At 37.2% G+C, this 61977-nt stretch overlaps 4 protein-coding genes and 1 long non-coding RNA gene across 11 annotated transcripts; 2 read left to right on the top strand and 3 right to left on the bottom strand.

Annotated features, from left to right (window-relative positions):
- Positions 1 to 1262: 1262 nt before the first annotated feature.
- LOC124173118 (gastrula zinc finger protein XlCGF8.2DB-like) lies at positions 1263 to 8923 on the bottom strand. Its single transcript, XM_046552632.1, has 3 exons — positions 8832 to 8923; positions 6253 to 6316; positions 1263 to 2835 (listed from the first exon to the last, which is right to left on the bottom strand). The coding sequence occupies exons 1-3, from the start codon at positions 8898 to 8900 to the stop codon at positions 2048 to 2050; spliced, it is 921 nt and encodes a 306-aa protein (XP_046408588.1). The 5' UTR covers positions 8901 to 8923; the 3' UTR covers positions 1263 to 2047.
- LOC124173124 lies at positions 8919 to 20492 on the bottom strand. Its single transcript, XR_006868394.1, has 4 exons — positions 20399 to 20492; positions 18573 to 18737; positions 17731 to 17850; positions 8919 to 8957 (listed from the first exon to the last, which is right to left on the bottom strand). It is a non-coding gene; the product is annotated as an uncharacterized LOC124173124 (long non-coding RNA).
- Positions 20493 to 21583: 1091 nt separating this feature from the next.
- On the top strand, positions 21584 to 38356 carry LOC124173113 (zinc finger protein 2 homolog). Of its 7 annotated transcripts, none has more exons than XM_046552619.1 (6): positions 21584 to 21701; positions 21990 to 22039; positions 22153 to 22284; positions 23518 to 23681; positions 23798 to 23935; positions 34772 to 38356. In XM_046552619.1, exon 6 carries the CDS (start codon positions 34900 to 34902, stop codon positions 36694 to 36696), a length of 1797 nt encoding a protein of 598 aa, XP_046408575.1. In that variant the 5' UTR covers positions 21584 to 21701; positions 21990 to 22039; positions 22153 to 22284; positions 23518 to 23681; positions 23798 to 23935; positions 34772 to 34899; the 3' UTR covers positions 36697 to 38356. The 7 variants fall into 7 exon arrangements, with proteins under 7 accessions (XP_046408575.1, XP_046408574.1, XP_046408577.1 ...); XM_046552618.1 differs by lacking the exon at positions 23518 to 23681 and adding an exon at positions 30805 to 30841; XM_046552621.1 differs by lacking the exon at positions 23518 to 23681 and having other exon boundaries at positions 21584 to 21752.
- Positions 38357 to 48230: 9874 nt separating this feature from the next.
- On the bottom strand, positions 48231 to 51292 carry LOC124173120. The gene is made up of 6 exons (XM_046552633.1): positions 51045 to 51292; positions 50884 to 50952; positions 50644 to 50802; positions 50502 to 50554; positions 49650 to 49887; positions 48231 to 48938 (listed from the first exon to the last, which is right to left on the bottom strand). Exons 1-6 carry the CDS (start codon positions 51268 to 51270, stop codon positions 48790 to 48792), a joined length of 894 nt encoding a protein of 297 aa, XP_046408589.1. The 5' UTR covers positions 51271 to 51292; the 3' UTR covers positions 48231 to 48789.
- An 867-nt stretch (positions 51293 to 52159) lies between these two features.
- On the top strand, positions 52160 to 55069 carry LOC124173112. Its single transcript, XM_046552616.1, has 2 exons — positions 52160 to 52331; positions 52536 to 55069. The coding sequence occupies exons 1-2, from the start codon at positions 52167 to 52169 to the stop codon at positions 54678 to 54680; spliced, it is 2310 nt and encodes a 769-aa protein (XP_046408572.1). The 5' UTR covers positions 52160 to 52166; the 3' UTR covers positions 54681 to 55069.
- Positions 55070 to 61977: the final 6908 nt, after the last annotated feature.

Here is a 61977-nt window from a genome sequence, read left to right on the forward strand (position 1 = left end):
TTTCACATATAAATTTTTAAATCACATATGCATACAAAGAATCATAAATTTTAAATATAAAAATGTGAACCTAGCTTTGCAGGAGGAACTTATGGCATTCCTCGGCGATGAGATAATGTCAGAATATGCTTAATCTTTTTTATATGTAATCTTCAATATATGTTTATCTGTCCGCTATGTGTCTCCATACGGCTGCACGGATTGCGGCCAAAGTTTGTACATAGATGAATCCCTTCCGCACTTACTCCGTAGTACTACTTTTGGCTGCGCCAGATGTGTCCTCTGAGTCATTTTCTCATTACCAACCCCTGCAAGTACGCTCAGCGCCACCTAGCATCCACTCCCCACCCTCTGCTTACTCTCCGGCCCTCCGATATCATCCCCATGCACTCTGCCAATGTTAGCATGTATTCCACCTCCATTACTGTCTTTTCCCGCAACTTCACCGTTCTGAGGTAAATGGCCCACGATTATCATTGCTATCCTATTAACCGTGCATTCCGACAAATCGTGACGAATCCCTCAGCCGCAAATGCAAATAGAGAACTAGGAATAAAATTGCATATATTTTAGTAATGAAAATAAATAACATAATGAATTCATTAAATTATCAAACTCGGCCATTAGCATTTTATTGTGCACTAATATCACATTATTTACAAAATGTGGACACAAGAATAATTATTTCAACAAAGAATATCCAAAGGACACAGGATTAATTCCAAGATAATTCGGAACCATTTAGGATATGATATTTATGACTGGACTTCGAGATAGAAACATTGGAGTGAATATTGTGGAAGTCATTAATAAAAAATGTGAAATGTAGGCTGCCTCATCCTAATCTGATAGCCCGGGTGTGCCCTTTTCTGCAACTGCTCTCCTTCAATATTCATTAAAAAAATCCAAAAATACATGACTTGTCATGTTCTTCATGGAAACACGGGGATGGCCCATCATCCCTTTTGGCGCAGTACCACCATTCATTTCTTGTTCTGCGAGGGAGAATTAACTATCCTCTCAAACAGCTTTGCATGAGGTTTAATTATAACATTTGTAACATTTATATGAACTATCCTGTCCGCAAGGAAGTGTTCCATGCGCAAATATGACTTATCTGAATGAAACACTGACTTGCAATTTTCCACAAAAATAAAATTTAATTCGACTCGAGTTTCAATGTTACTACATCATTTTCAGGGCACAACAGTTGTACCTTGAAAATGATGTAGTAACATTGAAACTCGAGTCGAATTAAATTTCATTTTTGTGGAAAATTGCAAGTCAGTGTATCATTATGAATCAATTCCACTCCATCTCGCTTGATTCCTCCAATTTTATACGACTTATCTGAGTCAAACCACACAACATACACAACGTGAATAGAGTATCTCACTTTTTGAGCGCATGGCGAAGTTGGGATTAGAAATAACAGTGAAAGACTCGGTGCAAAATACGCAATAATAATAATACATCACAATTGTACGTTTACACATGTGGTGGTCAGGGCCACTGTTTGCAGTGATGGACGTGATGCGGACTATGCATAAACAAGGCTGCGCTCACACGTGTGAGCATGTATGTATATCTGTCAAGGTAACCACTCACTGCAAAACCCTTCCAACAAATGTTACACTGAAAAGGTTTATATACTGTGTGTGTACGAATGGGTTACTAGGTCGCATCATGGCGTAGCAGACTTGCTGCAGACGTCGCAGAAATAAAGCAACTCTCGGGTTTTTTGTACAAATGTCTATATCAAAGAGGCTCTTTGTCGAGAGGGACATTCAAATTCGCCGCACGAGTAGGGTCTCTCCTACGTGTTGTTACGCAAGTGACTTAAGTGAACGACTCTGAGTAAAAGATTATTTTTGTGGATTCTGCGTGAAAAAGGTCTCTTCTGCGTGCGTTTGCATGTGTCCCACCAGATACCTTCTACAAAAAGAATTTTCGCACATTCTGCACGACTAAGGTTTCTCTCTCGAGTGCATACGAAAATGTGTCACTGAGTGGTTCTTTTTCGAGAAGACTTTTCACACTCGTGTCATTATTTAAGGCCTCTCTCTGTCGTATGCAAACGCATGTGAGAGTCGAGAGAACATCTCTTTGTGAAATGCTCGCAACAAATGCTACAAGAATAAGGCTTCTCTCCCGAGTGTCTTTGAATGTGTGAGGTGAGCTGACTTTTCCTAGCAAAGGCCTTGCTGCACAGGTTGCATATAAAAGGCTTCTCTCCTGTGTGTGTTCGCAAGTGACTCTTGAGATGATCACTCTGAGTGAAACACTTGCTGCAAATGCTACAAGAATACGGTTTATCCCCCGTATGCGTACGAATATGTCTAACTAAGTCGCTCTTAATCGAGAAAGACTTTTCACACTCATTGCAAGAAAAAGGCCTCTCTCCCGTGTGGGTGCGTGTGTGGATAACAAGTTTGTCCCTACTGGTGAAGGACTTGCTGCACATTTTGCAGATATAGGGCTTCTCTCCCGTGTGAATTCGTATGTGGCGTCTGAGAGTACTCTTCCGAGTAAAAGATTTATTGCAGATTCTGCATGAGTGGGGTTTCTCTCCCGTGTGCGTATTTACATGTCTAACTAAGTTACTCTTATCCGAGAAAGACTTTTCACACACGTTGCATGAATAAGGCCTTTCTCCTGTGTGGGTACGTGCGTGAGCGTAGAGAACGTCATTCCTAGAGAAGGACTTGCTGCAAGTGCTACAAGAATACGTTTTCCCAATGCATTCATCAATTGAATGATTCCTTATATTTCCTTCTGCAAGCAGATATGAAGTTGATGTAGTTTGCTCGGGCATTTCTTCGGCAGCCGGAACCCCTAGAAGAAAATTTCAAATAGCAATTAACACCGTCAAAGATGAAATTAAAGACTACAACATCTTCTATTTAAAATCCATTGAATGGATGGAAAAATGTACAAACAGGTGGTACAATTGCTGCCCAAGTTGGACTTGAACTTAAAGACTCGATGTAAATGAATGGAGGGGAAAAGAACACAGCATAAAAATGACGAGGGCAACAGGGGTGTAGTAGAACAAAAAAGACGAAATCATGGGTTAAAATGAAACGTATACAAATAATTAAGCACACACATACGCACCACACATATGACTTCCAATTGCAGGAAAAGAATAAAATTAGACCCCTTTAAGAATTGGTCCTTTAAAAAGGAAAAAATATTTTCTTTTCAATCGAATATTTAATGATTGGTGAATATTTTCTAAATTAAAAAGGTTCCTAACAATGGCAATCACAATTAATTTTGTGGTACTACAGATGAGTATCTAGAAGAATTGTTTTTATTTTTCCTGGATTAGTTTTCATAGAGGTAATTAAAAAATAAAAGATAAAAGCAATGAACAAACTGCCAAAAGAAACTCCCTTGAGTGAAATATACCCAACTGTCATGAGATAAGCAATCGTTTGGAGGGGCACCGGGGGCAGATATTCCAAGTATTGCACGCAAGCCTGAGCTCTTATTTGTGTTGGGATAGTAGCATTTCCACTCTTTTTCATTATATGCAGTTTAATCATTTCCCAAGCTATCTACCGCAGAAAACCACTTCTCATAACTTGAGAAGATATTTAATGAACCTTTAAAATGCCAAGGGCAATCAAAGTAGAAAATTTCAATAATTAGTTAAAAAATCGCCACAGGCTGCCATCTTGTATTACGTTCTGCAGTATAGTTTTTCACAGAATTGGTCCACTAGATCGACGTCAATTTTAGTTGTTGTAGGATGTAACCATATCAGATTTATTTTGGCTATCCCTTTCAGCATCAAAGGCATAATCATGACGAATTTTAGAAAGAATAAGGACTAATTTATTATTTTGGGTCAGTATGACATTATCGTCAATTCTTCTGGGAACTAAAGAGAGATGAATTCCCTGCTCTGCTTTTGCATGGTAAAATTTCTCTCCGAATTCATCTCTTATTTCTTTTTTTGCACCAGCGTATAAAGACCTTTCTCTTTCAGCAATTATTTTGGCTAAGGGAACAATAGATTTTTCTTCCCTGCTGTTCATTATATACATTGATGAACTCTGTTCCCACATTAGCAGTAAAATACGTTTATTTGCTGGCGACCCTGTCATCTATCGCGAAATTAGTGATCACCCTGACTATGAAATTCTATCATTGGACTGAAACAACGTTCATTTCTGGAGCCAAGAGAGGGGGCTAAAACTTAATCTGAGCAAATGCATGACGGTACATTTCTTGCTGAATTCGTACATCTATAACCATGTTTATGCAGTGGATGATGGTATTAACATAGAGGCAACATACGAAGTGAAGTACGTGGGAGTAACGATAACCTTGAACCTATTGTGGAGAACACACATAAGAAATATTTGTGGCACAGCCTCGAAGAAATTAGGATTTGTCAAGCGTATTAAGGGAAGATTTTCAGATAAGAAAGTAAAAGAAAGGTGCTATTTTGCACTCGTCCCATCGCACCTCGATCATCCAACGAGCGTATGGGACCCGGCAAAGAAAGACTTAATCAGCGAACTGAAAAAAATACCAAGGAAGGCTGTGTGGTTCGTCAAAAACCGCTACTTTTTTACAGAAAGCATTACCCAGATGTTATGTGAATTGGACTGGGAGCCACTGGAGACTCGAAGGCTGCGTGCTAGGCTCAGATTTCTTGAACATTTGAGAATGGATTTCTTTAAAAGCGACACGGAGGACAAAATATTAGAGCCCAACTATATTTCCAGGTCCGATAGAAGCGATAAATTAAAAGAGTTGTTTTGTGGAACGGGTAGATATGGGAATTTTTACCACCGAGCCGTAAAGGATTTTCATAAATGGTAAACCTAATTCCCATTGAGCACATCCTTTTATGTAAGAACAGCGGAAGTCCTAACACCCCTACCGCACGCCTTTCAGGTTATTATGTAGATTGAATGTAGAATTATTTGATTGATATCAAGAATTCGGCTGTTTATTAGCCATACTGATTTCATTTCTGAAGAATACCTTTCTACAACCTATAAATTTAATGATTCCCTTGAGAAAGCGACCAGCATCGGTCGGGAAACGTTGGGGCCACCCAAAATCTGACGCGGCGACATAGCCCAAAAAGTTTTAATTCAAAATGACGAGCACCCGCGAAAGTTTTAACGAAGACTATAAATTTAATATTATGTCAACCATATTTTCTCCTCCAAGGAAGCTTCATGCCTAGTTGTCAGTAAAACCTAACAAAGCACCATTGCTAATCCCAAGAACAAAAGGGTGAATAGGAATGCACTCATTTAAAAGATTTTCGCTAATTTTACCAAATTCCATGTTAACATTTACAATCAACCCTGAAATTTACTTCTCATACTCAATTCTCAAACAAAATGCTCCATTCTGGCTTTTTGGGTTTATAATTCTGAGGATTTGCACATCCCCCTTTTTCACCGGCATTTCTGGAAAAAAGGTATGTGGTACTACGAGTAAATTTTTTTCTTTCAATAAACTAGTCTCCAAGCTTGGTTGAAGCAAGGCAGCATTCTTTTTATTCATTTAATATGACTCTTTAACTGTCAAAAATGCCAAATAGAGAAAATAAAGAAAAAATTCTTAGCCATTGGTCAGTTACATACCCAACAATTTCAGTGGAACAAAAATATTTTGTTAGGGAAGACCATTAAAAATGATTCAAATGACTACAAAAAAGTAAGTAAATATAAAACTTCTCCCCTATCCAATTACCACTTAAAATAAAGACAACAGGAAATATGGATGGATGACTAATTCAGGTTCTTCATCCTTCAGAATCAGTCACAAAAAGGCCGATTTCAGAAGGGAGGACATTTCACATTCCTTCATTCTCCGCATGGCACAAGGAAATCCAGAGTTTTCTCATCTGAAAGCGGTCTGAGTTTCACGACCAGTTGACGCTGTTGATGCTGCTGTGCCGGCCGGAAATGGGCGCAGTGGAGAACACCGCATGATTTTACTGGTATGAAGGCATCGGTAGGGACATTAGATTATATTAAAGAACAGCACCGCGCCATCTGAAAGTGACCTAAGCCTTACTTGTATGCAACTAATTGAGGCCCTTAAAAGCACTCATCCATGGCTTCCATTGTGGACTTATGGGACACTGTCAAATTTTCAATAATTGCTCTAGTCACACTAAAAGTTGGCTAAATAAAAGCATTTACTTGTATATCCTCCACATTAACATCAACCCCGCCAAGTATAGAGTTATTTGCAACCCGTAAGAGTACTCACCAAATGCAGACTCAAGGGCAGTAGTTGAACTCTCAAATGGATCCCCATCCTCACTTAAAGTATGCTGGAAGTAATCATCAAGATAATAATCATGCACGAAAAGAGATTCAGGACTTTTTTTTGAAAGGATTGATTTAAACTTTTTTATACACCACACTACATCATAATTTGGAATTCCATATAAATTTTTTCCTTACAAAATAAAAATATTTTCAACACTTCAGGGAATTAAATATTATTCCATTTTTTTCAACATGTAAACGGTCTTTGATTTATGTTCCGCCTGCATCGTAATATTATCTTCATTAGATAGCTCTGCAATAGATGTAATTTAGTTCATGTGATACCATGTAATAATTAAGGTTTCTTTGGCAATGAATAAACTGAAGTTACATAATGGAAACTAGGCATCTGAATGAAAAAATGGGCTAAAATCTGACACTGCATTGCAGAAAAAGATTTCCACATAGAAAACTACGAGGGGCGTTTTTAAAGTAACTACCATTTTGACATAAAAAAACAAGAAGTAAATTTTTTTTTCAAAAATAATTTATTCACTTGAAAGGCCATCATTTACTTTTCTACGTAACTCCCATTACTATTGAGGCATTTATCGCATCTTGGGACCAGCTTTTGTATGCCATCGTTAAAAACGCTTGCCGCCTGATTAGACAATCACTGCTTCACGGTCGTTTTCACTTCATCATCATCGGAATGGTGCTGATCCGCCAGATGCTTCTTCAAGTACATAAACAAATGTTTGGTCGGCACTAGAACGGGACTGTATGGAGGGTGGTTTAATTGTTCCCAGCCAAAAGAAGTGATAAGGTCTTCAGTGTGATTTGGTGTGTGTGGACGGGCATTATCATGGAGCAAAACGACACATGCACTCAGCATGCCACGCCTTTTGTTTTGAACAGTGCAGTGCATTTTTTGTACAGTCGCACAGTATGCTGCTGCATTGATTGCGTCGCTGCAAGTAAAAAAAAATCCACTAGCAACACACCCTTAATGGCAGGACAGCGCCATTCCGATGATGACGAAGTGAAAACGACCGTGAAGCAGTGGTTTTCTAGTCGGGCAGCAAGCTTCTTTGATGATGGCATACAAAAGCTGGTCCCAAGATACGATAAATGCCTCAATAATAATGGGAATTATGTAGAAATGTAGAGTAAAGTATGGCCTTACAAGTAAATAAATTAATTTTGAAACAAAAAATTACTTGTTTTTTATGCCAAAACGGTACTTACTTTAAAAACACCCCTTGTAAAATTTTCAGTGAAAATCATGGAGATAATGATGAACAGCTGACATTTATAAAATGAAAAGTAGAAACAAATTTTGAAAAGTGCTACATGTAAACATCAAACCTAGGACATTAACACCGGGCTACCGCTCCTACTTGAAGGGATACCATTTCTATGGGATTATATTAGGTATATAAATGTTGAACTGCATTCCACTTTTAAAACCATTGGTTATATAACCTAATATGGGAGGAGATTTGTGGACAGCTCCCAATGAACTACAACACTACAGTTTGATTGAAATGTGAGACCTGATTTTCTAAATGAGCAATGAATTATCAGTCCTGGGATTTCATATTGTAAAATAAACGTCTTCATGAGGCATGATTTATTGGTAACAGGATAGTTTATAGTAAAATAAATATCATATTGATATTTGCTTCATCGGTACCAAGATTTAACATAGAAAAAATATAAGGCAAGGAAACTACAACAATCAAATACAAAATAAAGAGGAAAATATGACTTACTTTCAGATAAGAATATGTACTTGTTCCAGTTATAAGTAACTTTGAATCAAATAGGTTACACTGTCTGTAAATACTTGTGCCTCAGCCTAAATAAGATGAAAGGAATTTGAAGAAGGGTCACTATACTTCCAATAAACTGTACCACTGGGAATCCACACTCTTGCGTTGCAGGAGTACCGCTCTCTGTCACTCACCACAGGGAAAACGTTGAGCTTGGTCACTTGTAAAGCTAGAGCTTTAGATCGTTTGCACCTCACCCCCTTGCAATGAAGGCAAGCAAGTAGGCCACTTGTTGAGGTACCAATAAAAGTAGCATAAAAATGCCAAACACTGTTAGCTCGTGGCCAAAACATGCCAACTTCCTTTTGTGTGCTATTAAACGCCAACCATGTGCAGGTTAATAACAAGCATATATGTGAGGCATTTGAAACCAAAATAATGGGTAGCTTCTGACAATAACAGGTATTTTATGTCATCATGTGAAAAAGAGCAAACACATGAAACACTATGGGCCACCAAGGAGCCCCACGTCCCCACTGAAGGGCTAATAAGGTTTAGTTTATCCGTCCCAGGATTTTATAAGGCAAGAAAACTACAATACAAATGTACAACATGAAAAGAAAAAAAAACACTTTTTTTAAGATAAGAAAACTTATTCCAGTAATTAGCAACTTTCTATCAAATGGGTTACCTTTAAAGCTGTGTAAAAATCTAAATGTCCTAGCGTTTTCCTTGATTAACATTCTGCCCACAATCTCCTCTAACAATTCATCAAATTCCATAGCAATAATTCTATACATACATGGTCATTCTCCTCAGGAGATGGTTCCTCCTTTGCCCCGACCAGCGTCCAGTCCAGGTCTGCCACCATGGCTCCCCTGCCCTGAGCTTCCACCTTTTCGCCTTGGGAAGCAGTTAAGGTATTGGGCTGCAACATAAACTCCAATAATCATCATTAATGATTGAGATACAGAAATATTAAAACAAAACTTTTGATAATTCATCACACGAATAAAATTAAAGTTAGTTTCAAATGGCTATAGTCTTCATACTACCCTGCAATCTGCCTCAAGGTAATTAATGATAGGAATTTATAATATGTATTTATAATTATTTTGTTAAAACTATCACTTTACTATATTCCTGTTACTTCTTATTTTCATCGCAAAATCCCTGCAAAAGCCACCTGATGATCCACAGGCCAATCGTTTCTGGAGATGCAGAACTCAAGATAAAATCTCATTCATAACTGTAACTTATTTTACGAAAGAACTTTGCATGACAATCCAGAGCTCATAGGTAATAACATACATTCATGGAAATAGGGTCAAAAATGGAGGATAAATTCAGTGTATATTTTGGTTTATAATTCAGTTTAGAGACATCAAACATTTTGAAAGATGAATTAAACTTACTCAGACAAGATTTAACAGAAGGCCATTCTGAGTTAACAAAAAAGAGAAATCTGTAGATAAACTCCTTATAGAACAAAGCTTGCATAGGTTCAATGTGAAAATATGAAGGTTCATTTACTCTTCATGGACAACTGATAAGTGGGGATGGGAAAATTTCGCCATCATGAATTTTGTGGATTTAGACACAAAGTGTCCTGGTAGAGGTAAGACATTACAAATTACCTCTAAGTAACTGAGGATAAGACTTTTGAACTCAGGAAATGTCACAAATTGTGTCCCAAAATACGAATTTTTATTTTTTTGGAGAAAATTTTGAAACTATAATTTCAAACATAGGAACAAGCATTACATTACACAGAATGATTTCAATTCGATTAAAATTAACACAAGTGCGAGTATTCCTTAGGTATGTGGACGAGTGCAGTTCCTAAGAGCATAACTAACGTTACGATACAATCCCGGGAGGATGGCATCGCGTGTTTTCGATTTGCTGCAATACGAGGCAGTGGCAAAATATATGGCTATCTCCCATCCCTACTCTAGAGGGAAAAACCGTATATTTGCTCTCTGAGTTGAACAATAGAAGAGCAATTTATGCAATTTTTTCTTATCAACATCACCAATGGAATATTATATTGGTAGAGGAATCTGAAGCATGCCCCTAGAACTGTTGTCACTCCGTGAGCATTAAAATCAGATTTCAGTGGTAAATCCAGAGTAGAACCATCCGCTAGACCGGCGCTAGCCTGATGAATGTAACCATGGACTGCACGTGCCTGAATATCTGCTGTTTGGATCTCTACCTTTTAGCTATACCTGTCAAATAACTGATTTTTCAGCGGCAATTGTTAAATATTGCTGCTGGTGTCTCAGACATTCTAGTTATTTTGACGAGTTATTGTAATGCAGAATGAAAAATTAAGCAAAAGGGACAGGGCTTTTCAGCATCAAAAGGATGGATTATACTGTATCGATAAAAGTATGGTAATGTTCCAATTCTGCAATTGTCAGGTAGCTTGGGAATGGAAAGACTTGATTGAAAAACATTGGAAATCTTCGAAGCATCTAACTGCTGCAAAATTTGGTAAGTATGGATATTCTTTAAAGTTAAAAACATCAATCTCTATCTGCATCAACTGCTGCCATGAAAAACCAAACTGATCATCATTTTGGCAAGTGGGTAGTATGAAACTTTCTCAAAGCTGACATTCTTATCTACAGATTGGAAAATGAGCACATGAAGTCATTTTTTAATGACAGGAATAGAAGGATCAACAACTTTCCTATTTCCACATGGTTATTTATTGAGACCGACCATGGTTTTGTTGCAGCGTAAAATTATCAAGGTTGCTGAAACGAAACCATGGTTGGTCTCAAAGAATTACCATGTGAAAATAGCAAAATTCTTGATCCTTCTATTCCTGCGATTATGGATTTCCAGAAAGTTACACCCGCTACTGTTAATTATTTTTGAATGAATTCGTTGAGGGCAAGTATACGAGAACAGCAGCTTTTTGTAAATTAACCCATTTACGGCCAACGTTGCGAAAACGCAACATTATTGAGATATGCAAAAACAAAATTTTCAATTGAATTTTATCCATGTATAATTCGCTTTTTTCGATAAAAATAAGTTTAAACTGATTTTTAATGAGATTATAATGACATTTAATAAGTATTTCGATATTTATAAAAATACTCAAAATGTGTCAATTTTCGAGTCTCCTGTTAACCAAGATAAATAATTTTTCTTAACAGTAACTACTCCCTTTATTAAGTTTTTATTCGTCTATGTGGACGTAGAAATTTCAATTAATAGATATTAAATCATATATTTCGTCAGGGAGTCAACATTAAGCAAAAATCAGATCCGGAAAATAATGTTGTGTCTTCGCAACGTTGGCGGAATCCGGTATCTCTATGAAGCTATGCAACCCGCATTACCACATATTTCCGTCTCATAGGATATTGCCGGTTTTACTGTCAGATATAATCCTACGACTTTTTATGCCTCGTATTTGACAGATATCGTCATATTTGATACTTAAAATTCTTAGATATTATATTTCCATTTAGATGCTGCATTATTTTACCTAAATCCAGATGGGCTTGAAAGAAACGAGTCAAAGTGAATACTTTTACTGCAGATAACGTGTTTTCCAGTTTTTAATTGACATTTTTATCACAAAAGATTAAATAACAACAAATAACGACTATTTATGAATTACATGAAAGCATTTCGGGTGCAATGGAACACAAAACTTTGTACATTCAAGCCGAATTAGTCCTTCCTTACTTCACGATTCAGCGATATCACCGAATTCCACAACAAGATTTTGGGTGAAAGAAGACGATAAGGCGTAGATTTGGTTCGGAAATGACTGAAACAAAACATTTAGATTAATAAAAAGTAATCTACACTTTACAGACAATTCCTGTTTGGACAAAAATGACAGTTTTGTAAATTATGACCTCAATTTGACTACTTGAATTAAAAATTATTACAATTCGGAATATTTGCACATAAATTTTGAAATATTGAGCAAATGGTACCTTAATTTGGTCACTACTGTGCATAAATGTTCTTTTAAAACAAGCCTTTTAGATTTTGCTTTTAACTTTGGGGCTTACGTTATTAAGACGGTTTTAGGGTTCAACCAGGCGATAGAAAATTACTTCCATCGAAATTTAGGCTTGGAAGCAAGTGTTATTCTGGAATTTCTCAAGGTTATCCCTAATCCCTCGAATCATCGTATGTTTTTCGATAACTTCTTTTCATCTTGAAGACTATTTATAGTTTTGAAAGAAAAACGATTATTTGTCACTGGAGCCATCAATGAAAATACAACGTAGGAATGCCTGATAGAATATAATAAAACCATCGACGTGAAACCGAGAGGAACATGAAAACAGCATTTGATAAAGCCGAAGATCTTAGTATTGTTGGATGGAATGATAACTAGATTGTCCCTGTAGACAGCAATACAAGTTTTTCGCTTCCATTGGGCACAGGGAAAAGTTTCAGCAGAAAAAAGAAAATACTATTTCACATGCAATTCTATGTGAATAAAAGAAAACACTATTCGTGTTATTGGGGAGTATAGTAAATACATGGGAGGTGTGGACCGACTTGATAATGCAAATTACCGAACTAGAATTTAGGGGAAAAAAGGTCCTAGCTTATCAATTTACTGGACAGCGTTTGCACTAACGCCAGGAGATTGTACAGGTTTTGCAACGGAAATAAATTTCACTGGTAGACTTCAAATCGTATCTAGCAGGGACGCATCTAAAAAGTGAAGTGAATCAGTCAGTAGATGACGTACCCCTATACAATTCGCGTCCTTAAACATAGAAAAAGTTAGGCCATGTAATTCATCGCGGATTCGTGAAGCATGAAAGGACGAATATGGCCATAGAGTTAAAAAAAATCAGTAGTTGCCGAAACAGTGTAAAAGCCAAACCATGTATGAATGTAGGAAATTTTATGTTCCATTGAACCCAAAATGCTTGAGTATTTCATAACAAGCCATTAATAGTTGTGATTCAATCTGCAATGATAAAATTAAAGTCAATGAAAAAATGTGAAATACATGCTCTTCTGAGAAAATTTTTTCGCTTTGACTTATTTCTTTCAAACCGTAGAGCATGTCTATTTTATAGTGGATTTAGGCCAAATAACTATAACATCTCATTGGAAACATAATATCTAACGATTTTATTTATCCAATATGACGATATTTGTCATACACGTGTCATAAAAAGGTATTGGATTATATCCGACAGTAAAAACAGCACATACCTGCGAGACGGCAATGCATTGTAATGCGGGTTGCATAACTGCATACATGTACCGGATTTGGCCAACGTTGCGAAAACCCAACATTTTTTTTACCATAAGCAAATTTTTTTGAAGGCCCATATTTTCAATTTACCTAATTTAGCATGTTATTAGGTAAAATGATAAGAAAAAATTATATATTTTCAAGTATTTCTTTACTCGGCCGGTAATGGGTTAAGTCAAAGCATTGTAATCTTTTCCATAGTCATAGGAAAACTAACATTTTATTTACCGCTGTGAATAATTTAACCTCGCTACTGGTGCTGGAGAAATTACCTACATTTGCCAACTTAGGGACAAATATATTCCTGATCTAAAATACAACACGAAGACTCAACTGAAGGACAAGTAGGTGATAGTTTTTTGTGATAAAACATTGGAAAAGAGAGAAGAAAATGTTTTTGTGATCTTGCAAAAAATTGTTGAACTTCTTGATAGTGCATTGGCCATTGTAGTTGGTAATGTGTGTACTTGGAAACTGCTAATTCAAAAACATGTTCAAGAGCAATTTTAGACACACTGAAGAAATATGAAATACCACTCGATAATGTAACAGCATTAGTGTCCGACTCTGCTCGCTACATGACAAAATGTTTTCATGCAATGGAGGATTTGTTGTCAGACAAATGTTCTGATAATTCAGTGCTGGGCCCATAAACTTAATTTAGTACTGCATACTCTTAGGAAACATCTGCATATTTTGCATCGAGCAGTATCCAAAGTGAAGATGGCATTCCTTAACACACGAAAAAGGAAGCACAGAAATATATATTTGAATATATATAGAGAAAACATATTTGAATACAACCTACCCCTAATCAGCAAGTGCCACTATTTCCTCAGCCATTTTTAACCAGGTGGAGCTCCATGTATGAATCAGTGGCATATCTTGCAACACAAGCAAAGGATATTGTAGGGTTTATGTTCAGTGAGGACATAACAAGTGACAATGCTCGAGTTGATTTTCTCAGTAGTATTTCAGAAGAAGACTCGTAAGCTATCCAAATACAGGCTATGTCCATCACAGTATATGGCAAACACATAGTTGAAATGATCACATTTCTGGAAGGACAATCACAGCCCCCAGTAAATATTCTAGATGGGCAGCTTAGGGGAATTCAGCAAGCACTTGAACTCGTTGCATGAGGGAGTTATGGGAGCAATGTTATTAAACTGCAAGAGGATTGTGGAAGGAGAATCAGTAGGGGCAAAATGAGTGCAGTCCTGTCCAGTGCAGCTTCCCATGCTGTAACCAAGCTACTGGAGTTACAGGCTAATGATCCCACCTCACAGTTTTGTAAGTATATCAATGTATTTGACCCAGCTAATATAGTACAAATGATTATCACTGAAGAACTTGAGCAGAAAATTAAGAGAATAAGTTTGTGCTCCAAACTGGAAGATATTGATGTAATGTGATGCTACAAAGAACTGAAATCTTTTGTGACGAATCCTGTAACTGGAAAGCTAAAGATAGATGTTACAGCAGTATTTCTAGGGATGTCACTAACATTTCCAACATTTAGTGAAGCTGTGTTGAAATCGATTTGGATTTCTTGAGTAAATGTCGACTGTGAACGGTTCTTTTCTACATACACAAGAGTGTTGGGTGATAGGCGTCATCATTTAGCTCAAGAGAAACTAGAACTTTTTATTGAAATATACTTTGAATGTTGAAACAAACAAATTTTAGTAAATCATGTTGTGTAAGTATGCAAAATGTTGAGTGGCATTGACTCTCAGTTATCCTGGTGGCTTGATTTGACTCTACAATGTTACTTATGTTGTTCTAGATCCAGTGGAATTTGTAAAAGAAGTAATTTAGATTGAAATTTACATACTAGAAACAATTAATGCTTACTAACCACACTAAACAGCATGCAATTTTTATACATGTCACATTCCCCATTTCACTACCGACAGGTATTATAGCTTACTTTCCAACTTAGATCGACTTTCCCGGTTCCGCCACTGAGGTGATTGTCTGCAGTCATAACACAGCTATAAGGGAAGTGTCTCATAACCGAGATATATTTGGTTAAACTGTGGTACTGACCCTTTTCTAGGTTTGAAATAAAAACTTATATAAGTATACATTGGAACTTGTAATTTTTTGAGAAAACACCAAAATGTCTACTTGAAAGAACCGAATTTCCAATTTCAAAGTAGTGCTTTTCTCCCTCTCAAACCAACAAAAAATTCCTATCCCTCCTTATAAGTGGTGTTTTCTTGAGGTATTTTTACATCCTTGAACTAAATAAAAATTTGCAATACAATTTAAGTAGAATATAATTAGTTTTCCCGGAAATAACTGAACCAATTACAACTTATTTGCTCAAAAGGTATAAGACAGTGCTTTTAAACGTGTGAAGTTGTTTCAGGTGGAAAAGGAATATATCCATGATAAAATATAAAAATCAAATGATAACGTCACCACATTAAAGTATAAATCAACTACTTACCATGGCTTCAATAATATGCAATTTTCGTGTTTCATAACCTTACAAACAGACTTATATACTAAGCTACACAAAGCAGAGTAACCAGTTCATTGAAAAGCCACAGAAAGTCTAGCAACCAGTGATGGATGAAGCAAGAAAGAAATAGGCATTGGAATAGTAAAGGCACAGGGAGCATTCTACAAAACAGAATGATCTACTCACAGCTGAGAATACAAATACAGAGGTAAGGAAACAATGCATCAGATACTAAGTACGGAACATATTTATAAATGGTGGCTTCAAAATTTACAGCTGCAGAACAGTAAAGAGATAATCGTGAGTTTAAACTTCCACACAATATTGCTTTGATGATCTCTATTTTCAAAGCAACTGACCTTTTTCATTTTCTCTTCAAGGTTAATGGTTTTTCTTGATAACTTTTTGATTTTTCTACACCCATTCCTATTTTTGGCCATTGTTCTCTTGGTTTTCCCTCTGTATGGCTCTATCAGAACCACCTACTACTGCACTGTATTCCTGTGACACAAAGGGCCTACCACTGCAGGGAGGGAATGATGCCAATGTGTTTGAAACTAAAGCAGACCCTTTATGTGTTGATACTATTCATACAAAACTCGGCCACTATTCCATTTCTCCCGCATGAATACCGATGACCACGAAGGCTTTGGCATAGATCCTCTACCTGGAAGTAAATCGCCTGATAATCTATGATGGCAAAAATTACATCTCATACCGTATCGCTTAAAAACAACTCATTTACACTAGCTCCACGCTAATTAACGATCTAAATTAACTATTATCATTCTGTTAAGGCGAGGAGATAAATTACTTCGGTAGGCCGACTATCTAGACCCAATTACAAGTAATGCTTTTGTCCATTGCACAGCAATGGATTTCAATTAATATTTAAACAAAGAAGATTTGAGGCAAGCGATAACATTAAAATGCGTAAAATGATAGCACTTTTATGTGTAATGAGCGCAAGTTCATGTGTTATCATGAGAGTGATAAAGTTTTTTGATTAGGCTACACTGCATTTCGATGTTTCCCCAAGGAACGAACTTGCACTACATCAAAATTGCGCTATAGGAGGCATGTGTGTACATCCATCTGAACCACAAATTTTCTATGGCAGTGGAAAAATATCAATAGCAATACAATTACAACATTACAAATACATTTTCCTTGTACTTTTTTGGACACATCGTGTGGAAAAAATGAAGAAAACCATGGCACGGGGAAAAAGCCGACCTTGTGCAACCTGCATCACATGTCTATCCTGCTGTGCAGTTGACAGGAGGGGGAAAAACATAAGCTGCACAGGGGGATGATTTTGAGTTTTACATGGTCAGCATTGAAAGTGTTAACATCACTATCAATTGATATCTTTTGGCTATCAACCTGCATCGCCGATGTCCAACACTCAATTCAAAAATGATAAAGAAGGTCTAACATGTCCCTCGTCCCCACAGTGAATTACTCTTCACATTCATCATAAAATCAAAATATGCAACAATTTCATTCCCCTGAACATCAATCTCTCATAAGGAATGCGAGTTATGTAGTTGAATCTCGCTAGTAGCTATATCATGATGTCACGGTCAATCTGTTTCACTGTACCTAAGTCAATAGTTCTCAGTTTAACTCTCAATTCCTACTATCCCCCCTTACGCTCCATGGTAGACTGAAGTGAAACCGTGTTTGTATGATCACATAACAAATGACTGCTTAGTGCCGAGATGACAGATAGCTTACTTGCTCAGTGAGCAAAGTTGAGCAACCAGTTTGGCAAAATACACCAAATGAGTTCATTAAATTTAATTAAAATGATTCAAACATGAAAGCTTTTCTGTTGTTTTTCATGACTGAACAGGCAAGGCAACATGCAATACGTTTCTGCTGAGAGGCATAAATTAATGATGCATGAAGGAATGACACTGTGTCATAGAAAAGTTAAATTACACTTGGCAAAAGTACACTCACCAGGTCATCAGTGGCCAATGCATCTGAGGCATCACTTGAGATTCCAGCTGGATGTGACGTGTCAAGAACAGGAGAGTTCCCTTCACTCAGAGGGTCTTCACTCTCATCTTTTACATGAAACTAGAAGAGAATAATGGGCGTCACTCAATAAACGCAAAACAATAATAACCTCGTTTGATAATGAAAAGGCCTCTTTTAATTGAGACCACTCCAGCTGGCCAAAATACTCATGAGATTCTTGCGACTCACAGAAAAAACTCTAGAACATTAATGTCCAAATAGGGAGGGGAGCGCTATGCCACCAACATCACATGGTTAGAATGAGAGTATTGGCCACTTACAGTAAGGGCACAACAGTGGGAACGATACATCGAGGTTCCACTGTATATTGAATTGTCTTCATCATTTCTTCACCTAGGCTTATAAAATGGATTCACAATAGTTTATGATGGTTCCTCAGTTGAAATAATGGAGGATGATGGCTTGAACAAATAGAGGGCAATCAAGAGACAGCCTTGTTAGAGCCACCACTAATGGCTTGAACAGAGATTTGACAATGGTATCTAAAATTACACTCCATGGGGTAAGAGACATTTCTGTCAACATATTATCAATGCTGTACAACTGCTATTGACTCGCATGAAAAAACATTTGCATGGTTCCACTTCCTACCTCATGTGTCACTACTAGAAAGAACATCTGAAGATTGCATTATGCCAGTGACTTCCCACAAAATACTTAAAGTTATAACAGACACACCCCCATTCCTCATACAACCGAGAAATTTGTAAAACTGAAGGTGATTAGACTTAGTTTTCACTTTGAGTGAGATTATAACTTACCAACTTATCGTCCCTGGGCAATAAGCAGTCTGGCACAGGAATGTACACTTCAGTCACTTGGGCTGAGCATGCGAACTCTGAAGTGTTTTCAATGACATCTTGAATGCAGTCCTTAGTCTCCACACAAGGCTCCGACTCATCATCTGACCCTCCTCCTTCAAAACTCTGAGGAAAAAGTAACAGGGATAAACCTTTATCTCTTTAAAACACAAACATGGGATACTCAAAGCATTACGGAGAAGAATGTTACACGTATTGCCTCTGCTATTATATAAAAATAGCTTGGTCTCCGCATGCCTGTTTATCAAATACGGAAAAGCTACTGCGCAAACTGAAAAAAAAAATTAACAGGAAGATCCCTGACATTCCAAGTTCTCACAGGGTCCTTTATAAATATCTTGGGGACCATGGAAGCTGCCCCTTCACAGCAAAATACACGACAGAGAATGGAGATTATTCAGATGTATCATTTTTCCATTTTTTCAAATCATGAGAAATCAAATGAGAGACTGAAGATTCAATTTTTGCAGTTAAGAAAATGAATTGATCAAGTTTCTTATTCTTGCACTCAATTTGCTTCTGCAACTATCATTTTTGTAGTAGTAGCTGTTAAAAGGCCAAAATAACTATTTTTTCTTTTCTCAACAGTAGAATCATGGAAAAAACAAGTGGAGCATGTTTTCAATGTATTTGTTATGTTCTCTTACCTCTTGTTAATACTCAAATATAAATTCTGGAAGAGAATACAGGGTGTGATATTTATGCAGAAAGAAAACAGACCTCAAAATCATCTTCTCTTCCAAAACTATTTCATGAAATGGTTTTTTAAATTACCCTGTTATTATTATTCTTAAAACATGCGAAACCAATCACACAGCAATTATGTTTTTATAAGTACAAATGCAAATAATTTTAAAAAGGGCACTAACAGAAATGGTTCTAGCCAAATATGCTGTGATTTAAATAATCAAAGTTGATGCAAATATAAAAATTATATTCCAATATTGGAAAATAGTAAACTAAATAAAAATAAACTTAACAAATACAGAAAAGATATACCAGATCCAAATTCCTAATTTGCTTTCTAATTTTACATTTTTGACGAAAATGTTTTCTGTGTTAATTTTTCCACACTAAAATAAATTTCTAATACTTTGCCAATCTTGCCTTCATTGTAACCACCATCTATTCATACAAGATGACTTGAAAATAAACAATCAATTTCCGAAACTTCGCAAAGATATTTTTAGTTATACATAACCATAGCCTCATGAGGTCATAGTTAAAGGTAAGGAAGAGACTCGGAGCTAAAGAAAGATAATATGTTTACGTGCACATGTGAATTTATTTGACAACGCATTGACAAACCAATTTATGGGTCTCTGACACTTCAATCTTTAGCAGGAATTCGTCAGGGATTTTTTGTTCACTTTAACATGCTCCGATTACCAAATCATATACTTAAAAAGGTAGCGTGGTATAGCACAGTGGGTAGATTGCCTTTTTGAGTTGATAAATATTGAATTTGAATGCTTTACTTTCCTAGTAGTTTAGCACACACTTAATTTTACCAGAAGACAAAATGTCTTCAATCGTCGCAACTGTAACACCAACTGCAACATTAATAGTACCTTGCCTAGGATTGACGGGTAGGGAAAAACCATTTACGAGAAATTGGACTTGTTACACTTTTCCGTAAACCGTTTCGCAAAATGCATCTTTGTTGATTCCTACTGCTGTCGACATAAACCAAAGAGTTTCACCTTTAACTCTGTAATACTTAAACTACACCAGTCTTCAAATAAGAAATTACGATAAGTACTCACCTTGAAGCAACTTGTCGGCAAACTTTTTCTCAGAATGGCGTTTGATTCTAAACAAATCTTTTTGAAAACACTGAATTCCGTAAGTTTCTTCAAACACAGTGGACACATGGTAGTGGGCAGTCCATCTCCCACAGCAACCTGAGATGTTAATAAACAAGTTACACATCAATAGAGTTTGGGATTAAAACATAAAATGGAGTAAGCACCATTGTAAAGAAAATCGATAAAATTTAATGTGCTACTTACTTGTAAACCAACTAAATCGTGTAGGGCATCCTTCACAGTTATTTTGCATGCTACATTCGAAGTGAATATGCTGTAATAACAATTATGCTTCTCCCTACTAAGTCTGCAAAGGTCTATTTCTGGATTCCCATCTGAAGATTCAGTGAAAATCCCGATGGTGCGACTCATGTTGTCGATTCAAAATCTCATTCACTCTTTCAATCAGGTTTATCGTCAAAGAAATCATCTACTCGGCATTGACATAGATCACATAATCTAACAAGGAAACTACATTCACTAAGATGATGAGTGAAAATGAAATACATTAGAAAGCTCAACAAAAGGAACACAAAAGCCAACACATGATGAATCGATGGAAAGATATATCACGACTCAATAGCATGGATTGAGAAAATTTTCAACAATTTATCACACGACTGTAAATTCTTCGGACAAACATCCACGACAAGATTAATCCACAATGTTAACTTGTTATTATATGACTATACAATCAACCTCTGTATAGAACCGATGTTTTCTTGTTGCCATTTTATCCGCCAAGAGCGCACCTATAGAGCAGGCCACACATCCGTGTTTGAAGAGTAATTTATTTCTATTTCAAAAAATAAAGGACCATTTCATTATAAATTCGTCAAATTTTCGATTGATTGTAGTGTAAAAATGTTAGGTTAAAAGTTAATCAATGACTTGGCAAGAAACGAAGTTTAAGCCCAACTTCGGCGTCCACAGGTCACAGTACATCTACAGCCTTTAAATATGAGAAAGAGTTCAAAATTCTTAAATGTAGAATTAAAAAAGGTTAAAAATATTTTTGTTTTTCAAAGAATGTAATTGAGTAGCATAATATATCACTTATTGTGGGAAATATTTCATTTTTCGATTTAGGCCTGTTGCATGCGCAATCCTGTAGCGGTGTAAAATGCAAATGAAGTCCGGTAGGTAAACTAAATCTTGCTACCATGGTCAGAGTTAGGAAGTCAATGAGCATGGTGTCCGTGTAAAATATTTGCTGTCTTTTCTGTCGAAAAGCGATTTATTTTTTAGGTCCAATGTAAATGTGAGCTTTTTATGCACTTTTCCTTGATTATTCTGAAGTTTTTGCGCTGGCGTAAGTCATAGAAATGAACGTAATGTATTAGAAATTTGCAAATAACTGGGTGCTGTGTGGATGGTTTGTTTGAGGAGTGAACTGGTTTTACAGATAGAATGAGTTATTGCAGTGAAAACATGAGTATTATCACTGGGAATTTATCTGAGTCTTCAGAAAGGAATTCTGAGGGTACTCCGTGCAGACTTTGCATGAAGAAAAATGATTATTGTTACAACATATTCTTTTCAATTGCAGGAAGCCAGATATCTGGAAAGGATGCCTAAGGCGATTTTGTTGACTTACAAGTAAGTGAGGGTTAAGATTTCATTGATCTCCTTAGTTATTGTTTTATTCCGTTTTATGGGCATGTTTTCCACAGCAAGTCTGATCTCTTGCATATGTTTCATTCATTTCGTAGGTTGCTGTTGGAGATGACCTGCCTGCCAGCCCACTGTGCTTGAAAATGCTCATCGAATTCAATGATTTCATAAATATTTGTCAGAAATCGGTCGGAGAACTGAGAAATTTTTCGTGTAGAAAGTACCTCAGGGTTAGTGCATCTTATTTTTTTTTCATTGGAAGCCTCGTATAACTTTCAAATAATGTGAACTCATTCACGTAACTAGATATTAACTTGTTCGTGTTAACTTAACGTGTAGCCCGGCCTTAATAGTTTAAAGTTCATATAGACTGGAATGAAATTTTTAATAAATGTTTGTACTTGTGGTTTCAACAGATTATAGCAATAACTTGAAAATGTAATTAATTGTGTATACGATAACGAAGTATACGACGGGCAATGTATTTGTTTGCACGGCACATTAACACGTACGGGTTAATGTTTAAATGTATGAACACGAGAATGAACGCCAAAATACACCGTGTAACCACCCAACTTGTGCGAATGCATGCACAGAAAAGAGAACTTGTTCTAATTTGGTTCATACATTCGTACATTTACCGTTCTGGTCCACAAAAATCATTCATGAAAACGTACATTAACTCATACCTGTTAATGCATCGTGTAAACAGGCCTAAATGCTTAGTGACTTCATCAATTTATTACATGAAAAAATAACTGAAAAGCACTTCTTATTAAAGAACAAAACTTAATGTAGCATTAAATTTGTTTGTTAACAATATTGAATGTTATGACAGGACCTCGCCAATGATCGACGGAGCAGTGAAAAAAGTCCAATTTCCCTCATAGTGTTTCCGAATCCAGATGAGGCATTAATTAACATGCAGTTGGTACCTGAATGGTGACGACCGAAGTCGCTTTTTATTTTCGTATAACTAAGTGTTTACAATTCATTCAGTCATAAAAGTGATACATTTGAATTTACCAATGACCAACTCATAACACACATAAATGAACGTGAAGAATTTTGAGGAATTTGTTCCCGATGTATTTTTTTGCCTCTTACCTACTCTTTGATTTTAGAACAGAATAATTCAGCTGCAAAAAATATCGGCAATACACGAATTTTGGGCAAATGACGATCGGAGCGCACAAAGACAATCGTCCTTTTGTAGGGTTCTAGTCAATAAGCTTGAAATTCTTTTAAAATATTTGCTGTTTATCCTGCGACTATGTGATTCCTTTTTGAGGTCCTATTTAAATGTGAGCTTATTACACCCTTTTCTTTGATAAGTCTAATTGTTTTGCATTGGTGTACGTCATGGAAATGATCTTAATGTATTAGGAATTTTGAAATCACTGAGTGATACGTGGATGATTTGTTGGAGTGAACTGATTTAAAGAATGAATGAGTTATTGCAGTGAAAGCACGAGTATGATTTCTCGGAGTCTTCAGGAAATCATTCCGAGAGTACCCCGTGCAGACTCTGCATGAAGAAATACGATTATTATTACCATGTATTTACCTCAATTGTTTCAAGCGAGATAACTGTCAAGGATGCCTTATATGATAAAGTCGAATTAAAGTAAGTGACGGGTTACATTTTATTTATGTCCTTAGTTCTTTTTTTATTCCGTTGTATGAACTTATTTTCTACGATAGGTCCAAAGTCTATGGCATACGTTTTCATTGATTCCTTAGGTTGCTGTGGGAGATGGCCTGCCTGGCTCTTTATGTCCACTGTGCTTGGAAAAGCTGATCGAATTCAATGACTTCAGAAATGTTTGTCATAAATCGGACGCAGAACTAAGAAATGTTTCATGTATTAATTACTTAAGGGTGAGTGCATCTTATTTTTCATTGGAATTGTAGTGTAACTTACAAATAATGTGAAATCATTCAAGTAAGTAGATATTAACTTGTTCGTGTTAGTTTACTGTGTAGGCAAGCCTTAATAGTTTCGCGTTCATATCGACGAGATTGAAAACTTTAGTAAGATGTTTGCATTTGTTGGTTCAACAGATTAAGATAATAACGTGAAAAAGTAACTTAATGGTGTATTTGACCAAGCCTCGACGGGCAAGGTATTAAGATATATGTCTTCATCAAATTAGTACATGCAAAATTTATTATAAAGCATAGGATACAAAATTTATTATCAGGGTTTTTGTTTAGGATACAAAAGTTAATGGGGCATTAAATTAGTTCATGAGCAATATTAAATGATATTAAAGGACCTCGCCAATGATCGATGGAATAGTGAAATAAGTCCAGTTTCCCACGTAGTGTTTCCGATTTTGGTTATTCAGTGGTGAGGACTGCAGACTTCGTACAAATATGTGTTTAAAATCCAATCCTATCAAAAAATTAGTGGGTTATTGGAATTCAACTATGACCTACCAATTAAGGATATCAATAGATACGAATAATTTTTTGGTATGTGTTTTCGATATCTTTCTCTTACTTAAAACCTCCTGTTTGGATTTAAATTTGAACTCTTGAAGTTTAGGCCATTTATAGAATCATATTTGCGGACGTTTTCAAAGTTCATTTGCCAGTTTCGTCATCGTCGTCGTATTAAATATTAAGAGATGAGAGAAATGTATAAGTATACAAGTACTAAAAAGTAAATTTAGCTACTCAAAAAGTATCCAATAAAATATTTCAACAAAAAGATTAAAATTTCTAAAGCATATTAAGAAAAATGATTTAACACACCATGGCTATTTAGTGCACTTGTACGTTGTTATGTTAAAATATTATATAGTACTTGGTTTTTTATATTTGTATGATATTTGAGTGATTTGATAACAATATTATTTGCTAAAATTATCTATGTCAGTGGTTTGTAAATTTTTTATGTGCTTGATTACAAAAACCTTTATTCAAATTATTTTATGGTAAATAATATTTTTTACATGATGGGGTAGTTTCCTTCATCAAAGAAAACGAAAGGCATTGATTGCGATTCGTTACCCACCATTAGTGTATTCATAATACACAAATTATTTGATTTTTCAAATACCAGTTTAGACGAATGGCAAGGGTCAAATTTTATCCTCAATTGAAAAAGGCCAGATTGGCACCCAGGCGATTCCATTCCAGGTGACATCACAGGGACCTAGTTTCTACACGAGAGGATAGGAGTTATTCATCGTCTGAGGTTACCAATGCATGCATGAGGCACAGAGCTCAGGGAAACATATCTTAATAATCACCTATTAAAACTGGCTAAGGTTGGAAAGTTTTCTTCGTTTGATAAGGTATTAATAAACCTTTTTTAAGCCAAGCGCTACCATTCAGCAAGGTACTCAGCTACCGGCTAGCATCCTGCGTCCTATCAGCGCTCAGAGCCTCGATCAAGGTCACCTCAAAGGCGAGAGGGGGAACCAGAGATGCGCCGCACGAATTTTTCCCATCATTCCTACTTATGGGTCTCGTTTTCCAGCGCATGAAATTTTTCACTTTTCATTTAATCGCGAAAAATAGATATCATCATTTAAAAATCTAAAAGCGTGAAATATGTACTCCAGGAGTAATAATCTTTCGATTTAGGCAATAAAAAAATAATAGGAAACCACCCTATTAAGGTGTGGTAAGTGCTGAGGTTACAAATGCATGCATGAGGCACAGAGCTCAGGGAAACATGTCTTAACAATCACCTATTAAAGCTGGCTAAGGTAGCCTGCTGACTGACCCTAGATAGCATACAGCAACTTTAAACTACTTTAGGAAATTTTTCTAGGCTTGTTAAAATTCTCAGATTCATTGTAAAATGTATGCATTAATAACCAAAAAAGAGTTTTGGATTTACATTCCTCTCTCTGTAAAGTGGTAATTTTATAATTTATTTCTTAAAGCCTTCTTAAGGGATCACACTTTCCCCGTGCTTGGGGTAAGTGAGTTCCATGGCCGATGTGCAATATATTTCCACATTACATGGCACATGGGCTAAGTGCGATTTGCCCAGATATTCAGCTTTACATTGCTTTTGAAGGTACCAACTTATGTTTAACCGTTCTTGAACAATTCAATTACCACTTCCAATACCTTATCCAAGGTATTGGAAGTTAAACAATATATCTACAATTTGAATAACTCAGAACAACAATAAATCAATTATATTCATATCAGGATTGATTTCAATAGCAGGAATTCCTCCAATTGTGGTAATTAATTTATCTTAAGATCTTATGTTAAGTAAACAAGTAGCCTTCAAAGCCTCAATTAAAAGTTATAATCTTTTAGGTCTTAGTTTATATAAACAACTTAAGAATTGCAGTCTAATATCATTTCTTTTGACTATAAATCCAATGACTTCCAATAACTTCCCCAAGGTATTGGAAGTGACTTTTTTGCATCTTCTGGTTAATTAGATGTTACACGAAGGAATTTTAGTGAAATTGGTTTTTCTAATGATGGTGGCAGTATTCGAATTGCATACATTAATTTTCATGTGTGTTACAAATAGCTTATATGTAGAAGCTGAATAATTTATTATAAAAATAGCATCAAGTTTTTTTTATGGAAGATATCTATGTATAAATTAGGATAAAGAAAGAAAGAAAATCCTGGATACGGCCTTGCTTGTGCCCCCCCAGAAAGAAATCCTTATCCAGTAAATTCATCCTATGGTGCACAGAATTTAAATTATAATGTCTGAAATAATGCATCTCTCACTTACCATGGCACTTTTTGGGACAATATCTGCAGTGTTCTGTGGGAATATCTGTTACAGTTACGAATATTAGGTTGAAAGAATTATTTGTGGGTGACATTGATTTCGTTTTTATGAAGAAAAGGATTTCATGAGGCTCTCAACTGGTTGCGGGTTCATTAATGTCTCTTCTCCCGCGTGTTGCCATCCTTGATAAACAATGGAGGCTTAACACCTAGTACCATGAGCTTTGGTAGAATTGTTCTAGGAATATGCATTGTGATCTGCACTGTCAGCCAGCAATGGTTTAATTTGCAGCAGTCCAAGGGAATTTCTCCTCATTAAAATTCATGCGTATTTCATTTGTAATGGGAACTAAAACTTGATGATGGAAATGTTTTTGTGAGCATGTCCTGATTTGCTTATAGGAAGGAAAAAAATTGCATTAGGTTAATTACATGTTAAAGTTGCATTAAGCTCTACTGTAGAAAACAATTTCATGTTAGATTTGTTGAAATTCTGTCCATCAAAAACTCAAAATTTGTGCACAGGTAATTTGGAGTTTATTCTGTTACAAATATCATGAGTGAATGGAACACTCAGCAGTCATTTCCATGCTGCAGACATTTCTGTGAACAGTTTACAATGCTCCTCAAATGACAACATCAGTCAACCTTGTATGCAATGGAATTGGGCCCTTTTATGTTGTCTCTTTGCTAATAGTACTGATAATACTCTTACCTTTAATCCATATCTCAATCTCAGAGAGGAGGACCGTTATAAGATAATAGTAGAACAGGGGAAGCTGGCAACCACTCCCATAGAAAACATGTGCCAATCATATGCATCAAGAGAGTTAAGAATATTTATTCTCCAACAAGCTCCAGAAGGGAAATTGAACACCTCCTGTTATAAATAAAGTAAGAGAATAAAACTCTATTTAGTAGTTAGGTATAGTTTTATAATCATTTTTAATACAAATGTTTTCATTCACAGCCTAATATCATTATTTTATGGCTTGAAGAAGTGTATAAAATGTAAAAACTGTGAATTGCATGGCAAATGGTGTATTCTTACTTAAGATTGGTTAGGTCCCCTATAGACAGAACATTAAACGATTGGCAAATTTGAATGAAGGCATGAAGTTTCTTTATGCCATGGGTTTTTCAAAAACAAATGCATCCATCCATTTTTGCCTAGAAAATAAAAAAAAGAGTTGGATAGTAGTACAGTAAAAATTGGGTAATGGAGAAAAATTAGACATTTTTTCTAGATTATATATAAAGACATGATAAATAATAAATAAAATAGATATAAGGGCCTACTGGAAATAGGGTGGTATCCTATCATTTTTTATTGCCTAAATCGAAAGATTATTACTCCTGGAGTACATATTTCACGCTTTTAGATTTTTAAATGACAATATCTATTTTTCGCGATTCAATGAAAAGTGAAAATTTTCAAGCGCGCGAAAACGCAACGCATAAGTAGGAATGAAGGGAAAAAGTCCGTGCATGGCATTTCTGGTTCCCCCTCCCGCCTTGTGAGGTGACCTTGATCGAGGCTCTGAGCGCTGGTAGGATGCAGGATGCTAGTGGGTAGCTGAGCACCTTGCTGGCTGGTAGCGCTTGGCTTAAGAAAGGTTTATTAATACCTTATCAAATGAAGAAAACTTCCCGACCTCAGACGGTTTTAATAGGTGATTATTAAGACATGTTTCCCTGAGCTCTGTGCCTCATGCATGCATTGGTAACCTCAGACGATTCATAACTCCTATCCTGTCGTGTAGAAACTAGGTCCCTGTGACGTCACGTGGAGTGGAATCGCATGGGCGCCAATCTGGCCTTTTTCAAATGAGGATAAAATTTTACCCCCTTACAGCTGATAAGTTGAAATATCGGTTTTGCCCCTAGGTACACAGTAAAACAATTATGGCAATTTGAGGTTATCCAAAATCATTAGCTAAGCTACTCGTACGTTAAAATATAAGTTAACACAGTAAATAAACACATGTACTCACATTCGGTAAACCAGATTGTGGTTACACTTCTCAAATCAAAATAATTATGACTTTAAAGTTGTAAAATAAACGGGTTAAAACTTTAGAACTCTACATAACCCCAACATCGTCAAGCATGCCAACGAAACCAAGCTCGATCTGCTCGAAATGGCGGCCTCCTCAACTAGTTCATAGTTTTGCCGCTGGAAATCATCACCTACTTGGAAATATTAAAGGGGTGGGTTTGACCCGCCTGGTCGGTTTTGCCCCACTCTCCCCTACTTATTTAGAAGGATACTTAGTTGCGGTTTTTACCACTAGAGACACATCTACAAGAGGCTGAATATCCTCCTTTAAATATTAGCCTCTTTCCCGGACAATACATGACAATTTCACTTAGTGATATGATGCTTGCGTCAAAGTGGAATTTAAGCGCCATATCGGCAGTTTCAGTGACAAACATAATTTCCAAATTTCTTTAGTACGCAGAAAGGGTTTTCTAAATAGGTATTTCGGAGTTTATGCAAATAAACTCAATATTATATCAGTTTACGTTCAGAATGTAAGAATTCATCACTTTTCGATGGTATACAAGGTTTGATAGTGGGAAGAATTGCAGCTACAAACCTGGAATCTAAACCAGTCTTTGCTTAGCTTGTCCGATATAAAATAGGGATACGTATACCATAAAAAGGGGCTATAAAAAGCACACTTTTAAATATCACCTAAAAATCACAGTACAACAGATAGACATAAAATACATAAATGCTCATTGACACCCTAGCTTATAACAGCCCAATCAAGCAAAGATTAGTTTAGACTCAGGGCTTTAAGTGTGTATCTCACCATGAGAAGTCTACGTATACAATGGGCCTTCGAAAAATGAAGAATTCTTCCATTTGCATTAATTTAAACTGATGTATTATTGAGGTTTATTGCTTGAGTCCTGACATGGCTATTTTGAAAAAAAAAACATTTTTGAACTTCAAAATAAATAAATTCTGGAATCGTTTTGCCAACAAAAGGGAGTTAAGTAATGTATGGGAGCTGAAATTTGGCTTAAATTCCTTTCTTGTCTTCTATATACATAATCGTAACAAAAAATTTGATAATCTACAGTAAATCAAAGGAATATTCGTGAATTTCAAATGAAGTGACCATTTGATGCAAGTAGTCTTCAAACTTTGGCCTTGGTATGCTCTCAGCAGAAGAAAAAGCAACTATAAAACCGCGATTCTAAACCAACCTTGTATACGTGGTCTTACGTTAACATGGTTATTTCACGGATGATGTGACCGTGTCAAATGATCATGAAAATCGTAAATACTCACTTATATAGTACTATAAAGTCTATGGTGAAAATTGTTGATAATATTCTCTATCCATGCTGTTGCATCGTGATATATATTTGAGGTGATTTATTAATAGCTGACTTTTATGGACCTTGCCTTGAGTATTCCTCAGTGTTTTCACTTATCATCCAAATGAAAGTAGTTTCATTCTGGGATTTTGTGATCATAGTCTCCATCAAATGCATAGGTCGTATTGCTTTCAGGTAGCTAACCAGCTAAGGCCTTGAAATTTATGAAACTAATAATTGTTGAAATAACCGCAGATTCAATAATAATATTGGTAATATCAGATGTTAGCACCATGGCTATCTTTAGTTTGTTTTGAGGCTGCAATGCATATCCATTCTGAAATGACCGCCATGGGAATTCTAATATCGTTGTGTCGATGCGTTTTCGATTCGACTTTTGAGTCGATATCGTCGAGTCGAGTGGCCGATCGATTAGTTCGTGAGAGGGAGCATGTTGGGAAATTGTGTTTATGACGGAAATTAATAAACTCCCTATTTTGTTTGCTTTGAGAGGTGGTACTCTCATTATTAAGCATTCCTTTTGGATTTATTTTGATTCCGGGAATCTTTTTAGTCGAGGTTAGTAGTTCTTTGTTTGTAAAGATGGTAGTGGTTAAGCTATATAAGTACCTACATGAATGTGTTGTTGTTGACTTTAAGCTAAAACGTTATCCTGCTTATTTGCAAAATAGGTTTACAGTTGCTGCTGGATCCTTTGTTTCCTGTCAAGTAAGTTGAGAAAATTATTGGAAATTTTTTTACTGTTAGGCCCTCCCTCTGAATTCGTATTCGTGTATAATATCCATATTTTTGGCGGAGAGTGATGTGCATTTGGTAGTGTGTTTTGTATGATGATGGTGCTCTTAAAATGCACAATTTCATGTAAGAACCTCATAGTGATACAATTATATAGTATACAATTAATCTCGTACAAAGATTATTTTCGTGGTGTGATTAGCTAGTCTATATTGCCTATATGTATGGGTATGATGTGAAGCGACGCGACGGTTCGATTACTTAATGAAAGGGAGTTTGATGTAGCTTTGTGTATTCCGGAGAAGAACAAAATCTGTTTTTTTGTGTGCGTTATAGAAGATAGTGTTCTCATAATTAGACATTTCCGTTTGTGCAGTACTTCCTTCAAGTCGATTTAAGTAGTTTTCGTGGGTAAACATGTTAACGTAATTATATACCTGTGTTAATTTTGTCTTTTAACAAGAGGACTCAATGTATCCGACTTATTAGCAAAAAAAGATATTGAGGTGCTGCCGAATCCGTCTTTTTTGTCATATGGAGATATTAGTTGATAATCTTCTGTTTTCATGCCGTCGTCACTGACTTCTTATTCGTGTATCATATCCAAGAACCCTATAAGTAGGCTTCTTGATCATATCCATATTTATGGTGGAGAATACTGCGCGACTTTCTAGTGTGTTTTGTTGTTTATGGTTCTCATTAAAAATGCATAGTTACAAATCACCACCTCATAGTAAAATCATGCAAGTGGTCTCTCATTAATCAGGATTACTCTCTTGGTGTGATAGCAAGTATACCATCTTCTAGGTGATGTTATATGCATTTCGGAGTTGTTTGGCCCTGTCGTAATGATATTATGTTCTAAATGTTCCCAAGTATATGTACTGCATGATGTTATCATAATTTTTTGTCTTATCAACTTTTGTGTCCTTAAATACCATTATTGGTAGGAATACTGTGTGTATTAAAATCCTCTCGCGGTGATTCATGTATCACATTCTTCTCTGTCAACGTCGCAGAAATATTTAAACCCTCACAATTTAAGCCTTAAAAGCTTACTATATTTTTACCTATTGGCTTTGTGTGGTATTTGGGAAAAGTAGCGAAAATATGAAATTCTAAACTGGAAACCTCCAACTTCAGCAAATATAATTGATTAGAGGCGTAGTTCTCTATGAGAAGTTTCAAATCTGATTCTTTTTTTATAACATAGAGGTTTGTAAGTACGTAGGATCTGCTTTGGGATGTGACATCCAAGAATATAAAATGTAATTCGAGTTTGTTTTGAATGTTGATATCTGTTTCTCCGAACATTTGGCTTTAACCTCGACAGTTTTATGAGTGACATGTTTTAGGACGACTTAGTACTTAAGTCTGGGTATCATTCATTGAGATGTAAGATTTATATATTCGGTTTAATGTATCAAGATGCTTTATATGGAGAGCATTTGGGTTCCGTAGCGTTTCCCGTTTAAAAGTATCTGCTGACTTCATATCAAATAACAAGCGAACAGAGATGACGTAATTGGTGAGGGCATAAGTTCGTTTATCAAATAAAATTTATGGCTGACTTGAATTTACGTTTCATGGATTAGGATGCCTGTTTATTCGTGGCAAATTATTAGGGAGTGTCTTTTCAATTTTCATCATTGAGTGCCTATTTACAATTGTTAATATTGCTTCTTTTAATGTTGAGTTTTCTGGTATCACCATGACATTTGCTTTTAAGCTGCCCATTATTATTTTGTGCTTGTGACTTTGCTTTTTCGAGTGGTGGTAGATGCTCTTTCTAATTCCCATCATGAAGTATCTATTCCCATTTGTTCATAATGCAGTATTAGTGTTGAGTATTGGATATACTAATGACATTTTCTTTTGGACTGTCTCATGATTGTGTTCTAGTGAACATGCTTTCGGACTGCTGATAGACGTTCCTTTTATTGCCATTATAGAGATACTATTTTCGTTTGATCTTAATATTTATTTTAGTGCTTATTTTTAGGGGATGCTCATGGCATTGCTTTAAACCTGCATGATCATTTTGTAAAATTGAACGTGCCTTATTAGTATTAATGGATACTCATTTTAAATGTCATCATAATATCAATGCTGTATTCGTTTTTATTGCTCTATTTAGTGCAAAGCTTATGAGGTTTCCAGTTACAATGGCTTCATAAACGAATTTTACAAAACAAGATCTTCTAATTTAAACGAGTTTTCACCCACCATGCGTTTAAATGGGGTTACAAGTCTCCAATCACGTCGGTGACGAACTAATTGATGCAAGTGTCATGGGTAAATGAGGCGTAATGAGGGGTGTAACCGAAATTTGCATTCAGGATGATGTTATTTATCAAATTCATATATCTTCAATACTGTTCCTTGCATTTGCTATTTCCATTGAGCAAAATATTGGGAAAAATCGGATTGCTATGCAATCATCACAGCGGTCATTTTTGAAAGTGATCAATAGCCTTAATCACTATATTCTACTGTGGGTTAGAGTCATTAAATTAAATCCTATCTCCAATTTTTTACTCTGGACAAAAATATTTGACATTTTCAAATTTGACCATGACCAAGCATTCACCTGCTTTGCACTTTATTGTCGCGTTATATTTCTCTAATTTTTATCTCAAACTTTGAAGCCTGCTTGAGATTATTTTATCAATATTCCCAATCATTATATTCTACACTGGTATATAGTCAGTACATACCAGTAGCACAGCGAGGGGTTTTTAAGGGGATAACACCCCCCCAGAGCTCAGACAATTTTGGAAGTTTGATATATTTTATTTATTTGGATTAATATTACTTTTAGAATAGTACAAGGATTAATAAAAAATCCCTCAGAGGCCTTAAAACTCACAATTTTTAACCTTTTATCTTAATTTTTCTGGCAGAGGGCCTTCGCATCTGCCGATAACCCTGTCAGGTATGCCATAAACCCAGGCACCTCAGTAATAGTTGCGCCTGATACCCCCCAGCCGTTATTCCTGGCAGTGCCCCTGGTACATATTACAAATGGATGTCCATGTATCATGTTGAGAAACTTGTTAATGCAGTTCTCCACACTTACAAATTTTTTTCCACATGTGTATTCTCCTGTTCAGTCATAGTTAAGCCCTAGGATATAAATGACAAAAGTTTGTTGTCTGTTATCTTAGTAACCATAGTGATATAAAGGGTCAGAGATCGTTTTGAAATGAATATTCTTTGTAGCTAAATATGAAATTATTAACAGATGAACTTCTGAAATGTGGCTGATTTTTCATTTGTTAGCCTTAACCCTGGGATTGTAGTCTCCATTTCTGAAAATGAGTGTTTGAATGCAGAAAACTCAAACAAATTAAAAATGGCATTTTTGGAAATTAAAAGGACTGAGACTTATTAATTGGATAATCCAAATGAATATGTCACGAATATTGAAGTGTTCAAAATTCACTTACAACTTATGTTTCTCAATGTTTTCACGGTGTTTTATAGAAGGAAGGTTTAAAACAGACAAAGTAATAGAGTTAAAGTTAATACATCAATACGGTTAAGAAACATGAATTGGGGAAAAATTCAAATATTTTGTTGAATATGTTATAATATGAGGAGTCCTAACTTTAAAATAATTGTTGATATTAAGTTATTTTTAGTACTTTTAAAATTGACTTACCAACTAAAAATAATTCATTTGGTGTAATGTCAGCAAGTACTAAAATGTAATGAAAGACAACACCTTCTTGTTAGATCAAATGAAAAATGAACATATAATAAAAAGGGCGGCCCATCTTGATACTTTGAGGACGGTATATTGCTTTCTATCAAATAGCTTTAGTTATCAACTAAAGGGATTTTATAAATAAGACCAGTATAGCTTTCTTTTGTGATTAAAATATTAAAATTCTTTTCTAGGGCTTCCAGGTGGTGAAAGGATGTTTAGGGAAACATCTAAGTGGTGACTATTCCTTCCTCAGCCTCACTGACTGTCATTTAATCTGCGAATGGAGCATCTCATGCAGGGGAATGAAGGAATGTGATTAATGAAGAATTGGAAAAATGTGGAGCTGTTCTTGCTGATAAGTCAACATCTTGCTGAATTCCATATGATGGACAAGCAGGCATCGAAAATCAGTGGAGGCAGAGTCAAAATGGGTGAGGTGAGGGGTGGAAATGGTTGTGATGCACCAATTATCCCTAATGCCCTCAAGATGATCAGAATTACTAGAAAGACGAGTTGCGCAGAGCCAGTCATGGGGAACAAAGATGAGTTCAGTAATTGTGAGGCGATAAATGCTGTAAAGGGACAAATGTCAAACGAAACTTCATATAATTGCTACCACTGCACAGGTGGATTCAGCACCAAAGGTGATCTTAAAAAACACATTGAAACTCATTTTGGTGCCAGCAATATAGCCGTGGATGATGAATCATCCATGGTGCTAGGTATAACAGGGCCAAACAGTAAAAGACAAGGGCTGAGGCGAAAAGGAAATGGTTCTCTAAAGGAAGTATCCGGAGGGACTCTGGAGAAAGGAAACGATAGAAAAGGGAGACGGTTTGCTGCAGGAGCTGACACATGTGTAGAAAGTGATTCCTTAAATTCCTCCTCTTGCACTAGAGACATCAAAAAGGGAAAGTGTTCAAGCGCAAGAGGGAGGCCTTATTCCTGTAGTGTGTGCTATAAGTGTTTCACTAAATCTTCTACTCTCAAGAATCACATGCGTGTACACACAGGAGAGAAGAATTATTCCTGTAGTGTCTGCAATAAGTCATTCTCTGTGAGGAGCAACCTCACCAAACACATGCGTACCCACACGGCAGAAAAACCTTATACATGCAGCATCTGCAATAAGTCTTTCTCTCTGAGTTGTAACCTCAACACCCATATCCGTACTCACACAGGAGAGAGGTCTTATTCATGTAAAATATGCTGTAAATCATTCAGTCGCAGTGATGTCCTTACCAAGCACATGCGTATACACACGGGGGATAAGCCTTATTCCTGTAGTGTCTGCAATAAGTCATTCTCTGTGAGGAGCAACCTCAGCACACACATGGGTACCCACACAGGAGAGAGGTCTTATTCATGTGAAATATGCTGTAAATCATTCAGTCGCAGTGATTCCCTTGCCGAGCACATCCGTATTCACACTGGGGATAAGCCTTATTCCTGTAGTGTCTGCAGTAGGTCTTTCTTTCAAAGGAGCAACCTCAACAAGCATATGGCTACACACACTGGGGATAAGCCTTATTCCTGTAGCGTCTGCAATAAGTCATTCTCTCAGAGGAGCAACCTCAGCACACACAAGCGTATACACACAGGGGAGAAGAATTATTCCTGTAGCGTCTGCAATAAGTCATTCTCTCTGAGTTGCAACCTCAGCACACACATGCGTACCCACACGGCAGAGAAACCTTATACATGCAGCATCTGCAATAAGTCTTTCTCTCTGAGTTGTAACCTCAACACCCATATCCGTACTCACACAGGAGAGAGGTCTTATTCATGTAAAATATGCTGTAAATCATTCAGTCGCAGTGATGTCCTTACCAAGCACATGCGTATACACACGGGGGATAAGCCTTATTCCTGTAGTGTCTGCAATAAGTCATTCTCTGTGAGGAGCAACCTCAGCACACACATGCGTACCCACACAGGAGAGAGGTCTTATTCATGTGAAATATGCTGTAAATCATTCAGTCGCAGTGATTCCCTGGCCGAGCACATCCGTGTTCACACTGGGGATAAGCCTTATTCCTGTAGTGTCTGCAATAAGTCTTTCCCTCAGAGGAGCAAACTCAACAAGCATATGGGTACACACAAGAGTGGGGCCTGATTCATGTAAAAATGCTGTAAATCATTCAGTCGTAATGATCACCTCACCGAGCATATGCGTATACACCCAAGAAATAAACCTTATTCCTGCATTGTCTGCAGGAAATCCTTCACTCAGGGAAGCACCTTCTACAACCATATGTTTAAGCACACAGGAGAAAAAACTTTTTCATGTAGAATACACTGTAAATCATTCAGTCATATTTATAACCTTACCAAGCACATACGTATACACACACACACGGAAGAAACACTATTTCTGCAGTGTCTGCAGGAAGTCCTTCACGCATACTAGTGCCCTTAAAAGCCATATACATATGCACACAGGAGACTGACATTATTCATGTAACATTTCCTGCAAATATTTCTATCGCAGTAGCCAGCTAACCACACACAAACATACGCACACAGGAGACAAACCTTATGCATTTAGCATTTGCTTGAAATCCTTCTCTCTTAGAATCTCCATGCACCGTACATAAGCTCACGCGCACAGGAGTCAGACCTTGTTCATGCAATGCCTGCAGCAAGGCTTTTGCTCACAAGTCCACCCTCGACCATCACCCATATAGGAGGGGGACCCTATTCTTGCAGGGAATGTGGGAAAACTTTCTCTGGGAAGAGCGACTTAGTGAGGCATTTCCATCCCCACATCTAAGAGGCATTATTGTTATAGTTGAGGGCATGAAGGGTTTACTCAAATTGGTTACTGAAATGCACCTGGCATGCATACTCGCTGGAATGATACATCATTAAGATTGCATTTGTTGACATTTTTCCTTAAGCAAAAAGTTCAGGAGACACGTAATTCATTACGTTTACACAAGTAGTGTTTAATAATGATGAGCAAATACCCAATAGGGATTGTGAGACGTAGTAGTGACTGCATGAAGAAGTCATGGATTTTTTATTTCTATTTTGAAGGAGCTGGGTAGCAAAAAAGGGCAAGGCCACCCACTTAGCTCACTCTGCATTAAGATAATATGCCACTAACTTTCACTCGAATTTGTCTGCTCAAGGGCTAATATCTTTCGATATGGTCCTCTCATTCCTTGGTATGTCTCAATCTGAATTAATAATGAAATCAATGATATTTTCTGGGTTGAAATAGTACAAATTGTGCCATTAGCCTGAAAATATTGTTACACTTGTATCATGTTTGTTCTCATTTTACCGTTAACTAATCTATTCATAGGCGCATAATTCTTTGTCGTTTACACAAGTATTGTTAAAAATGATGAGGAAATACCCAGTTGGGAATGGTAGTGATGATAATTTTTCATTGGTAAAATATTGTCTTTTTATATTTTAAAATATTGTCATACAACTGTCACAACTCTTTCTTACTGAAAATGTTTCCTTTCGCATATCGTAGTTATTTTAATGTAATCAATCCTTTGTTAGTCTATTATTTGATTTTTGTGGACTGTATCTTAAGAATACATTTCTCTTTATAGATAAACTAGATGGTAAAGTAGGATGGACATGGAAAGTGTCTAACCTAAGGCATCTGACTTAGGGGTCTGTGTTATGGTTGCTGCTACCATGTGCTTCCCAATATCATCGTGATTGTTGTGTTTTAGGGCAACCTGTTTCTTACTGTAATTATGCACCTATATGTGTTAAACAAATGACAATAAACTGCATCTGTATACAAAACATTGCCGGCCAGTATTAGTACTTAACAGTGAATCCACTAAGAAATGTAGGGAATTTTATTTCCATTAGAATTACCAACAATTCCATGGTATCTATGTCTCATCGGTCCCTGGGGTATTTAAAAATTTGTTACTGCAGATTTTTTCTTATATATGGCTAGGACTATATCCAGGGATGATATTTTCTAGAGTATAATACTTTAAATATAATATGTCATCTATAAACTCTCAATTGCAAATTATTAAAAGTCCCAGTTTCTATAAGTCATGATGGTATGGCTGCTACATAGGGTTTTTACAGATATTTAGGAATGGACTTTAGAAAAGTCTTTTAATAACCACTGTAAGTATATGAAATAAACAAAGAATTTTAGGATTTCCAATTTCACCCTTTTTAACCCAGAGCTTCCTCAGGGAATAATTATATTTTAGACTTTTTATTTAAAAAATTTTCTTATCATTCATAATTATTGTGGCAGCTATTTGTTTCACCCTTAAACTTAACAGTACAACATTAAGGGTAGTTTAAATTTTTTCTAAACTGAGCTGAAATGTTTGTTTTTTATGTAATTTTTGTAGTTGTAATTCTGTTTTTGTATCCCAATGTGAAGCAACATCGGGTTACAGCGGGTTAAGATTGGAACCATAGCTCATCTTTTGGCATATTTACTACAATTTGTACGTCATAGGACCTTAAAATCCCAAATACCAATGGCTGAGGTAAAGGATGCTAGTAAGTCAACTATTGAGATAAAGTTTTGATTCGCCCATTATTCTTTCATAATGAAATGTTCACCTTCTTTACCCTTATCGAACTAATACAAATCAAAGACACGATTGATTGGTAATCAGGACGAAAAACTAGGAAGGATAACACGTTCGACCAAACACCACTGTTTCAATAATATGATCCCCTTTTGCCTTGTTTTAGCTGTAAAAATAAAATTTGTGATCCATTAATATATATTTCCTATGTTTTTTCTCACATTGTCCCGGAAAATATGGCATTAGCTGTAAATGTCTATATTTCACAGAAACTGTTTATGTGCCTAACCATTTTCTTGAAAAAGACATCGAAACTTTGATAATGCAACCAAAAAATATGGTGGTTTTCTTTAATTTTTTTATTGCCTATATGGAAGGACTCCTGGAGTACGTATTTCACGCATGTTTTAGTTTTTTAAATGACAATATCTATTTTTCGCCATTAAATGAAGGGTGAAAAATTTAAAGTGCGCGAAAACGTGACGGCTAACTATGAATGCTGGGAAAACTCCCCGTGACGTCATTCTGGCTCCCGCTGTTGCCGTGTGAGGTGACCCTGGGGTGAGAATATGTCCGCTGCTGAGATGCAGGCTGCTAGCAGGTAGCGCTCGGCTTTAATAAGTATTATTAATACCCTATCAAACGAAGGAAACTTTCCGACCTTAGGCAGTTTTAATAAGTGATTATCAAGACATGATTCCCTGAGCTCTGTTCCTCATGCATGAATTCGTAATGTCAGTGGACGTAAAACTCCTATCTACTCGTATGGGGTGAGGTCCAATGAATGATACTTTCGCTACCGACGGAAGTGCTCCGGAGCATAGGCGCTACGTTCGCTACGAGAATTTCTTTTCGGACCGGTCAGGAGCGAAGTCAAAATGGCGGAAATGAACGAGGGCGGGGAAACTGGGATTATGAAATCGAAGAGATGGTTTAAATTGCGAAGTGAGGTGATAATGATCATTGAATATTAATAAATATGTTCGAATATCATTTAAATGAATTTTATTTTCCAATATCGAGGCTCCACAAAATAATGCAAGAAACTTTGGACCGTATTTCTCACACCTACCCTCGCCTACCCCTTCTAATTGAGATTCATTACCCTAGTAAAGGAAAAAAAGGTACTCTACCGTTGTCTCAGTTGAAACATATTAACTTATTACGGCTAACGACTATTAAAAAAACATTAATCCATTTCTTGTATATCATATTTTTCTTCAGATTTAAATTTTTGGCATGAGTTGATTTGTCGATATATATGTTATTAAAATCCTTTCTTATATTGCATGCGCCTTTTAATAATGTTTTGTTCGCTTTTGAATGTAAAGGCTGCTTCCAGAGATATTTGAGTTCATTTTGGGGGAGATACGAGAATGTTTGCGGATAGATAGTGTTTGCTTTATATTTATTTAAATCACAATAAAATTTACATCTATTTACTATCTGCACCTGCTACGTTAGTTCGTAGTCACATTTACAGAAAGAAGGCGTCCACAGTCAGCCTCCAACAAATGCAACGTTAGTAAGCTCTCCACTGCCTCAGTGAATTCCCTTCGAATTTCCGCCAAAAAATGACTCGCTCCTCCGCGACCCAAGTTTTCAGGGAGCGTCCGGAGCGGGGCGGGAAACGGGTGTGTGACGTTTTCCGTGACGTCACACCTTAACCTGTATTGCTCCGTAGCGAACGGACCGCCTGGGAGCTCGTCGTGGCGCTACGATGCATTGATAGCGTTCAATGGACCGCACCCTCCGAAACACCCTGTTGGAGTGGCATCGCATGGGCGCCAATATGGCGTTTTTCATGTGCGGTTAAAGTTGACCATTGCCATCGTCTGAACTGGGATTTCTAAAATCAAATAATTTGTATATTATAAATACAATAATGGTGGGCAACGAATCACAATCAATTCCTTTCGTTTTTTCTATTCAGGAAACTACCCTATTGTGCAACCATAGTCTTTTTTATTTTCTACAATCAAAGCCCCAACACCTTCGAGTGTAACCTTATGTCTTTTTCCGTCGAATGCATGAATATGATAGTTCACCAAAGAAAACGAATGGCATATATTGCGATTCGTTACCCACCATTTTTTTTATTCATAATATACAAATTATTTGGTTTTAGAAATCCCAGTTTAGACGAATGGCAATGGTCAATTTTATCCTAATTTAAAAAAGGCCAAATTGGTGCCCATACGATTCCACTCCACGTGACCTCACAGGGACCTAGTTTCTACACGAGAGGATAGGAGTTATACATCGTCTGAGGTTACCAATGCATGCATGAGGCACAGAGCTCAAGGAAACATGTCCTAATAATCACCTATTAAAACTGGCTAAGGTCGGAAAGTATTCTTCGTTTGATAAGGTATTAATAAACCTTTTTAAAGCCAAGCGCTACCAGCCAGCAAGGTACTCAGCTACCCGATAGCATCCTGCGTCCTATCAGCGCTCAGAGCCACGATCAAGGTCACCTCACGAGGCGGGAGGGGGAACCAGAAACGCGTCGCACAGACTTTTTCCCATCATTCCTACTTAGCTGTCGCGTTTTCGCGAGCTTGAAAATTTTCATTTTTGATTTAATTGCGAAAAATAGGTATCGTCATTTAAAAATCTAAAAGCGTGAAATACGCATTCCAGGAGTAATATTTTTTCGATGTAGGCAGTAAAAAAACCATATCCTAATGTTACTATTCATCGCATCAATTCTCCTTCCTGTTCATTTTCTAACCCTTTCACTGCTGTGAACGTGCCTGGTGCATTCGCACGGCAGGCTGTTGCTGTGAACGCAGTTTTCCTTCGTCCCTGCCATGCGGTCAGCACTTTCGCCGAAGCGCTCCGAAGGGTCGCTAATCCGGGACCCTTTCCTCGACCAGCTCACCCTCGCTGGCTTCTCTCGTCGACCCTCCGTGCGGGGGGGCCTCCCTCCCGGAAAGTGACCGCTCTGACTGCAACTTGAAAATCTCTTCGTCAATCACTGCGTTCGTCAAAAAAGAATTGTTTGCGTCGCACTTCTGCTAAACAAGTACGTCTTTGAACCGTGTATCCGCGATGTAGTTTTTAGTTTCCCAATGTGCTTTCCAATCGCGTATCTGCGCTGATCTGTTTTAAACTTTTAAGCTCAGAGCGTGTTCCAATCGCAGCTGTGACGTCATCTGCGCTAAACAGATGGGAACACATCCTGCACCGTTGTTCTTCTGCGCTAGCAGACAAAACTTGTGATGGCGGGAAAATATATTGCTGACGGAAAATGAATTCCACCATCTCAAAGATAAGTATGATGATCATTTGAGAATAATAAACAATAATTTGATCTGTATATGTCTTAGATAAATTTAATTAACCTCGTGATTTGGGAAAAATAATATTATCTTCGTCAAGCATAAGGATTGATTTAACATGAGCAAAGGACGATAGCAAGAGGAGTTTGCTAGATTTTCTCGAGTAATTGTCCCTTATAGAAAACGTAGGCTAAACTAAAATGTTATATTGCTTAGATACTAAGCAGATTTATTTAATTAGCTTACATGGGTAGCGGGCTTGTTGTATACAACATTTCCAATAACGTTTATGTGGCATTCTATTTATTTGTAATTCAGTACCGCAAATTATCTATAGAATCGGCAGATTTATAATGCGATGTTAACATTTTTTACGGCATTACCTGCGTGATATGGATGTAAGTTGTATATGTATCTCAATCCAGAAATGCACAATGAAGTATAACTGCCGGCACTTTAGCGGTTCGGGAGAGGTAATTATTAAGTAGCGATATCTCCATTATTTTCTTTCAATTAATACTTACGAGTGCTTTAGCTAAATACAAAATGAAATAAACGAACATTTATCATCCTTTTTTACTAATAATGTGGCGAAGGTCAGCTCAAAAGCTACAGGTCATTTGAACATTCAACTTTTGCCGCCTATCGGTCCACCATTTCTAAACACATCAGCGCAAATGCGTTCCAATCGACTGTTTCAATGTGCGCTTGTGTGTTTCAATCTGTTGCGGTGTGAGCTAATCTGCGCAAGGTGCGCTACGAAAGCACCCAAAGGTTTGTGGAAAGCGAAAACTCGGACACATCTACCAAAAAACTACTTCCAGCTTAAGCTTAAGTGAATACAAGTAATGCATTATCAGGGCGGCCAACCAATAAAATTATAAATATAACTTAGCCGATTCAAGCGAACTTTTTTCGCCAGATTCCACAGTGTTTGATAAAACCAATTTCGCACTTCTGCTAAACAAGTACGTCTTTGAACCGTGTTTCCGCGATGAAAGGTGACGATTTCGTTTACTTTGCAAAAATGGCCAAGTAAATAAAATTGTCATTTTGCATCGCAGAGACACGGTTCAAAGATGTACTTCATTTCGTCTACTTAAATCGCAAATTGCTGGAAATCGGCCGGATTCCCTTTGATAGCCAAACATGAGGATGTTCTCGAGATTGGTAATTGATACAACTAGCCTACTAGTAATCCTACTGCTATAATATCACGGCTATGGTTGATCCGTTACGTTATACCTTCGGAAAGCTGCAGCAGATAAAATCGTCGAGGATATTAGAGGCTTAAAAAATGATTTTGAAAAATTCTTGGAAAAAGCAGGAAAGGCAAAGCGCGCAACATCAAACGATTATATTGCCCTTTTGCATTTTCCGGTGGTCCGCAGGCTCGTTTTTATCATAGAATCATTACTTTTCATCGCAGAAACACGGTTTAAAGGCGTATTTGATTGCTTGATGGGCAGGAGTGCGATGCAAACAATTATTTTTTGATGATCGGATTGATTGATTGATAAAGATGTTCAAAATGCAGTCACGGCGGTGACTTTTTGGGAGGGAGGCCCCTCGCTTGGAGGGTCGAGGAGAGGGACCAGCGAGGGTGGGCTCGGAGAATGAGCATATTACACCCTTCCGAGGGTGTACCATGCACATCCTGGTAGTACCTTCTCCATGGCTACACGAAACGCATTTTCAACTTTTCGCCACATGAGAGGAGATAGTTTTTGGAGATCGAAAAGCAGTGAAAGGGTTAACCAGCACTGTGAATATGTCACGCTACACATTCATACTGCTCCAATACAAAAATTATGGTACGTTTTCAACTTCAGCCGACTCCCGATTATCCGGCTGTACCGTATCCGTATTGCGGATTATCCGTGCATGATATTCACTCTCGCTAAACATTTTCCGCGCTATTTAAAAAAAAATGGAATCGTACGGAAATTCATCGGAATTACTTCATTAATGATAGGACACATCGCGCTTATTATTTCCGTTAGAATCCATTTCGTAAAACAGAAGCGATTGCACGTTACCTACGTTCACGGAAGATCCGTGATCCTCTTTTTTAAGCCTTGCAGTGCGCGACCATGCTCTGTGATCACTGATACACGTCCGGCAGCAGTTGCAACCCATAGCATGGTGCCTGACAGTGTAGTTTCCGACGTCGAGCAGTGGTTTTGAAGCATTCGTGCAAACCAATTTTCTGAATCCGCGAACACAGCCACGGATGTGTGGTTTTCGAAACCAGGCCTTACATGGAGCATTGATAATACGAGTACAAGCATGTTGTCGTCGCTTAAAAGATCGCGAACTGGCGAAGAAAGCTGTCATTGAGTCCGGGAAGCTCTCTGAAATAAAAATAACGGCATAAATGGTAAAAGCATATTCCCGTTTTTCGGTAAATTATGAGCATTAAAAGACATTAAAGTGAAACTTTGGGTTATCCGTGTTTTCTCTCCACCCTCATTTGCCCAGATAATTGAGATTGTACTGTAGTTCCATTTCTGTTCCTTCTTGGCCATCTCTTCACTACAAACTAATATAAATGCATTGAATATACATATAGTTATGACACTTTTTACCCACAACAGGTATTTACACTTCAAAATATTTGTTTTTGCATTTTGTTTTGCTATCTACCCTAAACTGCTTATGTCTGCGATCACCTGTCTCATCTGATGACATTTTTGCGTATGTTCCTCTAGTTTCCGATGAAAGAAAGTGTCCAGGATATAACTAGGGAGGGGGCAAGCCATGGTTGTTCAAGAAGTAAAATCTAAGCATGAAACCACTATTTTAACAAAATAAAACAGTGTCTAAATAGTTTAAAAAAGGAGGGGGCAGCTGTCGCCTCCTGCTCCTTGCTGGGTACGCCCATGTTTGTCGGATCTCCCACCATATGCCTTGTAGTACATTCCCTGGCAATCTTTTATATCCTTTAAACTCCCTTATGTCACCCCTACTGTCCCATCCCTCTGTGCTTGTTCTTCTCTCAGTCGCCTATCTCACCTCTCCTGTTCTTCTGTGAATGTTTTAGTAGTACCTGTATTTCAATTTCTCTCCTCTGTCCAGTCTCAATCATAAATTCATCCATCTTTTATATCGAGGCCTTCTTTCACTAGTTTCAATTAATTTGAAATTTTCCCCCTGAATCACTGATCCTCGTTCCCTCAGCATGTTTTTCAAATCTGATCATTTGTTTTTCTCGTAAAATATCTAGTCACACCTGCTATTATGTGAGTTCCACTATCTACGCAACTATAATTCCGCTTTCCAATGGTATGTTACTGAAGGAGTAGCTGTACCCTACATGTTGTGGTGCAAATAGTAAACGTTTTAATTAATTACACAAATCAAATAAACAGAATGGATAATATTTCAGGACGAATTATCTGGAGCGACAATGCATTTGACCTAACGCCACAATTTCCGTTCCTTGACTCCATTTTTGTTCATTTTTAAGTGGACAACAAGAATAGTAATCAATGATATTTGACTCTTGTTTTTTCTTCCGTTTGAAAAGGAGAACTTTTACAAGGCTCAATTGTTTTTATCCTAAAACATGGACATGCACCCCATCAGAAGCCACCCATCACAAAAAACCTGCCATTCTTCCAGGAAAAAATGATATCAATGGAGGAGTATACATAGAAAGCCAAAAGCAACTAATGCCTCAAGGGGGTCAATATTGAGCAGCTCATTCTATTTACGCGGACACCTCAGTGAAGAAATGCCAGTGCATTACTCAAGCTATAAGACTGTGGCTTGCTGTTCAGCTGTCTAAGCTGTAGTGGTTTCATATATACACCTCCTTCTGTGTGGTGAAACCAGAATCATCTATGTGAACAAACTTCTAGGGAGTACAATCTAACCCAGGCAACTACCACGGCTATTTGGCTTTCCCTACCAGCTGAACGCCTGCACGCTTCATAAGTATGACGAATAAAAATAATTTGACAATGCACAAGAGTTGGTCAGGGTAACACCATTGTTTATAGTGGTTTAAAAAGGTTTTGTCCAAAATCTAAACACTAAGAAAACTAATACATGCAGTTGTGTACTAGAGTGATAATCACTTATTAAAATTATCTAAGGTCGGAAAGGTTCCTTCGTTTGAATCATGTAAAAAGAAAATCGTACAAGCAGTACATTTTTGTAGCTTAGAGGTCTCACCAAGGGATTTTTTCCGGGATTCTTTCTCGTGCATTGATAATTATTTGCAATTGAATCATGAGTATTTGTAGGCATGGCTTCTTTCTTGGCTGTATACAAATGAAAATGGTATTAGTTGAACTTTCTGGTGGATCTCATTAATCTACAGGAGCAATTTTTCTTGTTTATATCCAGCAACGCAGACGGCACAGAATCCTCCGTATCTAATTCGTATGCAGATAGTATCCATTGACAAAAAGTGACGGAGCGGTAGTCAATGGATATTATCTGCATACGAATCAGATACGGAGGATTCTGTGCCATCTGAGAATTATCATGGGTTCATGTTGGATTTTTAAAGCTGTGGATAATCCGATGGGAATGGTGTTATAGATACAAAAAAATCACTATGGATCATATAAGCTCTGTTAAAGTATCTCCAAAATGCCCTATCAGTACTGAGCTGGTGAGCATCAAACCCATATGATTATGGCATCTTTTGCCCCATCGTAGCTTTCATTAGCTCTAATTTTTTTTCCAGCGGGGGTAAATTGTGAGCAGAGGTAAATTTTGGAGATATGATAATAGTATAAATAATGTAATCATAAACCCAGACGGCACAGGAATTTTGCGTATCTGAATATGAGGGTGGACCATCAGATACAATGAATCGCGCTTATCCCTGTTAAAAATTCCCCAATGAAAATACCCATTAAAATTCCTTATAGGGAATTGGCAATGGGGACTGCCATTCTCTATAGGGATACCTATTCCCTATAGGGACAGTTATTCCCTATAGGGACAGTTATTCCCTATAGGGACAGTTATTCCCTATAGGGACTGTGATTCCCCATTGAAAATACCCATTAAAATTCCTTATAGGGAATTGGCAGTGGGGAATGCCATTCCCTATAGGGACAGCTATTCCCTATAGGGACTGTAATTCCCTATAGGGACTGTAATTCCCTTTAGGGACTGTAATTCCCTATAAGGACTGTACTTCCCTAATAAAACAGAATGAATAAAAACAATTGTTCTATTGATATGAATTTAATACTAAATTAAACATTTTTACATTGAATAATATAAATTTGTTGACAGGCTTGCTATGTTTGCTACCAGGGTTCGCACTCTACCTAAATAATGAAATTCACGGTTTTTTCCATGTTTTCATGGTATTTTTTCAAATTTTCACGGCTTTTTTCAGGTTTTCACGGTCTCAATTTTGTCAAATTTACGCACCAGTTCACGTTAATAAGCCAACAATAAAACAATCACCGGCCGTATATTAACTAAAAATTAACGTACGCGACAGACAGCGTGAATGTAAACGCAGCAATGAAAAGTGATATCTTTTATGGCGTCACCTATCGTTTACAAAGCTCAAAGCCGACCAAAGGCCCAACCCAACTAGTCGGCGCTCTTGCCCCGACGCCAAATATCATGGCCTCCTTTAATATGCGAATGCGCTTATGACCTTCTTCCGCCTGGACACCGGAGGTCCTTTTTTAATTCCTCGCAGAGAGAATGTTTATTGCACACGTTGTTATTAGCGCACAGTAACCAAATTTCACTTACCGAATCTTCCTGAGATCGCGGAAAATATTAAAATTGTTAATATAATGTAATAAATCAAAAAATCAATTTAATATAATCATAATGCTCTTGGATTGAAATATCTAAAGACAAAAGGAATACCTGCTGAAACATGTTATTTTCACTTTCACGTTATTATTCACAAACTCAAACGAGGTAAGCGCAGTCTATTAAGAGCTATGGCCAGTAATTGGAATATGGCATTTGCCCTCATTTTGTGTGGGAACCGAACTTTGAGTTACAAATCGGATATTTTTCAAAAATGGTTCATTATGGGTCTATTAGAAATGCAAGTTATTTCATTTGTCCTTTTTCGAATATAAGTCCATCTCAAGCTATCATTGACATTGAAACCTCAGACAAAATAACAAACTTCGCCATTAAAATGGAAAATAGCAGTCAATGTGCCATATAGTACAGACGGTGGTATGGACCAATTACTTCACTAAATATTCGTGGGCTAATTTAATCGGTAATAATTTAATCCGTCGACTGTGGTTCTACAATCAAGATTGAGATATTTTTAAGGTTTTATGATGAAATTCACGGCTATTTCCAGGTTTTCACACGGTGGACGAAATTCACGGTTTTAAGGTTTTCATGGTTGAGTGGGAACCCTGGCTACGCTTTACATTATACGTTACTTTTCAGTTGCTTCTTCCTTCGGTATTTCGCCATGTCGCAACTCTTGGTGGCAAATGCCTTAGTGATAACATGCTTAAGTCTTGCAGATATCTCCTTTTTCAGGATGTCATCCTGACTCCAAGCTCTCTCCATTATCCCTGCAAATAAACATGGAATATTAGTAATGAAAACAATTTTATACCATTTGCTATGCACCTATCATGCAGGAAATCCACCTATTTATTACATTTATACATGGCATCATGCATGCATAGTTATGCACTCCCACCCTAACACATTCATATTTATGTGCATGCGTCAACGTGGCAAACAAAATGCTAGGCTCAACTTCCTAACATTTAGAATCTATGCTGTGCTCAGCAAACAGGTTATTTTTTTATAAATATTTACATTTGCCCATTAACTGCGTAAGGAATATGGGGGTAAGTGGAACCCCTAACATAAATAGTTGACATTTCAATAGCATTGAATTGACATCAATTTTAGTAACATTCTATATTCTGGTTACGAAATACATGGTCTATCAAGTGACTATTTTGCACGCATATTTCAATGGTATCCTCTCTGGAACAAAGAACATGAATCTTTGCCAGCATTTACACTTGCCCTAAAAATTGGGGGCAAGTGCAAACTATGCCTCTACCAAGAGTAATGCCCCCCTTCCTCCCCTGTCTCCTCAATTCTATGAAAGAAGTCATTAGGAAATAAGTACTACCACAAAAGAATAACACTATGGTCAAATTAAAAAACATCTACAGTGATATGTCCAGCAGGTAAAAATTTGACATTTTTACAGTAAGAGAAGACCAATTTGTTTGAAGTTTAAAAATTTTTAAATCATGACTTACCATATATAGCCTTGTATTTTTCAGGAGTCAACTGCTGCTTCGGCTCATTGATGCCCTTGAATTTTGGAGCTGTGTTGCCAGTTATGCTCCTTTCCATTATCTTGTCACCGACGACAGCATAGCACACGTTCTTACAGTATTTTATCTCTGGATCTTCACCTTTCTTGCTAAGCACCGGTCTAGCCTTGCAAACTCCCCAGGCCTTACATGTGATCCATACACCATAACCAACATGGATCTAAATAAAATTGCAACACCATCAGTATGTTAATTGCCAGTCAGCGTAAAGTTTAAAAGTGATGGTACATGGAGTCAATTTTAGGAATAGACTTAAATATTCAAATCTACAGAGTGCAACTTTTCCTTGAATAATTTGAAGTTTCATTGTTAGATGGCGATAGCTTTTAACTAAAGAAAATAATTTTTTTGAATACCAGCATCTCCATAATATAGTCCACCTCCCATTCAAATTCCATAATCATGCATTATTATTCAAATTATGCACTATTCCTTATTACAAAATAATCAAAACTTTATCAAGGTTTTCATTGCAATTGCACAAAGCACACACCTGTAACTGACTAAGAAAACTTGAAGTGGAAAAGTAAGGGTTAAATATTCCATATCATTGTTTGCGCTGAGTGAATGCATGTCAAGCACTTGCTCTGAAGTCACCTCTCCAATGCTAACTTAAGTAAACACACAACTTCAGAGGCGAGTAAAGATAACTGGCAAAATCTTGTATCCAGGCTCCCCTCGAGGGATAAGAACACTCCATGGTATTTAAACGATGCAAAAAAGAAAATAGCTGCCACTTATTTCACCAATAAAAGAGCACTGAATTTTACTTACCATGCCATCATTTTCCTGCAGGAATGGAGGCCACTGTTGCACATCATTAGTGCCTGGAAAATGAATTAACATTACCGTACTGCATACTAACATAGGTATTATATGATATCATTACGCATATTCATTGCACACACTAACATACCATGTGGCTCAGCAGCAACCGCTGCTACTTTCTCCGGGGGTTCTGCAGAAGCACTTGAAGCCAGCAGTGGCTCCCCTTGTGATCGAGTAGGAGAGTCCACAATGCCAGCAGCTGCTTTCTCTCCTGGTTCCTTTCCTTTACTAGGGTTGCAGTTCAAATCTGGCGGAATGGTGTGAACAACAATTGAAAAACCCATCAAGGCCTCATATAAGTAATTCCAAGCAAAAAGATCATACATACCACCTTCTCCCCAGACCTTGCTCAGGTCTTTTCTTGCATTCCTTTGGGGATTTTGCTCATCACTTTCTCCTGGGGGAAACAAAATTTTTATGAGCTCCACATAACTAACAAATAAATATAATTCAATATCATGAGTAGTAGCAAATAAATTTAATACCTACCTAAATATCTAACATTTCTCAACTCCAAGTTTTCCCTGGTTAGAGCCTTGATCAGCATCAAGGACTCTAGATTCTTCTGCTTCAGTTGCTCAATTTCCGCATTCTTCTTGAGCAAATCTACTTTCGCAGAACTCAATTTTTTTCGTAACCTACCAATGGTCTCGGCAGAATCATCTTTATAACTCTCGACCGCAATGGATTGTTGGCCCTTTTCTTTCTCGTCCATTGCTTTCAGCCAATTCCTCTTTCTGCTCTCCTGTGAAGCAGCCTTTTTCGCCTATTAAAGTCACAGATAATCATGTCAAAAGACTGAAGTTACCTTAATTTTAAAATTAACAAATATAAACATACTTTTATTTTCCAGGGAAACAATTGCTAGAAACAAATGGTCAGAAATAGTTATGAATGATAATAAAATGTTTGGAATTATTAAGAAAGTGATCAGACTTCCACTTTCCAACATAACAGAAGTTCATGTGTGTAATTTGTACTTACATTTGTACACTCCTTGCTCTTTGCTTTCCCAGACACATCACTTTTAGCGGGCCGAGAAATGTCCTCCAACGTAGTTTTTACCGGGTGTACTAGCATCCTCTTTCCTCGGTTTTGACTCAGCCATTCCAATAGCTGACTCCTACTGCAGCTAAGGTGCAGGATTTGCCCTCTCCAGTAATCCTCATCGTCAGTATCGGAGGCATCACTAGGCTTCCCGTCACATTGGTCGTACTCTCGCCACCTAATCTCATATTCCCTCGCCTTATCGAAATCACTTTCCGTTTTCGGAAAAAAATTTTTAATGTGCGTGTGAGGCACCACTTTGTACTTTTTGTCTAGTTTAAAAAAGACATAAGCCCAAAATTCTTTACTGTTTTCCATCTCGTAAAAATTATAATCTGCGCCTTAACTACAACCAACAAGCTCAAACGATGTACCGTTACAGTTGATTACAGTTATACCACGCCACCACGCTTCCACCATGCGCGCACAAGGGGTCGTCATATTCGTGCGCGCGCACCCTAGAAAACAACGTCCAAGCGAAACCAAATGACGCGAAGCCAAATCGCCAAATTGTGCTTGTGGGTTGCGTAACGTGTGAAATCTGGGTAATTAAGCTACCTTGCCATGTCTAGACAACCTTATAAGAGGTACCTTGACCCTAATTCAAATGTAGGAAGGCAGCTTAATCTGAAAACTAGGCGAAGTTCCGTGAAAACGGAAACGAGAGAGGAATGGTGTGCATCAAATCAGGTGTGGCTGAATTACGACCCTCAGCGAGATGATGAACAGGTACAAATCCTTTCTCCCTATTATGTGCGTTCACTTCAGTTAGTTGAATATAATTGTATAGTTGAGTATAGTACTGTAGTTGAATTTAGAGGGAAAGATGTTTTATGGGTGCCTGCTACCAATTTTTTTCGTTATCTTTATAATCAATTGTTACCAACTCAAGTACTATTAGCATTAAAGTGAGTACGTTATATATTCTTTCAGCCATACAGTCCAGCGAATTTGAACTATAGTTCTGGAGGAGAGCTTGCTGACGATGATGTTGCATGTGAACAGGAGAAGGCTGACGGCGATTTTAATGAAAGTGATTTCTGTGATAGCAGCTCTCTCAATGATTCAGGCAATTTCTATGAGATGAACCCTGTGGATTTTTCTGACAATGTGAGTGCACCTGGTGACGAATTTCCTGGTGAACATTTAGAAAATTCCTCTGAGGCAAGTTCTCTGAATTTTTCTGATAGTGTACGTGCATTCGATGATGAGTTACTCAGTGAAAATTCAAGCAGTTCTTGTGACAGTGAGGTAATATCACCATTTTCCAGGCTTAAAAATTTCTTACACTCAACTTCTTCTATTCAGTTAAATGTAGCCGTCTCAGTTTCTGAAATTATCCTTTTGGTTTTATCTCTTGTAAATAAGCATTGTTTATCACTGACGGCCTCTTGTGATTTAATGAAAATGCTGAATGTGATCATGGGCACTAGTGTTTTTCCTGCTACTGAGTACATGTTCAAAAGCCTTTTCAATTCCAATTTTTCAATGACTATGCATTTCACTTGTGAATTTTGTGGTCATTATTTGGGTAAAAGTGGTGATGAAAATTTGGAAACTTGTGTAAATTGTGAATTTTTTAACTCCACGAAAGGGTACAGGTATGATCACACATTTATCACATTGGATGTCAGAACCCAATTGCAGGAAATTGTGGTAGGTTGCAAGGATGATTTTATGTTTTTAACTAGTGCTGCACCAAGTGACATTTTGGTTGATATACAAAGTGGTTCATTGTATGGAAAGAAAATTCGAAGGGAAGATGAACAGTTTCCCAGTTGGATGTCATTGACATTCAATGCTGATGGTGCTCAAGTTTTTAAGGATAGAACAACAGTCACACCCATTTATCTCATGATAAATGAACTGAAATGTAAGCAGCGTCGGAAAAATATGGTTCTGGCAGGTTTATGGTATGGGAAGGAAAAACCTCGTTTTGATGTCTTCATGGACTCTTTTGTTAATGAAATGAATGAGTTATATAGGGATGGAATTGACGTTCCATGTGATGGGGTGATGAAAACTGTGAGGTTTGTCACATTGTGTTGTTGTGTGGACACAGTTGCACGTGCTCCACTGCAGGGTATTACTGGAGTAAATGGGTATTACTGTTGTAGTTGGTGCACACTAAAAGGTGAATATGTTAACGGAACGGTTAAGTACACTCATTGCGATGCCAACCCTGAGCCCCGAACTGAGGAAGGATTAAGCCTTTGCTATGAGCAAGTTATGCATTCTGGAGAAAAAGTTATGGGTATACAGGCGATCTCTCCACTTTTAAATTTATCTTCATTTGATATGGTGTGGGGTTTTGTTCCTGACTATATGCATCAGATTTTGCTTGGTGTTGTGAAGAGATGCACTGAGAATTTCTTGACCCACACTGAAAGGGAATATTATGTTGGCTCAACCAGTAGCTTGAATACAATCGACAGTCGCATTACCTCAATGCATGTACCTCATTTTTTGAAACGCCAGCCAAAGTGCTTGAGTAACAGAAAGCACATGAAAGCGAAGGACTTTGAGATTTGGTTTCTATTCCTCAGTGTGCCAATTCTAAATGGAATTTTATTGAAAAAGTACTTGTCACATTGGAAGCTCCTTGTGCGTGCTATCAGCATTCTACTTCGAGATGAGCTTCACACAGATGATGTAGATTCTGCGGAGTTAATGCTAACTGAATATGTTGCAAAGCATGAAGAGTATTATGGAAAATATGAGATGACGTACAATGTACATCAGCTTACTCACTTAGCTGATAGTGTACGAAAGTGGGGGCCCTTATGGTCCCACACTGCTTTTCCTTTCGAGTCTGAGATAGGAAATTTGAAAAGGATATTGAAGGCTACGAAAGGAATCCCTCACCAGGTTGTTACAAGTATAGACATTAATAGAGCCTGTTATATCATTACTGAGAATGCTGAAGGAATCTCAAATGAAGTGGCTGCCTTTTGCAACTTGAGTGACAAAATGGTATGTGTCAGTGGGAGAAGGTGCCGTGGAGGTGAAGTTGTCGTTGGCCCTAGCACCGATTATGTCGGATTTAGTGAAGGCCTTCCAGAAATGGTACAAAATTAGGGAGTACAAGAGGGTTATTCGTGATGGGGTTCGTTATACAAGCAAAGGGCATGGAGACTTGGGCCAGAAGGATGACTCCTATGTTGAGCTGGTCAAGGGTTCATTTGCCAAAATTGTCAACATAGTGGCTGTGGGGGATGAACAAATGGACCTTTATGTTGTTCTCAAGCCTCTTCGAACAGTAAATATATGTGGCCTGGATAATCTGAAAATTATAGTTGGTAGAGGAGGGAAGTATTGCGCTCAATTTTCCTCTGTTAAATGTGTTGCAGTTCATATTGAGGTGGATGAATCGGAGTATGTAAGCTCTGTTCCGTTTAAACACTTTTGTTTAAATATGTAAAATTGTTTTTGTATTCTTGTATAAATGTATTTTTGATTTTATAATCATCCATAACTGTTATGATGTTTATGCACCAAAATACAATGCTCTTCTTTGGATAAATTCTGTAGCACCATTTCTTAACTACCTATTTATGATGGATAATTGGTTGCAATGTGGCAACCTCATTACGAAGAACATTGAAGCTGCATAATGCTATTGTTTGTTATGAACTTAATACATTAATATGAAACTTGGGGGAGAATAGCATAATAGGAAACATTCTCTTCTTTACAGTAAATCTCTTTTTTCCATCATGGACCTATGATAACTCTAATCTTATAACCTCATCTTCTCCTACATTAACACCTATAGGGACTTGGCATTCCCCATTGAAAACCCATAAGAGATATTCATTCCCCATTGAGAACCCATAAGAGATATTCATTCCCCATTGAGAACCCATAAGAGATATTCATTCCCCATTGAGAACCCATAAGAGGTATTCATTCCCCATTGAGAACCCATAAGAGGTATTCATTCCCCATTGAGAACCCATAAGAGATATTCATTCCCCATTGAGAACCCATAAGAGGTATTCATTCCCCATTGAGAACCCATAAGAGATATTCATTCCCCATTGAGAACCCATAAGAGGTATTCATTCCCCATTGAGAACCCATAGGGACAATATATTCCCCATTGAAATTTAATGGGGAACATCATTCCCTATAGGTTTTTTCAATGGGGACTAATGGGTAATTTTTAACAGGGCAATATCAGATATAACCATTTAAGAAGGCAGGAAGTAGACGGCCTCCTATGTAAGAAAAAAAGAAAGTAACGAAACGCCAAAAATTATATGCATTGTTCAGGATATAAGGTGCTTCGGGGTAACTGGGGCATGGGTAGATTATTTGCGTATTTATAGTAATTTTAAGTTTATCAGGTTGGCACACCTACTTGTTCTTTTGATCATTGAAAAAAATGCCTTACCTCATTTGCAGCTATTTTTTGATTTTGGGCTGCTGTGGAATTTTAGTGTGGAGATTTTTCATAGCAACGACCTGTTGTCTCTGTTAGATTTTCTGGATTTCTTTGTAATGTTGTGTGTAATTCCAAACTATTAACAACTTTAGAAAAAACGTGAAGGTTGATTCTGTTCACGTATATGTTGTTCTCACGTACTTTCTGTGGGTTTTGTAATAGGGGTGTTCCAGTTACCCCAAAAGTCCTTAATAGCTGGAGTAACTGGTGCTTCATGGACCAAGTTACCCCAATAGTTAATATGAATGAAAATGACATGGAAATACTTATTATATAAATTAACCTCACTAATCAATAGCTTAAATATTCCTTCGACGTAATCTTTTTGCTCAACTGTAGATAATGGCGGTAAGTACAAGAAAACTCAGGAGGGCGCTGGACTAACCTACTCAATTGAAGGTCTTGAAAATTTTTTAAACGATGTAAAATCGGGAACAAAACTACTCGTGGGCAGCCTTGTTTTACCGCATTCCTAGGAGTACTGTACAACGACATGTCTCTGGAACCCTGCGGAAATGACTCACATCTCAACGCCCAAGTAAGGGTTATGGCGTTTGACTTCCTATTTCTCTGCTGCTGAGGAAAAGGAATTTGTCAATGCAATAAACGTTATGGAAAAAATGGCTTTGGACATCATTAGCAAAAAAAAGTGAACAAATCGCGTTCACCTAATATATTGTCAAAAATCGTTGAGAAAGGAGAGGGAAAAGGGGTACAGATCATCACCTGCTTGTAAGAGCATTTCTTTCGGTAAGGAAGTGGCTGAGTGATATTTTTACAATTTGTGCAAAACAGATTATTGTGTTGTAGTGACTTTTAAACCTTACCTGCGAAGGAAAACTTCAACACCTCATACGTCACCATCCAACTCCAAGCTAGTTTCATTTGACGTAAAAAATCTCTTTACTTCTGTACCTGTACAAACAACTTTGTTACTTATTGAGAGACCACAGTATTAAAATCAGTGTGTCTTGTGAACTTCATTGTCTAATGGAACAGCTTGCCAGCCAAAATTATTTTTTGTACAATAAGAATATTTATCACCAAACAGACGGCCTTGCGATGTGGTATTCCCTTTCACCTGTAATAGCCGAAATATTTACGGACAATTCAAAACGCCAATTATTTGATTCGGGAATTCTATCTCATATAACATCTTCTGGTACCGCTATGTTGACTACATCATTTGCCGCTGGACCGGAATTGTCAGACAATTAGATAATTTTCTGAATCTTTTAAATCCTCGAGATCCTAATATTACCTTCGTAGTAGAAATAGAATCCAAAAAGCACAAACTTTCTCGATCTCTCCATATCCATAGTTGATGACAAACATGAATTTGGTTTATACAGAACCCCTTGTTATGGTGATACAATCATTCCGAGTTACTGATGCCATCCAACCTCCCAAAAGTTATCCTCCTTTCATTCTATGTTACATAGATTGGTCAATCTACCTTTAAATGCAGTCAACTTCAATTGTGAACTTTCCACAATGAAATCAATTGCAATTTCAAATGGCTACAGCTTTAATACTTAAACTAAAATCCTTCAGAGAAAGTTGAAAACGCGAGCTATTTCACAGCTTTGCTCCCTTCCCCCATCACAGAGAATTCTAAAAATTGGTGCCGGTCATTTTTTGTGGTAGACCTTTCCAACAGGCTTGCAAACAAATTCCCCAAAAATAAATTCAATGTTTCTTTTTACAACCCTTGCACTCTCGGTGAAGCTCTGTGTCGTAACAAAGACAAAATAGAACCCATCCATCAATCCGGCATTGCCACTTGAGCATAGCAATTGTGAATCATGCCACTTGAGTTTCATTGGTCGAACAGGCAGAAGTTTTATTATGAGAATGAAAGAACATAGAAGGTGCAGGAAACTGGGATGAAACGTCACTTATCGCCAAACATTTGGTACAGACTTTTCATTCTTGTCATTTTCAACCAGAATTTTCTCCACCCCTTCAGTAACGGCGCAAGGCTTGATTTTTTAGAGCAGTTTGAAATAGTACAAATTTATACAAATATTCTTATTAGATATTAGATGTTCCCGTGGACATACCCCGTTAAGACGGTCTAAGGCTCCGCTACGCGGTGTCATAAAACGTCCGTTTTCGCAGTAAAATCCTGGGGGTGAGGGATCGGAGAGTAAAGAAGGATAGGGCAGGTTCTAAATTTTCATCCAATAGGATGAAACCAACCATTCACTGGGCCCTTGACAAAAAAGCATCGCCAAGCGCTGACACAGAGGCCATATAGGTTAAGCCGGTGTCCCACGGTCAAATTTGCATCAAAATAATTGTCCAAAAATTTTGATGCAAATATTTTGATGCAACTGGACGGGGGTGCCCCACGATGCATATCATTTGGACGAAAAGGAAAAGGAAAAACACGATATTTATGTAAACAAATTTGGAAGCTTATGGAAATGAAGGATTCTGTCTTTTTTAGCAGGCGACATTGTCTGAACAGGCCTCTTGAACATTAAAGAGGCGAAAAAAAGAAAGCAGAAAGAAGGCTGAACTTGGCTGGAAAGGGGGTATGAAAGCGTTGGAATAAGCATGCTAAACATGATGGAGAAGGAGTTGGTCGCCGATGTTCCCGTATATTATCGATAATAACTGACGATAAGTGAGGATATTTGCTTGTCCCTTATTAGCAAGGCAAGGGCAGAATAAAACGGCAGGATATAAACGTGAGGCAGTTTATTCCCGCGGTGAAAATATTATTAATAATTAGATGGATATTGTGGTTGAGAAGATGCTATGAATAGTGCTGTAAACGTGCATTTAAATCAAAATTTTCCTCTCCTAATCTAGCAGTTGCTAAAGACCAATTTTTGCTCATTTTTACTTTTAGGACCACACCAGGCGATGAAATAGACGATCACGAACGTATATATAAACTAAACCATTTAGTATTCAATACAGTACTAATGAAAAAACTCAACCGGTTACGATATTTTCAGGTATTTATCTAGAGGTTTACGATAACGCTAATGACCTGAAAAGAAGGAAACCGGTTGGGTTTTTAATGCATACTGTGTGGAATACAGCAAAGTTTGCCAATGAGCATTTTAATTAATAAAATATATATTATGGACACAAAAATAAACTTTGTTGTATTCCACACAGTATGCATTAAAAACCCAACCGGTTTCCTTCTTTTCAGGTCTTTAGCGTTAATTGTATTGTATTCGATCGCTTCTCAGAACGACTTCAATCGCGTTTTGGTAATCGCGTTTGGAAGTAAATACGATAGGCTGCATGCTCTGCTAATGGGAAAATCCACTACTGGCTTTCCTTTTTTTCAATCCGAAGTGGCAAGAGACCCGTTTCCCGAACACATGCCGGACCTTAGGGACGTGGGAAGTGGTCCTTAGTCGGGACCTTTTGTTATCTTAACTTGGTGCACCACCCAACTTGAGTTTATTGCTTTCCTAGGGGCGGTCTGACCTGCAATTGAAGCTACACGTGTTAATAGATGAGGTCTTTACCCTCCACCCGTCTCCTTTTGGACGGTTTGTATTGCAGGTCCGCCGCTAGCATGCATTTTCGCACAAAATCTAAACATTTCACATTCTCTTTACGGGGTCCAACCCTACCCCTACAAGTTATCTGGGGGAATGGCCACATTTCCATGGCTCTTCTTTTTAACTCCGTCCTAATAGCGGTCAAAACATTTTGGTACCCTTCAGTTTCTCCTTTTCTGTCGATGTGAACGCATACCCATTACTAATTGAGAAGTCCTATTTTGGCCACAGTTTTTGTGTTTAACAGTGATCTCACAAAGAAGTTATAGTGATGTGATAACTAAAAAAATGTGATTCAGTAATTCATTAGTTCCTGACAACCACATAAATAAGGATTATTGATCAGGTATACTATGTTGCATTTATTTCCGTTTCTAGCTTCCGTTTTTTTAAATTGGTCTGAGACGAGGCAAGCACTATTTTTCATATTTTCCCTTCTATTTTATATTTAAACTTTGTAGAAAGAGGACTGCTGTGTAGCTTTTTACAAACCTGTGTAATTATTGTTGACTGTCAAAAATTTCTTGGGCATTTACGCGGCGAGAACTGCACGGAAAAATGCTGGAGAAAAAGAAAACTATAGTTGCTCGAAAAAGGAATTTGAATGCATATCTAGGGGGTTGTTTCAGCTTACACGGAGATGAAAGGCAAAACTTGAGCTTATTAATTTTTTGAACATGAAATTTTTTTATTCCGACGAGAGAAGATGGCGAGCTAGTTCACGATCAATCTCTTTTTTTTAGAGGAATGGCAACTGGTTGAACAAAATTGTTGATTTCCCTTATGTATTTCGCAACCTTCCAAGCACCTCGGGTTCGTATTTTCCTAGTATTTTAATGGTGACATGGGGTCCCCTGGAATATTGTTCTAGTAGTCTCATTTTTTAACAGGTACATCCGATACACAAAGGGGTAGGCCAAGTAAACAATTCACTGACGTTACTACGCGCTCCAAAATTAGGAAAACGAAGCTGCTTGAAGTCAAGTAATTTGCAGGAGTAGAAGAAGAATTAATCTTTCAATTCTCAACCATTTTGAGATATCTGTCTTGCGGATTATTGATTGATCCGGTAAAATTTAAGAAGTTCTGCTTAGATACAGCGTAAAATCTTTTGAGACATTATGGATGGTTTAACATGCCACACACGGAGCACAAAGTGCATACATGGTGCAGATGTAATCGAGTCGGCTCTTCTTCCTATTGAAGAACTATCGGAGGAGGCCCAGGAATCTCGCAATAAAGATATTAGAAAATACCGCGAGCATTACGCGAGAAAAATATCTCGAATTCATACGAATGAGGATATTTTCCGGTGACTGATCCTGACATCGAACCCTTTTATTAGCACATTAGGAACTGACTGAACAAATGTCGGGGCCTTAAAGATCTTTCGCAGGAGGTTCGTGATCTCTTGGTCTTGCTAGAGTCTCAAAATTCTGCGAGCGAATGCGAAGAGAGGGATGGGTGGGATTGGGAAATATCTGATGATGAATAATTATCATACATAATCCGTAAAGTTATAAATCATTAACCATGCTTATATGAGAATAAAAGAGTCACTTAAATACTATTTTGACATTTATTTAAAAATTACTTTAGTCCATACAGAAGAACCTCACGAAATCTGGAAATTGCACCTCTTTAACGTAAGTCAATGAACCCAACAACCCTCTTGTTAGCCTTTTTTGTTTACTGACTAATTTCAAAGATCATTAACTCATACTTCATAACTACTTATCATTTATTTTCATGTTTTATCATGATTTGCGTTCGTCTATGCAGTTAGCGTTACGATTTGCCATATAATAAGTTAAAGTTCCAGGTATCGCCTAAAATAATATTTTTTCGTGAAAATAAATGCAGAAATGAAAGTAGCATGCCAAAATACGTATAGAGTGCAATTTTCAAAGACATCCAACGAAAATCTGATTTTTGTCCAACTTTTTCGCGATCCTGGCCACTGAGCGCCGCCTCTCCTCCTCTGCTCTCTAAGGCCGATGTAAACATCATCTTCCTCGGGGACTGACAGAGTTGGAAGAGGGGGAGCGGGAAAGAAAGGGGATAGGCGATGTGACCTTGAAGAAAAAGACCCTCTCGCCTCTGGCTAGCTACTATCGTGCCATCTTCCTGCTTTTTGAGAATTAAAACTGTCGATACGATTTCCTCCTATGCCGTGAGCCCTCTATAATATACTTACTCTATGGTACCACCAATGCACTATAAGATGCAAACCCTCAACCATTAAAAATGAGTTCAATCCTTGGATTAGGACATCCTTTTTTACTAATCCTATTTATGTGTTAAATCAAATTATTATTGTTTCCAATCTCAATTCATATCTCAGGTTTACAAAATTGAAATATTTTGTCTCAGCTTTCATCAGCGATAGAATATT

The sequence above is a fragment of the Ischnura elegans genome, assembly GCF_921293095.1.
Source record: "Ischnura elegans chromosome 13 unlocalized genomic scaffold, ioIscEleg1.1 SUPER_13_unloc_4, whole genome shotgun sequence".
Classification (NCBI taxonomy): domain Eukaryota; kingdom Metazoa; phylum Arthropoda; class Insecta; order Odonata; family Coenagrionidae; genus Ischnura; species Ischnura elegans.

Coding starts and splice junctions, on each gene's coding strand:
- LOC124173112 (XM_046552616.1), top strand. CDS start 52,167: ATGTCTAGACAACCTTATAAGAGGTACCTTGACCCTAATTCAAATGTA. Junction 52,332..52,535: donor CTCAGCGAGATGATGAACAG/GTACAAATCCTT, acceptor ATATTCTTTCAG/CCATACAGTCCAGCGAATTT.
- LOC124173113 (XM_046552621.1), top strand. CDS start 34,900: ATGAAGAATTGGAAAAATGTGGAGCTGTTCTTGCTGATAAGTCAACAT.
- LOC124173120 (XM_046552633.1), bottom strand. CDS start 51,270: ATGGACGAGAAAGAAAAGGGCCAACAATCCATTGCGGTCGAGAGTTAT. Junction 49,888..50,501: donor TGCAGGAAAATGATGGCATG/GTAAGTAAAATT, acceptor AATTTTATTTAG/ATCCATGTTGGTTATGGTGT. Junction 48,939..49,649: donor AAAATACAAGGCTATATATG/GTAAGTCATGAT, acceptor GTTTATTTGCAG/GGATAATGGAGAGAGCTTGG.
- LOC124173118 (XM_046552632.1), bottom strand. CDS start 8,900: ATGGTGGCAGACCTGGACTGGACGCTGGTCGGGGCAAAGGAGGAACCA. Junction 6,317..8,831: donor CTCCTGAGGAGAATGACCAT/GTATGTATAGAA, acceptor GATTACTTCCAG/CATACTTTAAGTGAGGATGG. Junction 2,836..6,252: donor TGCCCTTGAGTCTGCATTTG/GTGAGTACTCTT, acceptor ATTTTCTTCTAG/GGGTTCCGGCTGCCGAAGAA.